Genomic DNA, 62,069 nt, shown 5'->3' with positions numbered 1-62,069 from the left:
TAATCATAGCAAAGAAGACTATCCTCTTAAATTGGAAATCAAAGAGAAATCTAAACATTAAGATTTGGGAGAATCTTCTAATGGACCAAATATCAATAGAGAAATGTTGTGCGACAGTTAATAATACACTGGACTCATTTGAAAGCAGCTGGCTTCCAATCATCACCAAATTAACAGCTTTAACTAACTGATCTCCAAACAACCACAAAACAAAACAAAACAAAATAGTAGACTGCCAAATATTTTCATGACTTGAGTTTTCCCATATACTTCTCTCCAACCTACTGACTTACACCCACATTCACAAACACATGGACACCCTCTTACCAGGGTTCATCATATACACACAATCACAAACCACACACATACACGTTTATATGCTCACACCCGCATACATATACAGGAGCTTTAAAGGGGCCTTGCGGTAACTCTCGGATGGCCCTTGGGATTCGGCCTGGCACGGGTGGTCGGCCCTGCGCCCGGGGTGGTTGGGGTGTTGGGTTTGGTGGGGCCCTTCGCGGTGTGGGTGGCTGGGGCCTGTGGTTGGGCTCGGGGCCTTTTGACGGGGGGCTGGCGGTGCCTGCCGGGTGCCTGCGCGGCCTCCGGTTCTACTGGTGGGGGAGGTGGGGGGGTTGTGGGGTTTGGTCCTGGGTTCCCCCTCTGGGCGCTTCTGCGCCCTGTCCCTGTGGCTGCCTGGGGCGGGGCCTGGGGGGCCTCCTGGGTCCTGGGGGTTCGGTACCGGGGGCGGGTGGGCGGGTTGGGCGGGCGGTGTCCTGGGCTGGGGTTGGCCGGCCGGCGTGGTGGTGGTGGTGGGGGCAGGGGAAGGGTCCATTCATTGGCCTGCCTTTCCCGTCTGGTCTCCCCGGTTGGTTTTGGCCCTCCTCTGTCCTGCTGCCCCTACTCTGCTCGTGCGGCCTGCGGCGGGGGTTGGATTGGGGCATCACGTGGTGCCGGGTTCCCCTCCCTGGCTGTGGGCTCCCTGCCTCCCTGTGGGATACTGGGGGGGATCTCGGGTCTGGTGCCACGCCCTGCCGGGCGGCCGTGGACCTTGTCTATCGCGGGGTGGGGGGGCTGGTGGTTGGGGTTTGGGGGGTCGGGGACTGCTGGAGTGCCACCGCCCTAGGGCCCCCTGGAGTGGGCTTGCCGCAGACGGGCCCTGCCTCTTTTTAATGCACTTCACTAGAACAGTTAGACAAAAAAAAAAAAAAGGACAATAGGGTTAGGGGTGCTGATGGGTGGGCGGGTTTTATACAGGGGGGAGGGGCAGATGATGGGGCATTGGTGCGCCAAGGCTCTCCCCCCCCCTCTCCCGCCTCCCTTCCACCCCCTTATTTTAATGCACCTCACTAGATACTGATATAGGTAAAGACATGGGGTGGGGGGTGTGGGTTGGGTGGACCGGTTTTATACTGGGGGGGGGGGGCAGATTGTGGTGCAGTAGTGCGCTGCGGCTCTCCCTTGGCACCAAAACCACGTTTTTGCCATACCACTCACCAGGTAAGAGCCCAGATCCTCCATGACATTGAATGCAGATGCTGCTGTGGGAAAGTTGGGTTCCTTCCAGGATGGTCCGGGCTGTCATCAGTTTAGAGCAGGCCTCTGAGATTAATGTAATCTTAAGAGCAAGGGCCTGTACCTTCTTGCCACCTGGTAGAGGACATTTGTGACTGCCATGGCAGTTGACTCCTCTGCCAACAGGAACTCTCTGTACAGGTGAAGATGCTCTGCGTGACACTGGACAGCCTCAAACCAGCTATTCCATCTGCTGCACACTGCTTCAGGAGGAGCCTTGGTCTGAACAAACTCCTTGTTGATCAGGAAGCCCACCCATCTTCTCTTTCTAGCAGGTTTTTTGAAGAAGACTGATCTCATCCATGTCACAAGTGAGGCAACATCTGAGAAGTCTTTGTAATGCTGCCAGGTCTCACCCACCAGATTGATGACATGGCAGAGGCAGGTGACATGAACACTGTTCCGCATCACTCCTCTGAGGACCTCCTTGTATGCCTTCAAACAGTAGGCAGCGTTGTCTGTGACCACTGCTCAGACATCATTCAGGGTCACATTGCTGCTGTGGAGGGAGGCTAATATGGCTTGGGAAAATGTTAAGCAGCTACATCTGTCCATGAAGACAACATCCACCAGAAAGTATTGGTTTTCAACTCCTGTGATGAAACAAAACAAAGAAAGAAAAAAACTATTTCAGACAAATATGTATGTCAAAATAAAAGTGTAATTTAAAACTAGTTGTACTGACATGCATTATTCTGACTGACACTTTTTAATCATTTATAATCATATGTCATATAAAAATGTATGAGCATAGCAATAACATCACTCAACTTCCCCTCAGGGATCAATGGTTTACTAATTCTGATCTGGTTTTTACTGATTAGGTTTTGATATACTTAATTTAAAATTTCCTGATATAACATAACATGTAATACAATAAAATGCAATACAGTAATGATTAGACAAAAACAAATTGGTACAAGGATGCATCAGTTATTATTTCACCATTGGTGGCCAGACTATTTAACAGTATTAGAAGCTGTTAAGTTGTCAATAACTTACCAATGACGATGTTTAAGACGCTACAATCCCTGGCATCGGTGGTCTCGTCCACAACAACAGCCAACTCTTTCCCACGGACCTTCTGTAGCACAGAGGAGATGTGTTGCTCAAACACTCTGGGTAGCGCTCCTCCCTGTTTGCAGTGCTTTACCAGAAACGAACGTAGCTTCGCTAACTTTTCTAATGGGATGTCAGCCTCTGTACAAAATCCTCAACAAAGTTTCTCCTTGCATCCGCTGACCTGTTTGGAGCAGCAATGCTTGTCTGTAAGTGCAGGTTGGCCTGGCTAGCATTAGCAGCACGGTGTTTCTCTCTGTTTTTTAAATGTCTTTTGGATGACAAGTGGTCATCACACGTATTTTTATGTTTCAAATCAATGGTGTGCTGGCAGAATTTGTAGAAAAGCATATCACCTGACACAGAGAAGTCATCCTGAAACTGTTCAGCTCTGTATTTTGGAGTCAGAGATGAGTTTCAGAGTTTTTTTGCCGACTTCGCCGGTGTTTCTGGTGGTTGCTTTGACATGTTTATTTCAGGAGGGGGCGGGAGAGTGTTTGTGAAGAGATGAACGGGTGGTGCCACGAATGAGCGGTACCTGGAAACATTTCCCCAGACAAACGTTCCTTCTCCTCATGATGACAGCGTTTCAGTCACATCGTCCGTGATATTCCACGTTTAACACTAGATTCTGTTTTTATTGGCCAATTCCATGGACAGAAATCATAGGGCCCTATCTTATCTCCTAAACTATATAGTAGTATTCAGTCAGGAACACTCTAGTCAAAATACTTTATTATTTAATGCAATAAGTTATATGTTCTGGGAGCTCCGTGTCCTTCCTCGTGCCTATGTGGAATGACAAAGCCTGAGGCGGGGAGAACACACCTCCCCTCTCTTTCATGTGTATTCATGAAAAGCTGAGGCAGGGAGAGCAGCGATAAAGACCCCAAAACAACCATACCAGGCAAACCTCCTCAGCCTCCATGTGCTGACACGGGGGAGGTCCCAGGGCAGCAGCAGCATTTGAAGCAGCTCCAATGCTTTTGAGAACCGAGGATAGCGTGAGCCTCAGGGTGAAGGAAGCAGAGTTAACAGTTTCTTTGGCCATCAAATAGCTCAGCACTAATAACTGTATTATTTGTAGTCTTTTCCCTGTGTTTCATGTCTTGTGTTCTTTATTCCTTGAGTATGTGTTTTCTCTTGTGCTTCTTACTTCAGTCTCCACTGTTTCCTGTTTTATTTTGAATTACTTGTTCCTTCTGTGTCTGTTTAGTTTTACTCCCTGCCCTCGTGTTTCCCTCCAGTTTTCAGAAGGTCCACCTGTGTCTCTTTGTCTCACCTGTGTCTGATTTCCCTGTCTGTATTTAGTCTGTGGCTGTTTTCAAACCTCCTACTTTACTAGCAGTTCGTACTGATGTGGTCTAAATTCAGTATGTAGTAAGTAAACAAGAGCAAAATCTGCAGTATGCCAAAACTATCCGGATGTCGTACTGATTCAGGAACATGTCTCAGTATGCAGCAGACCAGTCTCCCTCACGTACTGTTTCCCACAATGCACAGCGCTTAACGTTCTCCTGTTTCTTTTTCCTTCTTCTTTGAGGGGGGAACTCAGTTTTTATGTGCTGTGAAAATTATTAAATTCCATATAAACCACTTCCTAACTTTTTAAATCAGAAGTGATGCTTGAGAAGCAGTTTATCTATCAGCTTGGCTGTTTACTTCCGCTTTCTGAAACTGGAAATCCAGTGACACCTGACCCAGCATCCTGCAGACCAGATCCAACATAACAGTCAGACTATGTAACGGGTTGAGTTAGGACCCACAAGCAGTACCGGAAGTCAAGAGATCAGTTGGTAATGACCTTTATTGAACAGTTCATCAATAGACATGGGCAACAGGTGAATATTCTCTCTACCTGGAACACAGGTAGGGAATCGGGTCTCTCGGGGCTCGATGATAGCCTGACGAATCGAGCGCTGGTAACAGACAGATCCCGGAGGGAGTTGAAGAACAGACTCACTCGTACTCCGCAGGAGGACAGGACGCCAAACGGCCACGAGGACGGACAGGCAGAACCCCGGAAGGGCGAAGGCAGAACTCGTAGTCAGGGACAGAAGGCGTAGGTGTTTTCCTGGGAAGCAGCGAGGGGGGATGGTCACGGGCAGGCAGGGTCGGCAACGGGAGATCAGTCCGGAGAAGAACGCTGGAAAGTCTTGCATGAGGTCAAAGAACAATCTGGCAAGGAGTGGAGAGTGGCTGCTGCTGATAAACCAGCTTGATTGCAGATGAGGAGCAGGTGAGTGTGCAGGTGAACTGGGTTGCCTGATGAGGGGGCGTGGCTGGCCAGCAGAGTGGAGCAGAGGCAAGGAGAGTGGAAAATTACTGACAGAGGGGAGGAGGTGAGCAGACTGTGACAGACTACAGACTACCTTCAGACACAGTATGCAGTAGGCAGTCCGTACAGCTTACTACATTCGTAGGTAGTATGTAGCAGGCCATGTTTCCTTCTTTCTGTGTCAGCTCATTGCGTGTCTTCCCTGAGAATGTCTCCTGTGTCTTCTGGTTTTCTTCAGGGCGTCTTCTGTGAATTTTCTTCTGTGGATTTTGTTTGAAGTAAGTTCTGTTTTATCTCCCGTTGTTCTCTGTTTATTAGTGACTGTCATGACGATACTACAACAGTCTACGTGAAATTTGATTCATGCATCTAGTTCTGAAGTCATGCGTGACAATGTTGTTATTGCAAAGCGGTTAGCAGAGGAGGCAGCAACAGTAGGGGGTCTAATGTCGCATTCACACCAGACACGAATGATCGCGCTATTCCCACGAATACATGTGAATGTTTTGTGTTTACTCCCTTAATTATCACGAATGACTCGCTCAGTTCAGGCGTCTAAATCACGAGTGCTCTAGGTGCAAATTTTCACAAGACGGGAGGGACTTCCCCCCTTCCTTCGCCGTTCCAGTCAGTTGTCATTGAACATGAGTTGGACTTTATTGCGAGAGTTGCTGCTCTATGTCTGTTGGGGAAGGCCCAAAACCGTGTGAGATCCAGACGCCTCCGAGTCTGGGTCTATCGGATCCTCCAGAGGACAGTGAATGTCATCACCTTCTCCAGGAGCTGCGTCAGGATGACAGCCACTTCCGGCGCTATTTTTCGGCTACATCAGGCCCAGTTTGAATACCTGTTGACGAGGATCGGCACCAGGATATCCCTCCAGGACACTACCTACCGGCGCGCTACAACAGCTGCAGAGTGCCTGTTTATCTGTATACATGCAGGATTTGTGACAACCCACCATGGTAACTCCCTGACAGGAAGCACCTTCTGTCTCAGATAGGGGGTCAGATTTAGCACCTGACCCTCACTGATTTCAGCTGTGGGTTTGGCCACTGTAGGGCCAGACCTACTGCTGAGAGATTGCTCTGTTGCCAGAGTATGGTGTTAAATGCAGAGGCCTGGTCTTCCCACATGCAGTACCAGAACATGTGGCAGATGTTCTCAGCCTGGTGTTCAGATGGGAATGTGGATCCAAGCACTGCTCTGTGCCCACCATTCTGTTGGGTCTGAGTTTGTTCTTGCATATTGCCACGATGAACCCAATCAAGAACTAAATGTTTTGCACCTGTCTAGTTTTGCCTGTTAATAGACATTGACCTGGGCCAATCAGAGGGGAGATTGGTGTGGCGGACTACTAATCAGGGCCCAACAGGTGGACTCCAAGACGCACAGGAAGAAAAAAAGGGAAGCAATAGAGACGTACGGGGTGAGAGATGGAACACAGGAACACAGAGCTATTGAACAGCAGTAGAGGAAAGTTCAACAGCTCATCCGGTAAACTATCAGCACAAGCAACTGCAGCAGCTCCCCGAGGAGGCCAGCAGGGGGAGGTGGTGGCAGAATTGATCAAGTCCAGAGTGTTACGACACAACATCACAGCAGTGGCAGAGCGAGGAGCTCTGTCTGGGCTGGAAGTGACGTGACCTGAGATGACCTGCTAACACCTGGATGAAACTCAGCAAAAAAAAACCCAGATTAAACCTGACACCAAGTGAAACTTCTTCACTCAGAGCACCATAGAATTAAAACGACAACCCACATCGGGGGAACCTGAACAAGATGTTGGCAGAGAAGCTGTCCAAGTGTAAGTAGCTGCACTGTTTTGATAGTGTTAATATTAGTTTTCACGTTGAAATCACCAACTTTAACTTTTACTCGCATTACTGTTGTCCAGATCCCTGCTTTGTTTTGTTTTACTCATGCTCAGCTGGTTGAGCTGAAGCTGGACGAGCTAACAGGACTAGCCAGGAGTCAGACGGAGTTTCAGGAATGTAGCATGGTGTGCTTCACGGAAACGTGGCTGCATCAGGATATTCCCGACCACAACGTCTCCATTGGCGGCTTCCAGACTGTCCGGGCAGACCGGGATAACAGCGAGAGTGCTGTGGGCCTCCGACCATATTATCTGCACAGGGAGATCTCACATGTCATACTGGTAGCTGTTTACATCCCCCCCTCTGCCAACCAGACTACAGCGTCCAACGTTCTCAACGCTGCCATAACCAGACTCCAGACAGACCACCAGAGTGCCCTCTTGCTGATCTCCAGACAGACCACCAGAGTGCCCTCTTCCTGATCTCCAGACAGACCACCAGAGTACCCTCTTCCTGATCTCCAGACAGACCACCTGAGTGCCCTCTTCCTGATCTCCAGACAGACCACCAGAGTGCCCTCTTGCTGATCTCCAGACAGACCACCAGAGTGCCCTCTTCCTGATCTCCAGACAGACCACCAGAGAACCCTCTTCCTGATCTCCAGACAGACCACCAGAGTGCCCTCTTCCTGATCTCCAGACAGACCACTTGAGTGCCCTCCTCCTGATCTCCAGACAGACCACCAGAGTGCCCTCTTCCTGATCTCCACACAGACCCCCAGAGTGCCCTCTTCCTGATCTCCAGACAGACCACCTGAGTGCCCTCTTCCTGATCTCCAGACAGACCACTAGAGTGCCCTCTTCCTGATCTCCAGACAGACCACCAGAGTGCCCTCTTCCTGATCTCCAGACAGACCACCAGAGTGCCCTCTTCCTGATCTCCAGACAGACCACCAGAGTACCCTCTTCCTGATTTCCAGACAGACCACCAGAGTACCCTCTTCCTGATCTCCAGACAGACCCCCAGAGTACCCTCTTCCTGATCTCCAGACAGACCACTTGAGTGCCCTCTTCCTGATCTCCAGACAGACCACCTGAGTGCCCTCCTTCTGATCTCCAGACAGACCACCGGAGTGCCCTCTTCCTGATCTCCAGACAGACCACCAGAGTCCCATCTTCCTGATCTCCAGACAGACCACCAGAGTGCCCTCTTCCTGATCTCCAGACAGACCACCAGAGTACCCTCTTCCTGATCTCCAGACAGACCACCACAGTCCCATCTTCCTGATCTCCAGACAGACCACCTGAGTGCCCTCTTCCTGATCTCCAGACAGACCACCAGAGTACCCTCTTCCTGATCTCCAGACAGACCACAAGAGTGCCCTCTTCCTGATCTCCAGACAGACCACCAGAGTACCCTCCTCCTGATCTCCAGACAGACCACCAGAGTGCCCTCTTCCTGATTTCCAGACAGACCACCAGAGTGCCCTCTTCCTGATCTCCAGACAGACCACCAGAGTACCCTCTTCCTGATTTCCAGACAGACCACCAGAGTGCCCTCTTCCTGATCTCCAGACAGACCACCAGAGTACCCTCTTCCTGATCTCCAGACAGACCACCTGAGTGCCCTCTTCCTGATCTCCAGACAGACCACCTGAGTGCCCTCTTCCTTATCTCCAGACAGACCACCAGAGTGCCCTCTTCCCGATCTCCAGACAGACCACCTGAGTGCCCTCCTCCTGATCTCCAGACAGACCACCAGAGTGCCCTCTTCCTGATCTCCAGACAGACCACCAGAGTGCCCTCTTGCTGATCTCCAGACAGACCACCAGAGTGCCCTCTTCCTGATCTCCAGACAGACCACCAGAGAACCCTCTTCCTGATCTCCAGACAGACCACCAGAGTGCCCTCTTCCTGATCTCCAGACAGACCACCTGAGTGCCCTCCTCCTGATCTCCAGACAGACCACCAGAGTGCCCTCTTCCTGATCTCCACACAGACCACCAGAGTGCCCTCTTCCTGATCTCCAGACAGACCACCTGAGTGCCCTCTTCCTGATCTCCAGACAGACCACTAGAGTGCCCTCTTCCTGATCTCCAGACAGACCACCAGAGTGCCCTCTTCCTGATCTCCAGACAGACCACCAGAGTGCCCTCTTCCTGATCTCCAGACAGACCACCAGAGTACCCTCTTCCTGATTTCCAGACAGACCACCAGAGTACCCTCTTCCTGATCTCCAGACAGACCCCCAGAGTACCCTCTTCCTGATCTCCAGACAGACCACTTGAGTGCCCTCTTCCTGATCTCCAGACAGACCACCTGAGTGCCCTCCTTCTGATCTCCAGACAGACCACCGGAGTGCCCTCTTCCTGATCTCCAGACAGACCACCAGAGTCCCATCTTCCTGATCTCCAGACAGACCACCAGAGTGCCCTCTTCCTGATCTCCAGACAGACCACCAGAGTACCCTCTTCCTGATCTCCAGACAGACCACCACAGTCCCATCTTCCTGATCTCCAGACAGACCACCTGAGTGCCCTCTTCCTGATCTCCAGACAGACCACCAGAGTACCCTCTTCCTGATCTCCAGACAGACCACCAGAGTGCCCTCTTCCTGATCTCCAGACAGACCACCAGAGTACCCTCCTCCTGATCTCCAGACAGACCACCAGAGTGCCCTCTTCCTGATTTCCAGACAGACCACCAGAGTGCCCTCTTCCTGATCTCCAGACAGACCACCAGAGTACCCTCTTCCTGATTTCCAGACAGACCACCAGAGTGCCCTCTTCCTGATCTCCAGACAGACCACCAGAGTACCCTCTTCCTGATCTCCAGACAGACCACCTGAGTGCCCTCTTCCTGATCTCCAGACAGACCACCTGAGTGCCCTCTTCCTTATCTCCAGATAGACCACCAGAGTGCCCTCTTCCCGATCTCCAGACAGACCACCTGAGTGCCCTCCTCCTGATCTCCAGACAGACCACCAGAGTGCCCTCTTCCTGATCTCCACACAGACCACCAGAGTGCCCTCTTCCTGATCTCCAGACAGACCACCTGAGTGCCCTCTTCCTGATCTCCAGACATACCACTAGAGTGCCCTCTTCCTGATCTCCAGACAGACAACCAGAGTGCCCTCTTCCTGATCTCCAGACAGACCACTAGAGTGCCCTCTTCCTGATCTCCAGACAGACCACCAGAGTGCCCTCTTCCCGATCTCCAGACAGACCACCTGAGTGCCCTCTTCCTTATCACCAGACAGACCACCAGAGTGCCCTCTTCCCGATCTCCAGACAGACCACCTGAGTGCCCTCCTCCTTATCTCCAGACAGACCACCAGAGTGCCCTCTTCCTGATCTCCACACAGACCACCAGAGTGCCCTCTTCCTGATCTCCAGACAGACCACCTGAGTGCCCTCTTCCTGATCTCCAGACAGACCACTAGAGTGCCCTCTTCCTGATCTCCAGACAGACCACCTGAGTGCCCTCTTCCTGATCTCCAGACAGACCACCAGAGTGCCCTCTTCCTGATCTCCAGACAGACCACCAGAGTACCCTCTTCCTGATTTCCAGACAGACCACCAGAGTGCCCTCTTCCTGATCTCCAGACAGACCACCAGAGTACCCTCTTCCTGATCTCCAGACAGACCACCTGAGTGCCCTCTTCCTGATCTCCAGACAGACCACCAGAGTACCCTCTTCCTGATCTCCAGACAGACCCCCAGAGTACCCTCTTCCTGATCTCCAGACAGACCACCAGAGTGCCCTCTTCCTGATCTCCAGACAGACCACCTGAGTGCCCTCTTCCTGATCTCCAGACAGACCACCTGAGTGCCCTCCTTCTGATCTCCAGACAGACCACCGGAGTGCCCTCTTCCTGATCTCCAGACAGACCACCAGAGTCCCATCTTCCTGATCTCCAGACAGACCACCAGAGTCCCATCTTCCTGATCTCCAGACAGACCACCAGAGTCCCATCTTCCTGATCTCCAGACAGACCACCAGAGTACCCTCTTCCTGATCTCCAGACAGACCACCAGAGTGCCCTCTTCCTGATCTCCAGACAGACCACCAGAGTGCCCTCTTCCTGATCTCCAGACAGACCACCAGAGTACCCTCTTCCTGATCTCCAGACAGACCACCTGAGTGCCCTCTTCCTGATCTCCAGACAGACCACCAGAGTGCCCTCTTGCTGATCTCCAGACAGACCACCTGAGTGCCCTCTTCCTGATCTCCAGACAGACCACCAGAGTGCCCTCTTCCTGATCTCCAGACAGACCACCAGAGTACCCTCTTCCTGATCTCCAGACAGACCACCAGAGTGCCCTCTTCCTGATCTCCAGACAGACCACCTGAGTGCCCTCTTCCTGATCTCCAGACAGACCACCAGAGTGCCCTCTTCCCGATCTCCAGACAGACCACCTGAGTGCCCTCTTCCTGATCTCCAGACAGACCACCAGAGTGCCCTCTTCCTGATCTCCAGACAGACCACCAGAGTACCCTCTTCCTGATCTCCAGACAGACCACCAGAGTGCCCTCTTCCCGATCTCCAGACAGACCACCTGAGTGCCCTCTTCCTTATCTCCAGACAGACCACCAGGGTGCCCTCTTCCCGATCTCCAGACAGACCACCAGAGTGCCCTCTTCCTGATCTCCAGACAGACCACCTGAGTGCCCTCTTCCTGATCTCCAGACAGACCACTAGAGTGCCCTCTTCCTGATCTCCAGACAGACCACCAGAGTGCCCTCTTCCCGATCTCCAGACAGACCACCTGAGTGCCCTCTTCCTTATCTCCAGACAGACCACCTGAGTGCCCTCCTCCTGATCTCCAGACAGACCACCAGAGTGCCCTCTTCCCGATCTCCAGACAGACCACCTGAGTGCCCTCTTCCCGATCTCCAGACAGACCACCTGAGTGCCCTCCTCCTGATCTCCAGACAGACCACCAGAGTGCCCTCTTCCTGATCTCCTGACAGACCACCTGAAGGCCTCTTCCTGATCTCCAGACAGACCACCAGAGTGCCCTCTTCCTGATCTCCAGACAGACCACCAGAGTCCCATCTTCCTGATCTCCAGACAGACCACCAGAGTACCCTCTTCCTGATCTCCAGACAGACCACCAGAGTCCCATCTTCCTGATCTCCAGACAGACCACCAGAGTCCCATCTTCCTGATCTCCGGACAGACCACCAGAGTGCCCTCTTCCTGATCTCCAGACAGACCACCAGAGTGCCCTCTTCCTGATCTCCAGACAGACCACCAGAGTACCCTCTTCCTGATTTCCAGACAGACCACCAGAGTACCCTCTTCCTGATCTCCAGACAGACCCCCAGAGTACCCTCTTCCTGATCTCCAGACAGACCACTTGAGTGCCCTCTTCCTGATCTCCAGACAGACCACCTGAGTGCCCTCCTTCTGATCTCCAGACAGACCACCGGAGTGCCCTCTTCCTGATCTCCAGACAGACCACCAGAGTCCCATCTTCCTGATCTCCAGACAGACCACCAGAGTGCCCTCTTCCTGATCTCCAGACAGACCACCAGAGTACCCTCTTCCTGATCTCCAGACAGACCACCACAGTCCCATCTTCCTGATCTCCAGACAGACCACCTGAGTGCCCTCTTCCTGATCTCCAGACAGACCACCAGAGTACCCTCTTCCTGATCTCCAGACAGACCACCAGAGTGCCCTCTTCCTGATCTCCAGACAGACCACCAGAGTACCCTCCTCCTGATCTCCAGACAGACCACCAGAGTGCCCTCTTCCTGATTTCCAGACAGACCACCAGAGTGCCCTCTTCCTGATCTCCAGACAGACCACCAGAGTACCCTCTTCCTGATTTCCAGACAGACCACCAGAGTGCCCTCTTCCTGATCTCCAGACAGACCACCAGAGTACCCTCTTCCTGATCTCCAGACAGACCACCTGAGTGCCCTCTTCCTGATCTCCAGACAGACCACCTGAGTGCCCTCTTCCTTATCTCCAGACAGACCACCAGAGTGCCCTCTTCCCGATCTCCAGACAGACCACCTGAGTGCCCTCCTCCTGATCTCCAGACAGACCACCAGAGTGCCCTCTTCCTGATCTCCACACAGACCACCAGAGTGCCCTCTTCCTGATCTCCAGACAGACCACCTGAGTGCCCTCTTCCTGATCTCCAGACATACCACTAGAGTGCCCTCTTCCTGATCTCCAGACAGACAACCAGAGTGCCCTCTTCCTGATCTCCAGACAGACCACTAGAGTGCCCTCTTCCTGATCTCCAGACAGACCACCAGAGTGCCCTCTTCCCGATCTCCAGACAGACCACCTGAGTGCCCTCTTCCTTATCACCAGACAGACCACCAGAGTGCCCTCTTCCCGATCTCCAGACAGACCACCTGAGTGCCCTCTTCCTGATCTCCACACAGACCACCAGAGTGCCCTCTTCCTGATCTCCAGACAGACCACCTGAGTGCCCTCTTCCTGATCTCCAGACAGACCACTAGAGTGCCCTCTTCCTGATCTCCAGACAGACCACCTGAGTGCCCTCTTCCTGATCTCCAGACAGACCACCAGAGTGCCCTCTTCCTGATCTCCAGACAGACCGCCAGAGTACCCTCTTCCTGATTTCCAGACAGACCACCAGAGTGCCCTCTTCCTGATCTCCAGACAGACCACCAGAGTACCCTCTTCCTGATCTCCAGACAGACCACCTGAGTGCCCTCTTCCTGATCTCCAGACAGACCACCAGAGTACCCTCTTCCTGATCTCCAGACAGACCCCCAGAGTACCCTCTTCCTGATCTCCAGACAGACCACCAGAGTGCCCTCTTCCTGATCTCCAGACAGACCACCTGAGTGCCCTCTTCCTGATCTCCAGACAGACCACCTGAGTGCCCTCCTTCTGATCTCCAGACAGACCACCGGAGTGCCCTCTTCCTGATCTCCAGACAGACCACCAGAGTCCCATCTTCCTGATCTCCAGACAGACCACCAGAGTCCCATCTTCCTGATCTCCAGACAGACCACCAGAGTGCCCTCTTCCTCATCTCCAGACAGACCACAAGAGTGCCCTCTTCCTGATCTCCAGACAGACCACCAGAGTGCCCTCTTCCTGATCTCCAGACAGACCACCAGAGTCCCATCTTCCTGATCTCCAGACAGACCACCAGAGTGCCCTCTTCCTGATCTCCAGACAGACCACCAGAGTGCCCTCTTCCTGATCTCCAGACAGACCACCAGAGTGCCCTCTTCCTGATCTCCAGACAGACCACCAGAGTACCCTCTTCCTGATCTCCAGACAGACCACCTGAGTGCCCTCTTCCTGATCTCCAGACAGACCACCAGAGTGCCCTCTTGCTGATCTCCAGACAGACCACCAGAGTACCCTCTTCCTGATCTCCAGACAGACCACCTGAAGGCCTCTTCCTGATCTCCAGACAGACCACCTGAGTGCCCTCTTCCTGATCTCCAGACAGACCACCAGAGTGCCCTCTTCCTGATCTCCAGACAGACCACCAGAGTACCCTCTTCCTGATCTCCAGACAGACCACCAGAGTGCCCTCTTCCTGATCTCCAGACAGACCACCTGAGTGCCCTCTTCCTGATCTCCAGACAGACCACCAGAGTGCCCTCTTCCCGATCTCAAGACAGACCACCTGAGTGCCCTCTTCCTGATCTCCAGACAGACCACCAGAGTGCCCTCTTCCTGATCTCCAGACAGACCACCAGAGTACCCTCTTCCTGATCTCCAGACAGACCACCAGAGTGCCCTCTTCCCGATCTCCAGACAGACCACCTGAGTGCCCTCTTCCTTATCTCCAGACAGACCACCAGGGTGCCCTCTTCCCGATCTCCAGACAGACCACCAGAGTGCCCTCTTCCTGATCTCCAGACAGACCACCTGAGTGCCCTCTTCCTGATCTCCAGACAGACCACTAGAGTGCCCTCTTCCTGATCTCCAGACAGACCACCAGAGTGCCCTCTTCCCGATCTCCAGACAGACCACCTGAGTGCCCTCTTCCTTATCTCCAGACAGACCACCTGAGTGCCCTCCTCCTGATCTCCAGACAGACCACCAGAGTGCCCTCTTCCCGATCTCCAGACAGACCACCTGAGTGCCCTCTTCCCGATCTCCAGACAGACCACCTGAGTGCCCTCTTCCTGATCTCCAGACAGACCACCAGAGTGCCCTCTTCCCGATCTCCAGACAGACCACCTGAGTGCCCTCTTCCTGATCTCCAGACAGACCACCAGAGTGCCCTCTTCCTGATCTCCAGACAGACCACCAGAGTACCCTCTTCCTGATCTCCAGACAGACCACCAGAGTGCCCTCTTCCCGATCTCCAGACAGACCACCTGAGTGCCCTCTTCCTTATCTCCAGACAGACCACCAGGGTGCCCTCTTCCCGATCTCCAGACAGACCACCTGAGTGCCCTCTTCCTGATCTCCAGACAGACCACCTGAGTGCCCTCTTCCTGATCTCCAGACAGACCACTAGAGTGCCCTCTTCCTGATCTCCAGACAGACCACCAGAGTGCCCTCTTCCCGATCTCCAGACAGACCACCTGAGTGCCCTCTTCCTGATCTCCAGACAGACCACCTGAGTGCCCTCCTCCTGATGTCCAGACAGACCACCAGAGTGCCCTCTTCCCGATCTCCAGACAGACCACCTGAGTGCCCTCTTCCCGATCTCCAGACAGACCACCTGAGTGCCCTCCTCCTGATCTCCAGACAGACCACCAGAGTGCCCTCTTCCTGATCTCCTGACAGACCACCTGAAGGCCTCTTCCTGATCTCCAGACAGACCACCAGAGTGCCCTCTTCCTGATCTCCAGACAGACCACCAGAGTCCCATCTTCCTGATCTCCAGACAGACCACCAGAGTACCCTCTTCCTGATCTCCAGACAGACCACCAGAGTCCCATCTTCCTGATCTCCAGACAGACCACCAGAGTCCCATCTTCCTGATCTCCGGACAGACCACCAGAGTGCCCTCTTCCTGATCTCCAGACAGACCACCAGAGTGCCCTCTTCCTGATCTCCAGACAGACCACCAGAGTGCCCTCTTCCTGATCTCCAGACAGACCACCAGAGTACCCTCTTCCTGATCTCCAGACAGACCACCAGAGTACCCTCTTCCTGATCTCCAGACAGACCACCAGAGTGCCCTCTTCCTGATCTCCAGACAGACCACCAGAGTACCCTCTTCCTGATCTCCAGACAGACCACCAGAGTACCCTCTTCCTGATCTCCAGACAGACCACCAGAGTGCCCTCTTCCTGATCTCCAGACAGACCACCAGAGTGCCCTCTTCCTGATCTCCAGACAGACCACCAGAGTACCCTCTTCCTGATCTCCAGACAGACCACCAGAGTACCCTCTTCCTGATCTCCAGACAGACCACCAGAGTGCCCTCTTCCTGATCTCCAGACAGACCACCAGAGTACCCTCTTCCTGATCTCCAGACAGACCACCAGAGTACCCTCTTCCTGATCTCCAGACAGACCACCCGAGTGCCCTCTTCCTGATCTCCAGACAGACCACCAGAGTGCCCTCTTCCTGATCTCCAGACAGACCACCAGAGTACCCTCTTCCTGATCTCCAGACAGACCACCAGAGTGCCCTCTTCCTGATCTCCAGACAGACCACCAGAGTACCCTCTTCCTGATCTCCAGACAGACCACCAGAGTACCCTCTTCCTGATCTCCAGACAGACCACCAGAGTGCCCTCTTCCTGATCTCCAGACAGACCACCAGAGTGCCCTCTTCCTGATCTCCAGACAGACCACCTGAAGGCCTCTTCCTGATCTCCGGGGACTTCAACCATGGATTATACAACCATTTATTATCATTATTTTCATTGTATTTGTATTTATATTAATTACTTGCTTTATTAATATTATTTGATATTCTTACTTATTGTGTACAGGAGCAGCTGGAATGACTGAAGTTCCCCCCGGGATAAATAAAGTATTTCTGATTCTGATATGAATGTCCACATTTTACTCCTAAAACAATCAATATGTAATGCAAGAGGGTGAGGATACTAAAAATGTGAACAGTGAAGTGTCTGTAGTTACCTCTATGAATAACCTCCTTTGTTGTTTCATTAATTTCACGATCAGCTGCGTCCAAACAGATCATTTTATTATGATTTAACAAAGCTCAATCTGACACATTAATATCACTAAACAAATGATCGACCGTCATCAAGGATGATCTTTGTGTGTTCTTCATGTTGTGTTGTTTGGAACTCTCAATGGGAGTTCCTGGTTAAAGAGAGGTTTCATCAAACATACAAGACATGTTGTGAAACAAAGGGGACTTGTTTATCACAGCCTTTGCTGTACTGATCCATAAACTGGTGGAGAAAACCGTGAAGGCTTAACCTGGGCGACATCAGGAAGCACTCATGTGGCTGCTAACATCAAGACCAAATGAACTCTATCGTTTAGCATTCACACACACAGACATGTCATAGAGCTCTATACATGTCATCAAGTGTGAAATGATGTGTTTGATGGCTTGATGCATTCGGGTGTTTGTTACCACCTGAGGAGTAATCCAGTGCAGTCTTATCTCCTCATTAACAGGGACGGAAGAGAACACAGCAGAGCTGATCAAGCTCCACTCCCAAAATGACTTCCTCTTTACGGGAAAGAGACACACAGCCAAGAAGGCCTGGGCGTGAGTCGTCAGTTTTGTTGTTTCACGTTATCATGCTGACCAACAGAAACACCTGAGCACAGTCATCCCTGCTCTGTAGAGAAAGATAACACATCAGAGGTTTCATGAAAAATAGGAACTGCTGCAAAGAGGGAAGCAGAAAAACAGAATGTTGTAAACTCAGTTCACCATGTTGTGTGTGTGTGTGTGTGTGTGAGTGCTAGTGTATGTGCGTGCATGTGTGTGTTTGTGTGTGTGTTTGTGCCTGCATGTGTGTGTGTATGTGCCTGCATGTGTGTGTGTTTGTGTGTGTATGTGCGTGCATGTGTGTGTTTGTGTGTGTGTATGTGCCTGCATGTTTGTGTTTGTGTGTGTGTGTCTGAGTGTGTATGTGCGTGCATGTGTGTGTTTGTGTGTGTGTATGTGCCTGCATTTGTGTGTCTGAGTGTGTGTGTGTGTGTGTGTGCGTGTGTGAGTACTAGTGTATGTGCGTGCATGTGTGTGTTTGTGTGTGTGTATGTGCCTGCATGTGTGTGTCTGAGTGTGTGTGTGTGTGTGTTTGTGTGTGTGTGTGTGTGTGTGTGTGTGTGTGTGTGTGTGTGTGTGTGTGTGTGTGTGTGTGTTGTGGATATGCTGCTGCCACAGGTATTTCTAGCCACAGTTGTGGTGTTTTGTTTGGTTATGTTATTTATTTTCTTTGTACTTGTTGTAAGAAGATTCTAACAGAAGAGCTCATTTGAACTATTGTTCAAAGTGTTGTTGTTGTTGTCTTTACTTTATGTTCAACAGTAAGTGTGGTCATTTTTATTGCACACAAGTTTCTCTGTAAGTTCATATATTTTATAAAAACATATTCATATATTTTTATATTACACCCTACAGTGGATAGCGAATGTCTAAACACCCCTTAAATCTTTTAGGGGGAAGAATTAAAAGAATAATAATAAGAATAATGTGGTTACATAAGTGTACACACCCTCTTATAACTGGGGATGTGGCTGTGTTCAGAATTAACCAATCACATTCAAACTCATGACAAATAGTAGTCAGTATACACCTGTCATAATTTAAAGTGACTTTGATTAATCCCAATAAAGATCAGCTGTTCTAGGAGGATTTTCATCACATGTCCTCAGTTCATATTTCAGCAAAAGCCATGGTCCACAGAGAGCTTCCAAATCATCAGAGGGATCTCATTGTTGAAAGGTATCAGTCAGGAGAAGGGTACAAACATGTTAATAAACACATTAGATCTACCATGGACCACAGTGAAGACCGTCATCATCAAGTGGAGAAAATACGGCACTTTTATTTTTATTCATTTAACCTTTTTTTTAACCAGGTAAGTCATTAAGAACAAATTCTTATTTCCAGTGACAACCTGGAAAAAGGCACAGCCTTCTGAGGGGTAAAGGGTCAATGGCACAACAGTGACAGTACCAAGAACTGGACATCCCTCCAACACTGATGAAAAGACCAGAAGAAAACTGGTCAGGGAGGCTTCCAAGAGGTCTACAGCAACATTAAAGGAGCTGCAGGGATTTCTGACTAGTACTGTCTGTGTACTACATGTGACAACATCTCTCCTATTCTTCATATGTTTCTGCTATGGGAAGACTTTTCTTAAGAAGAAAAACATCCAAGCCTGGCAACATGTTTCAAAAACACACATGAAGTCTCCCAAAAGCATCAAATCTTTTATGGTCTGATGAAACCAAGGTTGAACTTTTTGGCCATAATTCCAAAAGATATGTTTGTCATAAAAACAACACTGCACATCACATAAAGAACACCAGGGCCTGTTTTTCTTCAGCTGGAACCAGGGCCAAAGTCAAGGTGGAGGGAAGTATGAACAGTTAAAAACACCAGTCAGTTTAACACAAAACCTCCAGACCGTTAGAAAGATGAAGATGAAGAGGAATTTCACCTTTCAACACGACAACAAACCAAAGCATACATCCAAATCAACAAAATCATGGCTTCACCAGAAGAAGATTCAAGTTTTGGAATGGCCCAGCCAGAGTCCAGACCTGAATCCAGTTAAATATATGTGGGGTGGTCTGAGGAGGGCTGATGATTTTGGAGCTTTTTTGTAAAGAGGAATGGGAAAATATCACCACGTCAAGATGTGCCATGATAATAGAGACCTACAAAAAAATGAAACAGAGTGCTGTAATAAAATCAAAAGGTGCTTAAACAAAGTAATAGTTAAAGGGTGTGTACACTTATGCAACCACATTATTTTAGCTTTTTATTTTTTATTCCTACTCCTAAAAGATTTTAATTTTGTTTTCAGTTGAATTCTTCATGTTATAGGTCACATTAAAGGTGGAAAAAGTTCTGACATGATTTATCTTAGTCTCAATTTTTTACATCACAAAACCTGGCACTTTAACAGGGGGGTGTAGACTTTCGCTATCCACTGTAAGTGGCAATTCTCCCCTGACATCCTACAAAACATAAAAAGATGTGGAACAGTAAGACGTAAAAGTAAAAGAAATACATAAAAGAGGTTAGAGACAGGAAGACAGAACATCAGAAGAAGAACAAACAGATAAATAGATCAGGAGCATTAAAAAGAATCAATGACAGAGAGATTAAACAAAACTAATGAATACTAAATGACTTTAATTAAAAAGGTAGAATCACACAAAGTCATTGGAATGAAGGTGAGTTTTAATAAGTGACTCAAAAGATGTCACAGTTCCTGCACACCTGTTCCCCACTGGAAGGTCGTTTTGGTGTAGAGGGTCCCTGATGGCCCCATAGTCTGTATAATAAACAGACCTAGTCTCAGTGACATCACCAATCTGTTCCTAAAGCCCTGTTCTGAAGCCGATCATGCTGTGGAGTTAGTGTGAGGTAAAAAGGCGGGCCTTTAGCTTCCTGGCTAACAGCTACAGTGTTCCCGACTGTTAATTAAGTCAGCTGTGCCTCTAATTATGGAAAACAAATCATCTCAAGATATATACAGTATATCATCGAAAAATTCTGAGTTATAAAACGGTTCACCCCGTACAGTGTGTGCCGACAGAGAAATGAACTGTTCAGACCTGAACCGTCTTTTAAACCAGGCTGTAAACATGTTTATTTCTGCTGTAAAGACCGGCTCTTTGAATGGGTGTGTATGTGGTTTCTGGTTCTTTGGGGCCAGCGTCACAAGTGGACACTCGAGGAACTGCAGTTTTTAGACTTTCTGTTCATTTCTCACGGCCGGAGGTTGCCACTTGGATGGCACAAGCAGAAATTCCTCTAGATTCAAGTCTTGACTTTTGAACTATTAGAAGAGCTCCATCCGAGGATCTAAGGCAGCAAGATGGCTCATAAAGGTTCTGCATTTCTAGACTTTAGACTCGAGGCAAAACCAGACAAGCTTTTAAAGTGATCAGTTAAACCTCAAAATCAATTCTAAAACGGACAGAGAGCCAGTGGAGAGATGCAAGTGTAACCCAGGTACAATGGGTCCCTCTGGAATAGTTCTTGTTGTCCAACTGATCCAAACATTCCCACACTCTGTGCCTCTCCTGTCGTATAATCAACTCCTCCGTCATAACCCCAGACAACCAATAGCATTCAGGCTTTCCAGCATCTGTCCCGCCCACTTCATGTTGTGCAGCACCATCCTCTGCTAGAGGAGCTAGAAAAACTTTCTCAAGCCCCTTCAGGAGCTGAGATTATATCTGAGATTATATCTGACTGGAAAAGCTAACAAGTGTTTCAATCTCCAAGGGAACATGAAGTAAAAGGTCCACTCAAAGACACTTCAGTGGATGGCAATACAGAACAGATTAAAACCCTGCCAAGCCTGACCAGTGACTTTCCTTCTTTCTTTGTGCCTCCTGCCACAGTGACGCATCCACTCACCCTTTCAGGCTACATGTTCAACCCACCTGAGGTTCAGAAGGTAGTGGAAGAGCACACTGTCAAGACAGATAATGCTGTGTCCCATATCCATGGTTCATCCCATCTCAGGGCGTTCTTCTTTGACCTGTGGGTTGTTGGTAACCAGTTGTCTCAAGGCACTTCAGTCGACTTCCAGTTGTGTTGCACAATGAGACTGGGCATGATGTAGTAATACCCACAAAGACTGTGCTGGTTGAACTGAGTGCAAAACAAAGTGTCAAGAACCAGCAGTCTGTGACTCAACCATCAGAACCCCCTACTAAAGCTTCCCTTCACACTTGTCCCTGACAGCAATCCCCTCACCTATTTCCTGACAACTGCAAAACTGGAGGCCAACAGATACCGATGGTTATCTCCCCTGTCCACCAAGGAGTGGACGGAGCAGGAGGACAGGATTATTTGATGCCTGTTTAAAACAGGGTCTATAATTTCACTTTTTCAGAATTCAACTTTAAGAAGCCAAAGTGTTCTGAAGTTACAGCCGGCACCTCTTATACAAACCCCTGCCTTCAGCTTTCAGTGGAACACACACTTTAAAAGGATGTAATATATATTAACTAATAAAGTACATTTCCTGGGTTGTCTCTTTGTAGGAGGAGATGAAACTCATGTGACAAAAGGCCTCTGCTTTACTTACTACATGGTTTGTGCTTGTGATGCAATCTCTTTCTCAAAAAACACATTATCATATCTGAATCATTTTGTTGACTTCCTTAGAAGTGACTAGAGATAAATTGAGGAACCTGGTGGACGTAATATCTTAAAGTGATCACTGTAGACGGTGAAGAAGCAGAGAAACATCAGACACAGAGCAGGGACTTCATTCAGGTAAGATCTGGACTCTTTAGAATCCTTCAGTAGTCAACAGAGTTAATATTGTGATCTTTTCAGAAACGTCAGTGAAAGAATGAGAAGAGGAACAAAAAGGCATGAAAATGAATGTTACAGTAATGACATTTGTAATGCTTCTATCTTCTAGTTTTATTTGGGATGATGTCCAGTGTGTGATTGTAAAGACAAAAAGTAAAGAATATATATCTATTTGCATATAAGCTCTGTATACCTAGAATGTTGTTCATAGCCTTTGACATATTCCTCTCCTCATTATTCATTTTCACATCGTCTGTTCTGTATGTTTGGCCCCAACATGAAACTAATGAGGGGGAATTATGGGATGTTTTAATGGAGGAACATGCAGAAGCAGCTGGTTTGAGGTGTGAGTCTGATACAAACGATCTGTGTAGTTAAAAAGTTCAGTGAGGTATGGTGGTCATTTTAAATATAAAAAGATGGTGATGAATATTCCATCTCTCCTGGAGAGAGGACCAGCCAACCTTATTGTACAGAACACACTGATGTGTGTTATAGGGGTCACCTGTTTTAAATCTTAATGCAGAGTGATGAATGGAGTCGAGGCGTTTGAGGGTTGAGGAAGATGTGTTTCAACAGATTATTTCCCCGTAGTCCAAGACTGACATGAAAACAGCCTCCACAGCCCTCTTCCTCTCAGAGTCTGTCTGAAAGAGTACTGATGTGAATATTAAATGTGAGGTTTTTATCAATGCATAGATATTTAGATTCTGTGACTCTCTCAGTTCTGAATCCTGTTCTTGTAACTATACTTACATCATTCTGCTCTATTGTTCTGGCTCTGGGGAAAAGCATCACTTTTATTTTGTCACATTAAGTACCAGCTTTAAGTCATTCAGTGTATCTTAAATTAATTTTGTAAATGACTGACTGTGAGTTAAACAGAATCAGCAAAACAATACAGTGCAGTGTCATCAGCATATAGAAGAAGAAACAACAATGTTAATATAAATATTAAATAAAACTGGACCTAAAATCAAGCCTTGTGGAACTCCCTCTTTGACTGCTGAAAAATCAGAAAAATGGCTCCCAAGTTGAACAGATTGTTTTCTATCTGAAAGATATCTGTTCAACCAATTTTATGTATTAAAATCAAAACCAATGCTATTATAGCCTCTGCAGTAGCAACTGATGGTCTACCGTATCACATGCTTTGATGAGTCAATAAACTCAAAACTCTGGGATTCAGTGCACACATCAGGCCTGATGAAAATCTGACATCTCATGGTTCCACACACTACTTCTGCAAGAACGGCTCCATATCAACCCCAGAAATCTTCAAAGATTCACCCAGAGTTGATTTCATGCATGAACACCGGGAGGAATATGTATCAAGTTAAGACCCTGAAAAAAGTGTATTACTGTCATGATGACGTCCAAACAGGAAGTCCACCACTCTAAGTTGAAAGTCTGATCTTGTCATGTTAAGGGCAATTTATAGGGTTCATATTTGAGCAAACTTGTGAGGGGTTTTGTCCAATCAACTCCAAATTCAGTCAGTGTATCTACACTCTGAAATATTAAAAGTTATCAAATGTTTTTGCGTACGTCAAAGTTTGTGTCCCTGGCAGCGCGGTCTGGACATGAAACAGGAAGTTATTGCAAATCCTTCTTACAGTGTTCCATCTGCTCCAAATTACATAAACATGATCAGAGTCCACCCCTGAACACAACTATATGCAGATTTCCAACTGCAGTCATAGCGCCACCCTGTGGGAATACAGAGTACTGACTATTACACACAGATCTACTAAGATCCCAAATAACGAGCCCTAATTTGCGTGTGCAAATAATAATTTTGCACGCACTACTTCTGGGCGTGTTGCGGGTGATCTACTAAGACTGCGTGCGCAAATGATAACAAGTGCAAAAGTGGTGCGGACCTCCCTTTAATGAGTATTTTGCGTGTGCTATCGGCTGTCACCATGGAGAGTTTGAGAGAACAGAGTGGCCTTAAATGATAAATGAAGTTTGAAGACATGGAGTTGGAGATCTTTGTGGAGGAGGGAAATAAACACATCGGTGAACTCCAGCAAAGACATCTCAGCGTTAGAAACACGATTTAGGAGGCCATCTGTGAAAAGGTGAATGATGTGAGAAAAAAACAGAAGATCTGCTGATGAAATAAACACATCTACTCTACTCCAAAATGCAGTCAGCGTTTTGATGGAGTTTAGAGAACAATTTTCATTAATATTTGACAGTTTGTGTCAAACATGACGCAAACCAGAAATATATATGCAGACGAGAAAAAAAAAAAAGAAAAAAAAAAAAAAAAGGAGTTCACCGAGAGCGCTTTAACCTCCCTCAAAACCCTTGTTTCATCAACCCCTCTGGAGATTATGAGCTGGAGCCCTCTCTGGAGGAGGATCTGCTGTCCCTGAATGAGATCCAGGAGGCTCCTTCTGGACTTGAGTGGCTTCTCCCTGAGCTGGTCTCCCTCCATCTGGCCTTCTCAGAGGATGACAGCGAGTCTTCGGCTCAGGCTGACTGGCTGGCTCTCTGCTCTAAGCTTGACCTCTATTTGTTCCGCTTTTACCTCTTCGTTCTGGTCCTTTATGCCAGCACTCTGGTGCTGCTGTGGGCCAGTTGGAGCTTTTCCTGAACAAATTAATGAAGACATAATGGGATTTTTTTTATTTAGATTTTTATGAAGTGTGAACACATATCTATGAGAAAATAAGACTGCAGAATGAATATTGTAGATAAACATGTCACTTATAATTAGTCATATGTAATATCCTCTCCTCAAATGTTTAAAGAAGTTAAACAAGTATAATAAGAGCACACTTTGAACTGGATGCTAATGCTGTTAATCAATGCTTTTAAAGGAGACACCATAACCTGACTTATATGAGGTTTTCATTAGCCGTGGTGACTCTACACTTATCACTGTTTTCTCACATCGTAGTATTTTTTATGTCATTGAAAAAGTGAAATTTGGCATGAAGGAAAAGCCTTCAGTACATCAGACAGGTGGAAGCAAACTAAGTTAATTGAGATCATGCTTATACCTATTTTCAACCAACCCAGTATTGTCTCATATACTGTAACTCCCTGAGCAGTGAATGGACAAGTGGTCTGGCAATACTTTGTTAATAACATTAGTTTATATATGGTAATGCATTTAACAAAGCAAATAAAACTTGGGCTTGGGTTAGTACCAAAATGAAAAAAAAATAAAAAGAGAGCAATTTGATGAGGCTAAGTCTGCCACTCTTGCTCTAACTACTCAATTGGGAAGTCAATCGCAGTTTTGAAACAACCAGGGCCAGACAACTTAGGCGTCACTCTGATGAAGACAGTCGCCTCACTGATGCAGAGAGCAACTTTCGGGTGAACGTTTTTAATGCCTGATATCATCATCCAGCAACTGTCCCATAGATTCACCAGCTTAAATGGAACTGTGAACATGTTTGAGGCAATTCACCCCAACACACTGCTGCAAGTACGAGATGAGGAGTTACACCAAGCTGCCTGGCGGCTTAGTGAGCACTACAGTTGGGACATCGCCCTCAGCTTCCCTGGCCAGCTGCTTTCTTTTAGAACCTCTTTCAGGGACCAGATACCACAGCAAAAGTCTGTTGCGGATCTGGCAAAAATACTCATTGTCAACCACCCAGCAGTAACTTATGCATTCCGTAAGGTTTGCACCGCCCTGTCCCTGCTTTTATTTTTTACTCTTCCCGTCAACATTGCACCTTCTGAGCGCTCATTCTCCAAGTTAAAACTAACTAAGAACCCCTTGATGAGCACGATGGGACAGGAGAGACTGTGTGGACATGTCATGTTATCTATTGAGAATGACAGAGCAAAGAAAATGGACATACAGTGCATCATGGACAAGTCCGCGGAGCTTAAGGCTCCTTCAAATAGTAGTGAGGAGGCCGAGTAATTCATATTGATTTTTTGTTTGTATGTGAAGATGTGGGCCGCTGTGCCAGTTTGACTAAACTTTATATCTGTTGATACAGTGACCTACTGTGCTCTCATTGTATGAAAAAGTTAAAGTGGGTGTTAGAATGATGCGGTCACTATCCGTGGTGCTGAACTGCTTTGAATTTGTGTTGTTTTATTTATTTATTTGCGTTGTTCTCTTGGTTTGTTAGACTTCATGTCCGTTTGATTGACTTGAAAATTACATAACTGTGTGTAAAAACTGTAGTAATGCTTGTAAGCCCCGCTGTTACAGGGCATGTTGTAAAGATATGATGAGCTTTACAGTGACCACAGCCATGTGTGCGTAACACTGTGCCAGTTTGCACCTGCCTTTCAAACGTGCTAAATATAGACGCAAAAACACCGCCCGCTATCTGCTTCAGGTTTGATAAATCACATTGCGTGTGTTAATGATTACATTTGTATCTCCTCCTCCCAGTATTTTGCACGTTCTGATGATCTACATGTATTCTGCATATTCATGAAGGCAAACACGCTAAATGGATAGCGAGTGCTATTTTGCTCATTTGAAAGACGCAATCCTCGGTGCACCCGCTTAGTAAATCTGCTTTGCGCACGCTATCAAGTTTGCACGTGTTTTTATACACGCAAACCTTTAGTAGATCGGGCCCACAGTGTCTGATCTAACAGGGTTGATGTCGGTCCCAGCCTCAACTCATCTACATACACACTGTGGTCATAGTCATACCCCTGCCTATTGGAAGCAGACAAGATAAACCCCCATATACAGGTTTTATCTTTCAATCTTAACTGTTTGATTCATGTTCTGTCATGAACATTCACAACATGAACACAGGTGATAACTCAGTCATGGCCCACCTGCTGTTTAAAGCCAGTGTTAGACTGTTCTCTGTGCTAACATTTACACAAGCTGATAGTCTGGACCTGAACAGCTCTACATATACATTCAGTTCAGTCAGACAACTCACGTTTACTTAATAAGTTTATTGCAGCATACAGTATTGTGTTTGGCGTGTGGGCTCCGAATTTCATTACTCCTCGTAGATTATTTAAATGCAGACATTAGGAGCAATGAGAGAGGACTAACCCCCCCGGAGCCCGCAGGTGGAAGCCGGGGAGGAGGTGGGGACAAACTTCACACAGCACTGAGCAGAACAGCAGGAGCACTGCAAGCAGAGGCAGAGACAGGAGGCTTGCCGTTTAAATAGACCGCCGAATGAGGATGTTGAGATCAGCTGATGGAGAGGTGGTGACGTGTCAGTATGATGAGCGCGGCTCGAGTTGTCTGCCTGAACTAGCTTGCAGGCGGCGCTCCATTAGTGACAGCACCACCCTCTGGTGATAAGTCACAGCTGCTGCACAACCAACAGCTGCTGCACACCAAATTTTGAAGAGGTAAACTAAAAGCTTGTTGTGTTTGTGTACAGTACTATGCAGCATGAATATTAAAAAGTTGGATCGGACCAGTGTTATAGTAGAGTCACCAAATCCAAGTCCGAGTCGAGTCCTGAGTCCTCTGTGTTCAAGTCCGAGTCGAGTCCAAGTCACCAGAGAAAAATCTGAGTCCGAGTCGAGTCCTCATTATTTGAGTCCGAGTCCAAGTCGAGTCCTCACCGGTAATATCATATATTACAAGGAGGGCAGCTGTTTGAATCCAAACTATTGACTGTTAGACTGGCTGTGTGGACCTGGACTGGCTGTGTGGACCTGGACTGGTTGTGTGGACCTGGACTGGCTGTGTGGACCTGGACTGGCTGTGTGGGACCTTTTGGATGTGTAGGATACACATTTCTTTCATTAACATTAGTGTTAAGATAAGAGAGTCCTTTACTCGTCCCTCAACGGGGAAATTCAAGTGTCACAGTAACAAAGTAGACAGTGCAAAAAATATGAAGCAAACAAGAGCCTATAAAATATCAATTATTAAAAAAGTATCTCTCTGTGAGACACCGTGGGTGAAGAAGTCTGTCACTGAACGAGCTACTTAGTGTTGTTATGGTCTCCTGGAGGGGGTGTGACGTGTTGTCCATCAGAGAAGATAGCTTTGCTATCATCCTCCTGTCAGCCACCACCTCCACAGGGTCCAGTGGGCAGCCCAGGACAGAGCTGGCCTTCTTCACCAGTCTGTTCAGCTTCTTCTTGTCAGCAGCAGAGATGCTGCTTCCCCAGCAGACCACTCCAAAGAAGATGGCTGATGCCACCACAGAGTCAAAAGACCTGAGTCTCCTGAGCAGAAAGAGTCTGCTTTGTCTCTTCTTGTACAGCACATTTGAGTTGTCTGACCAGTCCAGTTTAATGTTGGAACTATTTCCATCATTTTATGTCATAAATATGAATTACTCTAATATATTCATAATCATTTTACTTGATGTCATTTATTTGGTGTTGTTTATATTAAGGGCAATGTTATGTGCATTATTATTATTTTATTTTAGTAAGCATTTTGATAGTCTGATGGTTTTTACCTGGCTCATTGGCCGGTTTGATTTTCTGTTTTGATTTTAGTAAATTGACGAGGTCTAACTGCCACTGCAGTGAGATTCTAATGAAATACAGCCAGTGTGTCTGGAGATTCATTTATGAATGAAGTCACAGCTCTGTATGCCGTGCGTAAATCCAAGTCATCGGTGCCCGAGTCCAATTCAAGTCACGAGTCCTGCAAAACGTGACTCGAGTCCGAGTCCTGGACTCGAGTACTACAACACTGGATCGGACTAAAAGAGGAATCATCCAGAAAAAGAAACTTGACTTGTCTCAGTGTGAAAAATGTAAGCTGTATATTCTTAGCTCCATGTGGGATTCAAACCCCAGACTCCACCTTTATAGCCCGTGTTATTTGGAACCTTTTAAACCTCCTTTTGTATTTTTTTCAAATATTGAAGACAAATAATATTTCTAAAGAAAACATTTTGTAAAGTGAAAAAGGAAAGCCTTGGCCAGCAGAACCTTTGAAGTTTAAAGTCCATGAAACTATTCACACTGATCTCAAACTTTTGAATAAACTGAGCACGTTAGATGAAATGCTGTGTTTAGTGACGACCATGTTATTCATGTTACTGCACTCTGCTTTTTACTAACTGTTATTTTTCCTGATCTCTATAACTTTAGATTACACTGAAGAATGGAAGCAGGCTTCAATAACACCACCTACAACACAGACTACTACGATGACACAGGACTTCAGGATGACGGACATATGAATTTCATATATTATGTTGTGACATGCATAATCATCAGTATCAGCCTTCCTCTGGTGCTCGTGACCATCTATGCTCTTCTCTCTCTGGTATGTACTTTGTGACTTTATTTACTGTCTGTGTCATGTTTCTGTGGAACTGTGTGCTTGTCTGTAGAGGATCTGGATCTGGGTTTGGTGCTAGCTTTAATATCAGCCCAAAGACGATGTGAGTTTATACACATGCAGAATGCTTCTGCTTATGTTACAGGTCCCAGTCTGAGGTCCCATAAACAGATAAGGTTCCTGTGTTAAACAGGAGAAAGGATGAGACAGGCAGCCATGCTTCTGTACAGTGCAGCTTTGCTCGGTAGAATTTCTTCGTACATTCACAGTAAAGGAGGTTCTGTTAACTTTCTGTTTGCTACTGTCTGCATTTAACAGCACCACATACATTACATTACAAATAAACAAGATCCTCAGACATTGAATTTCAACAGTATCTCATACTTTACTTTTCAAAATAAAGGTTTTCCCTTCCTCAGTGTGACTCTGTTTCTACAGTCTTCAACTGTCAAAGTTAGTCTTCAGCTCTTAAACTGATATTTTATACAATTGTAGTTTTAACTACTTGATATTAAATATTAAAATCATATGTTCTCAATGTTAATGAAAATAAACTAACATGCTGCTACCTTTAAACATTTAAGTACATGAGCTGAAGGCTGACAACTGTCATTTCTTAAAGTTCTTAACCTATTGTTATGGCTGGCTCGAATGCCGAACATAGTAAGGGACACAACACAAAAGGGTTAAGTTAGTTAATTGTATTTTATTGTAAACCAAACAGAAATTAACCTGAAAACTGGAAACAAACCACTGAGGTGCTGCTGCTGCTGAGAGAGGGGAGAGAGAGTGAATGTTAACTGAGGACCTGCCCAAATAGACTTCAGCTGATTGCCCCCACACAGGTGATCACCACAGGAAGCTGCAGACACAAAACATGACAGAACCCTGACGTAACACTATATACATTTAGAACTAAGTATTACACCAAAACACAATATATACACAACCTGAAATGAACTGGGGCCTGTTGCATGAAACTAGGATAAGGGATTAAGCCGGGATATGTTGCTTATCCTGGCTCAACTTATCCGTGATCCGGTTGCATGAAAGTAGGATAGGAGGAAGCAGGATATTTTATGACATTAGTTACCATGGAGATTTATTCTTTGGAGCTAGCCTGCTCCAGACCAGGCTAAGTTCCAGGATCTATTTAATCTCATCCCTTATCTCAGTCAGCAGTCACCACAAATGGAAACTAATAGTTATTCTGCTGTCCACTACACATTATCACATTCAACTAGACCCACAGTCATTATTTAAACATTTGCGATCATTGATTTTTAATCATTGTAGATAAATGATGATTTTAGATGTTGCAAATTGCAATTAGATAATTTAGTTTCCCCACACGCGATATATAAAATACACATCCCATATAAATACACAGAGAGTGACATGATCTTCCTTTATTGAATAAGGATATATAAAAGCAGGTAAACCATCAGCTCCTTTCAAAACTGAAGCCACACAGTGACTCTACAAGATAGAAAGCATGGAATCAAAAGCATACAACAAAATAATGCATACACAATCAGTCTGTATATAATGTCTGCACACTGAAATAAATGCAGGCCAAATCCATACACAACAAATGAACAGACAAATTAATACATGCAGTAGCCTCCCTACAAGCTTGTATACACAATATACAGTGCAATTATAAGAGGTCAAATTAATTCAAATTTGAATATATATATGTCTCTGCCACTGCAGGCCATATATAACTGAAATTTAAAGCATGTTAACTAAAGTAATTCAACACATATTGGTCCCTGACCAGCCGACCACTGTCGTCATCAGGGAACACGGCAGGCCTACAGTGTACTCACTGGATCATCATCATCATCATCATCATCTTCATCTGGCATTGGTGGCTCCAGCAAGGAGATAGTGCTGCCAGAAACTGCAAGGCAAACCAAAGTCAGATAGTCAAAATGGATTAGATATGAACGTGCTTACATCACATGTAAAGATGGAAGAAGGTACCTTGTATGAAGCGGTTAGCCTCTTGGGAGGGACATGCATTTGTTTCTGTCCCCCCCAAGGATCCCCTCCAAAACTGGCCTGCCTTTATTTTGTGATAAGGCCATGTCTTCGGCTGGGGTGAGGGCGGTGGGAGGTGACCCACCACCCGTTCTTTGTATTTGGCCTCTCTTTTTGACGGCTAAAACAGTACATCATTTGTGGGAGCAGGCACCTTCTGGGTACAATGTACACTTGTGTAAGTATTAGTCAGGGGGGCACTTACCATTCTGCAAGATGTTCTTGTATTTGACTTTTACTTGCTGCCAAGTTCTTTTTGGCCCAGTCATGTTTAAGCCACACACACACACACACACACACACACACACACACACACACACACACACACACACACATATATAAAGAAAGAAAGTTTCTATCTTGTCCTGTAAGTAAGTATATACATATATGTACACACACACACTTGCAGGATAAGATAGGAGAAACTTTATTTCTCCCAAGGGGAAATTAAATCAGAGAGTTATACATTCTGATGAAGTTACATTTACACAATTTCAAACACATATGCATCGATTCCACAACAATTTTAATTTAGTGATTATCAAGAGTGTAAGTGTGTACATGTGCACTACTTATGCATTCAGGCGATCTGCAATGGTTTCCCAAGCTTTTTGGTGCTGTTTAATTATTGATGCTGTGTTGCCTTTCTTTCTGATTTGATCTTTCACCTCTTCATATGCTTCCATGAGGATCTCCTCTTCTGACGGTGAAAAGTATGCCGCACGCGTTGCCATGGTGAATCAGTGAATCTGCGATCGATATCTGGGGTCTATTTAAGGAAGCCGCGTACGCGCACTTAGCCAGGATTGGTTTCCCCTGGCTTGATGAATCCGTGTCTGCTCATCCTGGCTTGGTCTTTGTGCAACCGACTGAGCCTGGACGCTCTTGTTTTGGATTGGGTGAACTCGGCTCAGTCATTTATCCCGGATATCTTAATCCTACTTTCATGCAGCAGGCCCCTGGAGCCCAAAAAGAAACCAGACTCTTGTTTTGAAATCAACCAAAGTAAAGACATTAGTTCGTTGGCACCATTACGGTTCAGACACAACACAGAGTAAAAATGAAGTCTCTGCTCATCGGCCGAATAATACAAATCAATAACTTTTCAACATCAGTATATCTTCTGTTCTGTTAAACAACATTTTCATACATTGACACATGTTTACAATGCTTACAAACCTGTGTTAAACAGGAGAAAGGATGAGACAGGCAGCCATGCTTCTGTACAGTGAAGCTTCGCTCGGTAGAATGAGGAAGGAGCCAGAGTCCGCTATCAAAGAGAGTCCCTAGGGAGAAGCACAGCGCCACACTGCCCCCTACTGGCAAGGTGCACACTCTGTATATAAGTGACACTTTGCAGTCAAACAACGAATATTAACCAGCCGTTATGGCTTATATTATTACACTGTTCTTGTAACAGGAATATGATTACCAAAATAAAACATTACAAATATCATAAAATGTGACGGTGCATTTTCTGAACATCACACTTACACTGTAGAGGAAGAAACAGCAAAACACACTAAACTTGGTCAGTAAGTTTGATTAAAAAAGGTCAAAGGAGTGTTCAATTCTGTCAGCGTTCATGGTCGTCAGAGGATGAAGCCAACCTACTTTTTTATTTCATGACTTTTGGGCAAAGAATAAGTAAAACATAGTCTATTCCATCAGTTCTCAACATTTGTGTTTTAAAAACTAGAATAAAAACTATGGAGAAGTGTTACACTTTGTGAGTATTCATGGTCTCCAGAGGCTGACTTTCCCTCACCATTACAGATACTCTTAAATTAACCAGAGATGGACTTTTTGTGAAATGTCTGAAGTGTCTATAGATATATATAGTTAGTTCAGTGTAATACATAGTTCACATAAAACATAATTCACTAGTGAAAAATCATCTTCTCCATTAGTTTCAGGATAGTCCCTGAAATGTGTGTAAAGTTATAGAGGTACAGCTTCTGAATGCAAATGTAACCGGCTGATTAGCGCTCATGCCCCACAGCTGGGTGGGAACCAATCACCTGCGGTTACCTGGTTGTTTGCGGGGATAAAATTGAGTGACGGAGCTCCCTTCAGTCTCTGCAGAGCTCCGGGGGTGCATCTCAAAGCTCTAAACTGCAGTCTCCTCGCTCCTCGCTCCTCGCTCCTCGCTCCTCGCTCCTTGCTCCTCGCTCGAACCGGAAGTAGTTACTGACGCGCCATTTTAACTTACGTCCCAAAGCTCTAAACGCTGCTGGAGGAGAGAGGAGAGAGGAGAGAGGAGAGAGGAGACTGATCCGAGGAGGGATAATCGAGGAAACACGAGAGCAGACTTTGCGGAAGTCTTTTCTCTGACAGACACGCCCCCTTATCGAATATCACTCACCGATTGGACGCTGCAGCGGCTCGGACCTAACCGAAACTTAACATCAGCTGAGTTTAATAACAGAGAAAAGACAGACCTTAAAACAGTCACTAAGGGTGCCCTGAAACAGACCTTATAACAGTCACTAAGGGTGCCCTGAAACAGACCTTAAAACAGTCACTAAGGGTGCCCTGAAACAGACCTTAAAACAGTCACTAAGGGTGCCCTGAAACAGACCTTATAACAGTCACTAAGGGTGCCCTGAAACAGACCTTAAAACAGTCACTAAGGGTGCCCTGAAACAGACCTTAAAACAGTCACTAAGGGTGCCCTGAAACAGACCTTAAAACAGTCACTAAGGGTGTCCTGACACAGACCTTAAAACAGTCATTAAGGGTGCCCTGAAACAGACCTTAAAACAGTCACTAAGGGTGCCCTGAAACAGACCTTAAAACAGTCACTAAGGGTGCCCTGAAACAGACCTTAAAACAGTCACTAAGGGTGCCCTGAAACAGACCTTAAAACAGTCATTAAGGGTGCCCTGAAACAGATCATAAACACACGTTGGTTTCTAAACAGTCTGTATTTGATGACCTGAGATTAAAAAGTGTTTGAGGTGAGTTTAAACACAAAATACTGATCGCAAAATCATAAATTCAATATAACAGAGGATGGATTATGTTATATCTGTTTGTTTTTGTCAGATTCACTGTCTAATGAAATAGAGTAATAGAGTCTAACATCATAGATAGAATATATATTAATGATCAGTTATTTCTCCTGTTAGTTTCCCTGTTTGTTCTCGTTTTCTTCATGAAGAGAAGTCTGACAGTAAAGTTTGTCCGTTAGTAAAAACACTTGTTATATTTCCTGTCAGGTTAATAAAGTTTCATATGAGGCTGATCATTAATGAGCACAGGGTTTGAAAAGAGTTGCATGATTTCTATTTTCCCTTAAAGTAATAAATAATTTAATAATGAGGCATTTTACTGATGAATCGATCCGTGATGCTTCAGGACAGAATAAACAGAGAGCTGATTCTCTTCATGTGCAGGTGTGTGTTAAACAGGTGTGTGTTAAACAGGTGTGTGTTAAACAGGTGTGTGTTAAACATGTAAACACAGAGACAGAGCTCTGTTACTGTTTATATTGATCAGAGTTATTACAGTGAACATGTGTGAAGACACAAACAGCTGTTCAAGCCGTCATCACAAACCGACGTCGCTTCACGTGACGCTCCGGAGGAGAGGACGTCTCATTTCTCTAAATACAAATCTCCTCTCTCCTCTCTCCTCTCGTTTCATTTCCTCACATCTCTGGTGGGCGGGACTAAGACGCGAGGAAGAGACGCGAGGAAGAGACGCGAGGATGGACGTTTAGAGCTTTGAGATGCACCCCAGGTTGAGAGCAGGACGGTGTTCCTTTCGGGTTGGCGGGTCGTTGTGTGCCAGCAACGCATATAGTACGCGGTACGAGCGTGGGGTAGTGACGTGATAGGGTCGCGGACGGCCGAGATTGCCACTTTTTCCTTGTCTTTTTTTGTGTCTTTTTGTCTCCTTTTGCCTTGAGTTACAGACTCTACTCAGTAACAGTGTGATTTAAAGACTCTACTCAGTAACAGTGTGATTTAAAGACTCTACTCAGTAACAGTGTGATTTAAAGACTCTGCTCAGTAACAGTGTGATTTAAAGACTCTGTTCAGTAACAGTGTGATTTAAAGACTCTGCTCAGTAACAGTGTGATTTAAAGACTCTACTCAGTAACAGTGTGATTTAAAGACTCTGCTCAGTAACAGTGTGATTTAAAGATTCTGCTCAGTAACAGTGTGATTTAAAGATTCTGCTCAGTAACAGTGTGATTTAAAGACTCTGCTCAGTAACAGTGTGATTTAAAGATTCTGCTCAGTAACAGTGTGATTTAAAGACTCTGCTCAGTAACAGTGTGATTTAAAGACTCTACTCAGTAACAGTGTGATTTAAAGACTCTGCTCAGTAACAGTGTGATTTAAAGATTCTGCTCAGTAACAGTGTGATTTAAAGACTCTGCTCAGTAACAGTGTGATTTAAAGACTCTGCTCAGGAACAGTGTGATTTAAAGACTCTGCTCAGTAACAGTGTTGAAGTATCCTCGTCCAGGCTGTGTAAGCAGCCGTGGCTGTAGCTACAGTTTACTGTCAGGCTTTTTCATGTTCTTTGCATCGTCTAATGTATTAACTAGATGTGTGTTATTGTAGTGATTGTGCCATGTTTATAGGCCTGATTCAGATAACCTGGCTGCAGTTAGCGGTGTCTTTCTAACACTGATTTCTAGTATGTCTGTTCATGGTTAAAGTAATAATAATTATGTTGTTTTAAAACTATTTTGTCGGCCAATTAAAATAAAGATTGTGTATATATTTTTCTAAACCATGCCTTTGTATTCATTTGTGGACTAACCTGTGTATTGTTAAAGGGGAAACCCTCTGTTAAAGGGGCGGTAACTAAAAATAAGTATACTGGTAAAACTCTTTGGGTGAAAGTCCCAAGGTGGCGTTGTTGGTATTTTATCTTCTAAACCCAGAAATCCCTTTCCAGCCCTAGCTTGGTTACATAAACATGACACAACCCACACTTCAGCCTTGTGCTCCTGTTTGACTGGGTCAGAGTGCCTCCCCATGAGAGCATGAAACACAGGTCAAAGTCTGAATACAGTGAAATGCCAGGATGTCATGAGAGTCATAGTTTGATGAATCATGGCTGTTACTGCAGAGAGTGATGTTTACTTCTACCTCTATTCTTCTGCAGGTACGCCAGGGTCAAGTTGCTCCAATATACGTCATCAACCTTCTCATTTCAGACATCATTCAGCTCTGCTGCATGATCGCATTTGTGTCAGATCATGAGACTCTTATGACTGATGATGTCTACAGCTGTGGTCTACTGTCGAGTGTTGGCTTCATGGTGTGCATCTCACTGGAAAGGTAAGGTCTGTTTAAAGCCGTGTGTAGTGCTACAGTGTCTGATAATCATGTTTCTGAATGTTCCTGCACCTCCTCAAAGACAGTGTGTCCCTCTGGTTTTGCAGGTACCTGGTCATCGTCCACCCACTGTGGTACCGATTCAAACGAACCATCAAGATCTCTGTGGCGGTCTGTGCCGTGGTCTGGGCCTTCCCAGTTTGTTTCCTTATTGTGTTTCCCTTGGTTACTGATACAGTAACAATAATACTCTCCATTATCCTCATCATCCCCTTCCCACTGTTCATCTTCTTCCTGGTCAGGACCCTCAGAGCCCTCTCTTCTTCAGTCTCGGTCCGCTCTGATGAGAAACGACGAATAGTTGGAACTTTGGTGGTGGTGCTGCTCATTTACACGCTGCTGTTCCTACCCACCATCATTAGGTTCCTGTTACAGGCGACTGGCTTTTACTCTTCAATGTTTTTCTACACGTCCAGTATAATTGTTAGACTGAGTCCTCTGGCAGACATGCTCCTGTATATCTTCATCAGAAAGCAGATCATGGGCAACTGTCTGGCCTCTGTGTGTTGTTGCATAAAGGAGAGCAATGATCCCACCACATCAGCAGTGACTGTTGACGACATTTAGACAGAAAGCTTTAAGGAGGCAGAGAGAGAGAAGAGAAAACAGAGCAAATGTACTCTAGAATCATAGTATATCCAAAATGTACATCCATGTCTATCCAAAACCTTTAGCGTGTGCATGAAGAAGGACCATGTTTGTCATGTTGTTAATCATCTTTGAAAGCATGAAAACTAGCTACACACACTTGTGGATCTTTAATAAGTATATCTTTTACTTCTGCAGCAACCAGAACTTAGCTTCATGACTCCTCCCACTCCAGGAGTCGGTTAACAGACGCAGTGATACAGCTGCTAGGCAATTCTGATTACTACTGATAGTTAGCAGAAGAAAAGCGCTAGGCTAACGTAACTTTCCATCTCTATCCAATTCAACCTGAGAAGGCATTTGACAGAGTAGAGTGAGGCTTTCTGATAAAGGTTTGGGAAAACCTGGTTTGGGGCAGAATTGATCAAATGGGTTAAAGTGGTCTACACAGGGCCGAGAGCATCAGTGCTCACCAACGGACAAACGTCCCCCTTTCTTCAACTCATACGCTTCCATCTTCAAATGTTCTTCATGGCACAGAAATAAATCACATGATGAATTATGTGTAAATGTGTGTTTTCTTTCAAGTGCAGACACAAAAGTGAAATAAATCCAGTAACCTCTACAAAACTACACATGGACTGTGCAGAGGCTACTTGTAGAAAGCTAAAGCTAAGTATATATAATTTTTTTTTTTCAAATTTTATTTACCTCTTCTATTTTCATTCATGACTTATTGTTGTTATTATTTCTACTCCAACTATGTTTGTTGCTGTCATTATATCATTAGAATCAGAACGATTTTGCTCCATCTGTACCATCATTTATTTCACTTCACTCTTTCTGTTCCCTTCTGATGCCCTCCATCTCACCCTCTGTTGAAAAGATAAAAAAAACTTTTTGAAATCAGGAAATATGTGATAGACAGTGTGGTTGATGGACAGTTTGGGTCCTGACTAGGGTTGCAAAATTCCAGGAATTTTCAAAGTTGGAAACTTTCCATGGGAATTAACAGGAATAAATGGGAATAAAGCAGGAATTAACTAAATTGAAGGTTGGCTCTTAATAGTGAACTTAAATATCGTTGGGGGAAATATATTTGAGCATAATCCTGACTAAAACAACCAGATTTCATGCAAGTACAGTTGAATATCTATGCTATTCCTCAATCACATGCACATAGCACACTGCTTACTGCAGGGCTATTGAGACCACGCCCCCTACATGCACTGTGCATTCCTCCATCACATGCACAGATGATTTCTAGAATCCTGCAGAGGCTAGTCTTGAGAAGCTTGAGGGAAGATGCTTTTTTATTTGCATGTTGAATGGGACTTTGTTGGAGGAAGAGCGGCTCTTTTCATTTAACATTTTGAAAGGGACTTTGTTGGGATTGTATTTTAGTTAAGTTTTGAATGGGTTGGATCAGGGGGATGAGTAATATTTAACTCAACATTCATGTTTTTGTTCTTCAATGAAAGAATTTAACACTTGATAAAGTTCTACTTACAAATAAATCTGTTTTAATTGTATTATTTTGGATGGATGTCTGCTTATAACAACACACATATTTATTCTTGGATATGATACCTATCCATTTGCAAAATTCCCTAGCTTAACTTCCCATGGAAATTTACCCCCTCGGGCAAGCCCCCTCCCATTGGGTCTGGGGGCTGTCCGGGATGTTTGAGAGTCTGTCAGGAGGTGGCCCAATCAGGAACCCAACAAATCAGGGGGAAAAAGACAAAACATATTATCAGAATTATTATTATTATTATTATTGTAATTATTTAGTACTTGGTTATAGTACTCTTATTTTTTAAACTTTTTTATTGTTACTATTAATAGTATTATAAGTATTGTATTTTTTTTTTATTTGCTCAATTTCTTGCTGGCCCACTGAACTATTTCCCCTTTTTTTATTTACTATTATTATTATTATTATTATTATTATTATTATCAAAGCTGCTGTGAGGAACTTCTGGTGTGTATCGATTCTGGCGCCCCCTTGTGGACAAAGTGATACCTCTTATCTCTTCTCCTGCAAATACAAAATTAATGTCTTCAGACAATAACCTCATCCTGTTGTCTTTTACCATTTATCTTCATCACACAATGTGATTGTTTGCCATGAAAACAGCCAAAAAAAGGGTGTCTCTAGAGCGAGATGTCAATCATCTGTTCTGACACCTACCCCCTCAGAACAGTTTCAGGCATTAAAAATGACAACAGAGGAGGTATCGGTGTTGTTGTGGATGGTCTTGTTTGCTTTAGAGGGTCATGATGATGCATCAGTATCAGTTTCAGTCTGTTTCTCAGCCAGTTAAAAACTCCTCATAGTGCCTTTAATATTATTATTTTATATTCCTTTTTTATTTCATTTGTATGTGATGTTGGTAATGTTAATTATAGTAATTATTATTACTATTCATGAGGATTTTTATTATTATTTGTAGTAGCAGTAGTATCTGTATACCTTTTTTTCTTAATTCTATTTTTCTTTCTTTTTATTAATTTATTACTATTATTATTATTTTATCATTATTATTATCATTAGAATAATAACAATAATTATTATTATTATTTTATCATTATTATTATCATTATAATAATAATAACAATTATTATTATTATTATTATTATTATTATTATTATTATTATTATTATTATCATTAGAATAATAACAATAATAATAAGTATTATTATTATTATTGTTGTTGTTGTTATTATCATTAGAATAATAATAATAATTATTATTATTATTTTATCATTATTATTATCATTAGAATAATAATAATAATGATAATAATAATAAAAAATAATAATAATAATTATTATTATTATTACTATTATTATTATTGTTGTTGTTGTTGTTATCATCATTATGATGAATTGATTAATCTATTTTTATTTAATGTTTGTTCTCTATTAATCATTGATGTAACTCACCCCACTCCCCCAGATTTGTTTCCATTACTTTCTCCCACCCAGTCTATCTCAAACTACTGTCCTATTTGCTACAATGACAGACAGACAGACAGACAGACAGACAGACAGACAGACAGACAGACAGACAGACAGACAGACAGACAGACAGACAGACAGATACACAGACAGACAGACAGACAGACACACACACACACACACACACACAGCTTTCTAACTTCCTTAGTATGCTTATTATTACAGTACCTTGTTTGTTCCTGCTTGTCACTGTTTTGTCTCTGAAATGTTCACTTGTTGTCCTGTCTTCCTCTTTGTTTTGTACGGTATTGTCATGTTCCTCACACTTCTTGTATTGTTATGCAACACTTAAATAATACAAAATAAAAAAAGATTTCATCTCAAACAGCAAAACAGATCAACTTGCTCTTTCTGAGCCCATTTTCCTTTTCAAACTTGACAACTATCTTAGCACTTTCGAACCCGTCATGTCTCACATAAAGTAACGTCTAGCCTAGCAAGCTTCCCCTCAAGACCCTCTCTGCATCACCAAAACTGGCACAGTAGAAACACGCTTCAGGTTCCACCACCACCTCCGCCAAGTTCTCACAAAAACAGGCATCTCCCCTGAGCTTTCTTCAGGTCACTCTTTTCAATCGGAGCCACATCCAGGCAAGGGATCCCTGACCATACAATTAAAACTCTTGGTTGTTGGTCTTCCCAAGCCTACCAGGGTTACATCTACCATAAAGACACAAAAAGGCCCCATAACAGATTAGTCCATGGAGGTTCACTTGGGGGTTGCTGAACCAGAGGGGCGTCAAGACTATCCCCATCCTGAGTCTCGACACCTCATTCCCGACTCTTCAGATACCTCGACCCTTACTCATCCCTCCCTACCTCCATCCTTTATCTTCTTTAAATGAAACTCTTTAAACTGTAACATCATGTGGTTTATTTTTGGAATGTTCAATGACATGGTGTTGTTAAGTATTTCGGTGGGTCCTGTTACAAACATAATTATACTGTACAAGGGCGTGGTCTTGTTAGTGAAGCTCTAAATCAAAGAAGTCAAACATATTTCAGCTCTACAGCACTCTGACAAGTGAACTACAGTGAAGAAGTCAAAGGTCAGTCTTGAGCGCCCTCAGGTGGTCACAGAGGGAGACCGCAACCAAAACACTCTAACTGTAGAAAAGGCCCCAGAGTAATGTTAAATCCTGTTTGGTTTCAGTTCTGTTTAAGTTATGCTTTCACTTTCAATGTGGGAGGGGCTTCCCCAGCTAGTGTTTGACTGTGAGTGAGTGAGGCCATGCGGTGATGAGAGCTGGTGCAGTGACAGACAAGTGACAAGAAGCTGGATGTGCATGAATGAAAGAGTGAGTATTAATCTAAAGGATAATTGTAATAAGAGAGTTGATTTAATTTGATGTTGCACTGTGAACTGTTATTGAGCCACCGTTCGGAGTGTAGATGTTCACCATGTGCTCATTGTGTAGATTTGCAGACTGTCTTGCTAAGCTAAGCTATAGTATAAAGAAGTGTGTTTATTGCTTTACCTATTTAAGACATATTTGTTGTCCCTTTTTCTTTGTAGAAAACCACACACCCACACATACGAACACGAAGTAAAACCCAAATCAACCAACTTCCAACTCTCTGTGTTTTTCGTGCTCTCGAGCATTTGGCCTTAAGTGGTGTTCTGGCCGACACCCCTGTGTGAACCTGGTAATACTACACAAACTAGTGTCCAGACGGAGTTATCAACATTTTCTCCACTGCACTAACATTATTGATGTTCTTGTGGAACTGTGCGAGAGGTTGGAGCCTCCCTCATTTCTTCTGGAAGTGTGAAGCTACGGAGCAGAAGAGCTGAACCCCCTGAGGCTGTGAAAGTTATTATGCTCTGTACTGAACTGTGCCAATCCATAAGATAAGAGATTCCTTTACTCGTCCCACAACGGGGAAATTCAAGTGTTACACTAACAGACAAAGTGGGCCTTTTTTCTGATTGTGTCTATGTGGGAGGTCCACCTCAGGTCCCGGGAAATAGTGGATCCCAGGAACCTGAAAGAGTCCACAGTGGACACTGCTGTTCAGGATGGTGAGGGGGGCCTTCTCCTGAAGTCCACTGTCATCTCTACCGTCTTGTCCAGCTCCAGATGGTTCTGACTACACCAGAGAGCCAGCTGTTCCACCTCCTGTCTGTAAGCAGACTCGTCTCCGTCCTGGATGAGACCGATGACGGTGGTGTCGTCTGCAAACTTCAGGAGTTTCACCGAGGGGTCTCCTGAGGTGCAGTCATTGGTGTAGAGGGAGAAGAGCAGTGGGGAGAGAACACATCCCTGTGGGGAGCCAGTGCTGATGGTCCGGGTGCTGGATTTGATGCTCCCCAGCCTCACCTGCTGTCTCCTGTCCGTCAGGAAGTTGGTGATCCACTGACAGATGGAGGCCGGCACTGTGAGCTGGGTGAGTTTCTGGTGCAGGATGTCTGGTATGATGGTGTTGAACGCAGAGCTGAAGTCCACAAACAGGATCCTAGCGTAGGTCCTGGGGGAGTCCAGGTGATGCAGGATGTAGTTCAGACCCATGTTGACTGCATCCTCCACCGACCTGTTTGCCCGGTAGGCAAACTGCAGGGGGTCCAGCAGGGGGCCTGTGATGTCCTTCAGGTGGCTCAACACTAGTCTCTCGAAGGACTTCATGACCACAGACGTCAGGGCGACAGGCCTGTAGTCATTGAGTCCTGTGATGGTGGGTTTCTTTGGAACTGGGATGATGGTGGAGCTTTTGAAGCATGAGGGCACTTCACACAGCTCCAGTGATGTGTTGAAGATCTTTGTGAAGATCTTTGTGAACTAATTCATGTTAATTTCATTTCCTATAGTGAATCACAGTATGAGGGATGTTAAGTGTTGATAGTGCTCCTGGTTTCATTTATTAGTTGCAAATGATCAGTTCATCAAAAAATGACTGTGTGGATAAACCCTTTTAAGCAGGAGCACTGCCTCTCTTCAAACTCTTCACCACACTGACCTTTTCTTTCTGTTACAGCCAGGCAAGGACCCAAAATGCGTTGCGACACTCCTCTCTGTCATTCAAACCGAGGTGATTAGTGATACCACCCATGATGAAGATGCCACTAGTGCATATAAGAAGGTGAAGACAGAATGTAAATGATTTGTTGAGAAGTAGGTGAATGTTAAGCAGCATAATGTCAGGTCTGTTCTTCTTGTTTTTCTTTGCACTTGGTTTGTGTCTGAAGAAAAACTGTAGTAGCTGGCACAGTCAGTCTCTTTAGTTATTTGCTGAAACAGCTCACCCAGGTTCCTGCAGACCCTTAAAAGATCTGTTTACTTTCTAGAAGTCTCAAATTTAGATTTATATTTGATATTTTTGTGGATTGTCTTCACATTCCAACCTAAGGCATTTACAGCAGCTTGTATCTTATTGATTGCTCATAGTCCTGCTGTGCAAAATGGTAATATATTGTTTTGGTTTGGCTCTAAAGACTGTTTTAAATGTCTTGAAGTATGCATCAGCCCTGAGTCACTATTAATACTGTTCTTGATGTTATATGTTGTTAATCCTGACGTTTATTAAAGGTTGCCAGTAATCCAGCTGGCTGTTGTGGTTTCTGTAGAAACATTTCAGAGGTATATTCTAAGAATAAGGACTGGTTTAAAGATTCTAGTTTTAGTTTGAAGATGGATTAGGGTTTATTTTAAGATGAGCCAGTTTATATCAAGAAACAGAGTATTCATAGTCTTCTAATAGTGAGTCATTTTATACTTAAACTAGTGTTGTCTTTTTTGTCCCCAGGCCTTCATTTGCTCAAATTAAATATACTAAATAAATCAATGAGATGTTCTTTGCTTATATTCAGTATATTTCACTTCTAACTGTTCTGTAGGAAGTTTGTTTTCAAGTAGTTTTTGTATCAAGTATATTTCAGTTACCCTTTTTGCAGTGTACAAGTAGCCTCTGCACAGTCCATGTGTAGTTTTGTAGAGGTTACTGGATTTATTTCACTTTTGTGTCTGCACTTGAAAGAAAACACACATTTACACATAATTCATCATGTGATTTATTTCTGTGCCATGAAGAACATTTGAAGATGGAAGCGTATGAGTTGAAGAAAGGGGGACGTTTGTCCGTTGTTGAGCACTGATGCTCTCGGCCCTGTGTAGACCACTTTAACCCATTTGATCAATTCTGCCCCAAACCAGGTTTTCCCAGACCTTTATCAGAAAGCCTCACTCTACTCTGTCAAATGCCTTCTCAAGTTGAAATGGATAGAGATGGAAAGTTACATTAGCCTAGCGCTTTTCTTCTGCTAACTATCAGTAGTAATCAGAATTGCCTAGCAGCTGTATCACTGCGTCTGTTAACCGACTCCTGGAGTGGGAGGAGTCATGAAGCTAAGTTCTGGTTGCTGCAGAAGTAAAAGATATACTTATTAAAGATCCACAAGTGTGTGTAGCTAGTTTTCACGTTTTCAAAGATGATTAACAACATGACAAACATGGTCCTTCTTCATGCACACGCTAAAGGTTTTGGATAGACAAGGATGTACATTTTGGATATACTATGATTCTAGAGTACATTTGCTCTGTTTTCTCTTCTCTCTCTCTGCCTCCTTAAAGCTTTCTGTCTAAATGTCGTCAACAGTCACTGCTGATGTGGTGGGATCATTGCTCTCCTTTATGCAACCACACACAGAGAGCAGACAGTTGCCCATGGTCTGCTTTCTGATGAAGATATACAGGAGCAAGTCTGCCAGAGGACTCAGTCTAACAAATATACCGGACGTGTAGAGAAACATTGAAGAGTAAAAGCCAGTCGCCTGTAACAGGAACCTAATAATGATGGGCAGGAACAGCAGCGTGTAAATGAGCAGCACCACCACCAAAGTTCCAACTATTCGTCGTTTCTCATCAGAGCGGACTGAGGCGGAAGAAGAGAGGGCTCTGAGGGTCCTGACCAGGAAGAAGATGAACAGTGGGAAGGGGATGATGAGGATAATGGGGAGTACTATTACACCAACCGTATAAGTAACCCAAGGAAACACAATAAGGAAATAAACAAGAGGGAAGGCCCAGACCACGGCACAGACCGCTATAGAGATCTTGATGGTTCGTTTGAATCGGTACCACAGTGGGTGGACGATGACCAGGTACCTGCAAAACCAGAGGGACACACTGTCTTTGAGGAGGTGCAGGAACATTCAGAAACATGATTATCAGACACTGTAGCACTACACACGGCTTTAAACAGACCTTACCTTTCCAGTGAGATGCACACCATGAAGCCAACACTCGACAGTAGACCACAGCTGTAGACATTCACAGCCATGAGAGTCAAATGATTTGACAAAAATGCGATCATGCAGCAGAGCTGAATGATGTCTGAAATGAGAAGGTTGATGACGTATATCGGAGCAACTTGACCCTGGCGTACCTGCAGAAGAATAGAGGTAGAAGTAAACATCACTCTCTGCAGTAACAGCCATGATTCATCAAACTATGACTCTCATGACATCCTGGCATTTCACTGTATTCAGACTTTGACCTGTGTTTCATGCTCTCATGGGGAGGCACTCTGACCCAGTCAAACAGGAGCACAAGGCTGAAGTGTGGGTTGTGTCATGTTTGCATTCAGAAGCTGTACCTCTATAACTTTACACACATTTCAGGGACTATCCTGAAACTAATGGAGAAGATGATTTTTCACTAGTGAATTATGTTTTATGTGAACTATGTATTACACTGAACTAACTATATATATCTATAGACACTTCAGACATTTCACAAAAAGTCCATCTCTGGTTAATTTAAGAGTATCTGTAATGGTGAGGGAAAGTCAGCCTCTGGAGACCATGAATACTCACAAAGTGTAACACTTCTCCATAGTTTTTATTCTAGTTTTTAAAACACAAATGTTGAGAACTGATGGAATAGACTATGTTTTACTTATTCTTTGCCCAAAAGTCATGAAATAAAAAGTAGGTTGGCTTCATCCTCTGACGACCATGAACGCTGACAGAATAGAACACTCCTTTGACCTTTTTTAATCAAACTTACTGACCAAGTTTAGTGTGTTTTGCTGTTTCTTCCTCTACAGTGTAAGCAGAAGCATTCTGCATGTGTATAAACTCACATCATCTTTGGGTTGATATCAAAGCTTGCACCAAACCCAGATCCAGATCCTCTACAGACAAGCACACAGTTCCACAGAAACATGACACAGACAGTAAATAAAGTCACAAAGTACATACCAGAGAGGAAAGAGCATAGATGGTCACGAGCACCAGAGGAAGGCCGATACTGATGACAATGCACATCACAACATATTCTATGTAATACATTCCTACGTCATCCTGAAGTCCTGTGAGGTTTCTGTCATTGTTGTCTGTGTTGTAGGTGGTGTTATTGAAGCCTGCTTCCATTCTTCAGTGTAATCTAAAGTTATAGAGATCAGGAAAAATAACAGTTAGTAAAAAGCATAGTGCAGTAACATGAATAACATGGTCGTCACTAAACACAGCATTTCATCTCCTGTGCGGTATCCTGACTCTCATGTGATCCAGCTGTCGAACAGGTATGATATATTTAAACTGGACGAGTTCCCTCCTCTGGTTTCCCACTCATGGCTGACCGCCGTGAGTGGGAAACCAGAGGAGACTAGTGCCTCCTTGCTCTCCCCCTCAAAGCCTGTCGTGGGCCAGAATGTCGGCCCATTTCCAGCCATTCTCTGCCAAACTTCACCACGGCTCTGCAGGGCATTTCCGCCAGTCGCTCATCTGGCTGTGCTCTGTCACTGCCGCCGCCGATAGACCCGACTCCGGCCGTGGCTTCCCCTGAAGTCGAGCTGCTTCTCCTCCACGGGTGTTCAGTGCAAACTGGGCTACTCAAACTGCTTCAACCAGGATGAGGCGCCGTAAGATGCTGAAGGAGGCCGTGATCAGATGTTCCGTGGATCTCCCTCAGACGGGGCTTCTTCGCTCTTGTTCACCTGGGCTGTGCCCACAATCACAACCGCCGTCCCTGTCTCTGTCCTCCAGTCCCAACAGCTCCCAATCATCGCCCCCACGTCCTCTCATTCCCCCAACAACTCTAATTATCAGCGACTCCATAATAAGGGACATCCACTTCTTTAACGCCATCACTCAGTGCTTTCCTGGAGCTACGGTCCCCGTCCTGGACAATCTGCTGGACCTCCTCCCCTCACTCCCGCTGACCATCAAAAACATTGTCCTTCATGTTGTAGCCCCACCTACTGGTTCAATAGTGTCCATACATGTCCAACCCCCGTAACAACAATCACAGGAGTTGTCCCATCTGTTAGAATCACTCACACTACCTCACCTCACTCTGTTGATTTCATTAAAGCCATCATCTCTGCTCGCTACAATACTGTCAAAAGAACTACAAAAGGACCAAACAAGAACAACCTTATTACAGTACACATAAACAAGCACTCCTCTTCATCTCCAACTCAGACAGAAATCAACATGGCACTTTTTAATCATCAGGGCATTAACAGAAAAATCTCTCTGTATAAATGAACTCATCAGTGATTACAAACTGGACTGTCTTTTTCTAACCAAGACTTGGCTGGGCACAGATGCACCTGCCACACTGCTAGAGGCCTGTCCACCCAGCTACACCTTTTCTTTTTGCTTTAGAGAAGGAAAGAGGGGTGGAGGCACAGCCTCAATTTTTAAAGAAACAATGAAGGTAAGAGATGTGGATTTGGGAAGCTTTAATGCATTCGAATATAATGCAAGCTTTTTTAACGCCAACCCTAACTTCCTTGCTGTGACTGTATACAGAGCTCCTAAATGATCTGTACCCCTGTTTTTAAGAGAATTCTCAGAACTACTGTCAGTCATTCACACTACCCATAATGCCTGTATCTTAACTGGTGATTTTAACAACTATACATGTCGACAATCTGGCAGATACCAGAGCCAAAGAGTTTTTAGAATTGTTAGAATGTATGGGTTTTAAGATAAGATACTCCTTTATTCATCCCCCAACGGGGGAATTCATGGAGTTACAGCAGCAAACAAGAAGGTGTACAGTACAAGAATTTAACAAGAATATACATAGAAATAAAATGTTCATCAAAGACGACAGCTTGGCAGTAATTTTCCTATCCGCCACCACCTCCACAGGGACCAGGACTTTGAACAGTTTTAATCACTGCCTACCAAATTGCACAGAACATAGTCAGAAAACGCTCCCCCCCCCCCCCCTGAAGAAGCCACAGCTCTCACATCACAAATATCGAACTACAAAAATCAGCCTGTGACCGTCAGCCTGTGATGACTTAGTCAAGGATTTTAATAGTGAAATGAAAACAGTGCTTGATGCAACTGCTCCAATTAAAACCAAGAAAACGACCACAAAAAAGGTGCCATGGGAAAATGACCACACAATGAACCTCAAGAGAGAGTGTAGAACTGCTGAGTGCAGATGGAGAAAAACAAAACTCACTATACATCAAAACATATTTACTGAAAAATTTCAAAACTACAATAAAGTAATTCGAACATCACGACAAGCATACTTCTCAAACCTCATAAACACCAACATCCACAACCCCAGACTTCTTTTAACGTATCATTGATTCACTCTTACACCCCACAGTCAACAACAGTGCTCAGCTTTCAGGTTCCAAATGTGAAGAGTTTGCTGGCTGCTTCAGGGAGAAAGTACTCAACATTAGGTCTGGTATCTGCCAACAAAACATGCACACTGCACTTTTACCTGTACCACATGTGCCATGTGATGACAAGTACGGCTGTTTTGACCTGGTTGATGGTGACACACGGAGAAAAGTAGTAACAGAACTGAAACCCTCCACATGTTCCCTTGATCCCATCCCTACCTCTCTCTTTAAAACTGTTTTTAATTCTGTATCTGAAGACATACTCACCATAGTAAACTACTCTCTACAGCTGGCTGTCTTCCCCAATGATTTTAAAACCGCTTTAGTCAAACCTCTTTTAAAGAAAGGGAACTTAGACATTTTATCAACTAGCAATTTTAGACCAATTTCAAATCTCCCATTTTTAAATAAGATTTAAGAGAAACTTGTTTTTATTCAGTTAAATACCTTTTTAAACTCAAATACCAAATTTGAAATGTTTCAGTCAGGTTTTAGAACACATCACAGCACAGAGACCGCCTTACTAAAAGTAGTAGATGACATCAGAAAAAAACTTGACAACAACAAACCTACAGTCCTGGTGCTACTTGACCTCAGTGCTGCTTTTGATACTGTTGACCATCAAATCCTTTAAAACAGATTAAGTGAGCATGTTGGCCTGTCCGGTAGTGTTTTTAAATGGTTCACATCCTACCTCTCTAACAGAAATTTGTATGTAACAATCAATAATCAAAACTCCAAACATCATGAGGTTAACTGTGGGGTACCACAAGGATCAACTTTAGGACCCCTACTTTTTAACGTGTACATGCTTCCCCTGGGCAGTGTCATCAGGAGACATGGCATAGATATCCACAGCTACGCTGATGACACTCAGCTCTATGTGGACGTGTCTCCTGATGACACTCAGCTCTATGTGGACGTGTCTCCTGATGACACTCAGCTCTATGTGGACGTGTCTCCTGATGACACTCAGCTTTATGTGGACGTGTCTCCTGATGACACTCAGCTTTATGTGGATGTGTCTCCTGATGACACTCAGCTCTATGTGGACGTGTCTCCTGATGACACTCAGCTCTATGTGGACGTGTCTCCTGATGACACTCAGCTCTATGTGGACGTGTCTCCTGATGACACTCAGCTCTATGTGGACGTGTCTCCTGATGACACTCAGCTCTATGTGGACGTGTCTCCTGATGACACTCAGCTCTATGTGGACGTGTCTCCTGATGACACTCAGCTCTATGTGGACATGTCTCATGATGACACTCAGCTCTATGTGGACGTGTCTCCTGATGACACTCAGCTTTATGTGGACATGTCTCCTGATGACACTCAGCTCTATGTGGACATGTCTCCTGATGACACTCAGCTCTATGTGGACGTGTCTCCTGATGACACTCAGCTCTATGTGGACGTGTCTCCTGATGACACTCAGCTCTATGTGGACGTGTCTCCTGATGAGACTCAGCTCTGTGTGGACGTGTCTCCTGATGACACTCAGCTCTATGTGGACATGTCTCCTGATGACACTCAGCTCTATGTGGACGTGTCTCCTGATGACACTCAGCTCTATGTGGACGTGTCTCCTGATGACACTCAGCTCTATGTGGACGTGTCTCCTGATGACACTCAGCTCTATGTGGACGTGTCTCCTGATGACACTCAGCTCTATGTGGACGTGTCTCCTGATGACACTCAGCTCTGTGTGGACGTGTCTCCTGATGACACTCAGCTCTATGTGGACGTGTCTCCTGATGACACTCAGCTCTATGTGGACGTGTCTCCTGATGACACTCAGCTCTATGTGGACGTGTCTCCTGATGACACTCAGCTCTATGTGGACGTGTCTCCTGATGACACTCAGCTCTATGTGGACGTGTCTCCTGATGACACTCAGCTCTATGTGGACGTGTCTCCTGATGACACTCAGCTCTGTGTGGACGTGTCTCCTGATGACACTCAGCTCTATGCGGACGTGTCTCCTGATGACACTCAGCTCTATGTGGACGTGTCTCCTGATGACACTCAGCTTTATGTGGACGTGTCTCCTGATGACACTCAGCTCTATGTGGACGTGTCTCCTGATGACACTCAGCTCTATGTGGACGTGTCTCCTGATGACACTCAGCTCTATGTGGACGTGTCTCCTGATGACACTCAGCTCTATGTGGACATGTCTTATGATGACACTCAGCTCTATGTGGACGTGTCTCCTGATGACACTCAGCTTTATGTGGACATGTCTCCTGATGACACTCAGCTCTATGTGGACATGTCTCCTGATGACACTCAGCTCTATGCGGACGTGTCTCCTGATGACACTCAGCTCTATGTGGACGTGTCTCCTGATGACACTCAGCTCTATGCGGACGTGTCTCCTGATGACACTCGTGTCTCCTGATGACACTCAGCTCTATGTGGATGTGTCTCCTGATGACACTCAGCTCTATGTGGACGTGTCTCCTGATGAGACTCAGCTCTGTGTGGACGTGTCTCCTGATGACACTCAGCTCTATGTGGACATGTCTCATGATGACACTCAGCTCTATGTGGACGTGTCTCCTGATGACACTCAGCTCTATGTGGACGTGTCTCCTGATGACACTCAGCTCTATGTGGACGTGTCTCCTGATGACACTCAGCTCTATGCGGACGTGTCTCCTGATGACACTCAGCTTTATGTGGACGTGTCTCCTGATGACACTCAGCTCTATGTGGACATGTCTCCTGATGACACTCAGCTCTATGCGGACGTGTCTCCTGATGACACTCGTGTCTCCTGATGACACTCAGCTCTATGTGGACGTGTCTCCTGATGACACTCAGCTCTATGTGGACGTGTCTCCTGATGAGACTCAGCTCTGTGTGGACGTGTCTCCTGATGAGACTCAGCTCTGTGTGGACGTGTCTCCTGATGACACTCAGCTCTATGTGGACGTGTCTCCTGATGACACTCAGCTCTATGTGGACGTGTCTCCTGATGACACTCAGCTCTATGTGGACGTGTCTCCTAATGACACTCAGCTCTATGTGGACGTGTCTCCTGATGACACTCAGCTCTATGTGGACGTGTCTCCTGATGACACTCAGCTTTATGTGGACGTGTCTCCTGATGACACTCAGCTCTATGTGGACGTGTCTCCTGATGACACTCAGCTCTATGTGGACGTGTCTCCTGATGACACTCAGCTCTATGTGGACGTGTCTCCTGATGACACTCAGCTCTATGTGGACGTGTCTCCTGATGACACTCAGCTCTATGTGGACATGTCTCATGATGACACTCAGCTCTATGTGGACGTGTCTCCTGATGACACTCAGCTTTATGTGGACATGTCTCCTGATGACACTCAGCTCTATGTGGACATGTCTCCTGATGACACTCAGCTCTATGCGGACGTGTCTCCTGATGACACTCAGCTCTATGTGGACGTGTCTCCTGATGACACTCAGCTCTATGCGGACGTGTCTCCTGATGACACTCGTGTCTCCTGATGACACTCAGCTCTATGTGGATGTGTCTCCTGATGACACTCAGCTCTATGTGGACGTGTCTCCTGATGAGACTCAGCTCTGTGTGGACGTGTCTCCTGATGACACTCAGCTCTATGTGGACATGTCTCATGATGACACTCAGCTCTATGTGGACGTGTCTCCTGATGACACTCAGCTCTATGTGGACGTGTCTCCTGATGACACTCAGCTCTATGTGGACGTGTCTCCTGATGACACTCAGCTCTATGCGGACGTGTCTCCTGATGACACTCAGCTTTATGTGGACGTGTCTCCTGATGACACTCAGCTCTATGTGGACATGTCTCCTGATGACACTCAGCTCTATGCGGACGTGTCTCCTGATGACACTCGTGTCTCCTGATGACACTCAGCTCTATGTGGACGTGTCTCCTGATGACACTCAGCTCTATGTGGACGTGTCTCCTGATGAGACTCAGCTCTGTGTGGACGTGTCTCCTGATGACACTCAGCTCTATGTGGACATGTCTCCTGATGACACTCAGCTCTATGTGGACGTGTCTCCTGATGACACTCAGCTCTATGTGGACGTGTCTCCTGATGAGACTCAGCTCTATGTGGACATGTCTCATGATGACACTCAGCTCTATGTGGACGTGTCTCCTGATGAGACTCAGCTCTGTGTGGACGTGTCTCCTGATGACACTCAGCTCTATGTGGACATGTCTCATGATGACACTCAGCTCTATGTGGACGTGTCTCCTGATGACACTCAGCTCTATGTGGATGTGTCTCCTGATGACACTCAGCTCTATGTGGACGTGTCTCCTGATGACACTCAGCTCTATGTGGACATGTCTCCTGATGACACTCAGCTCTATGTGGACATGTCTCCTGATGACACTCAGCTCTATGTGGACATGTCTCCTGATGACACTCAGCTCTATGCGGACGTGTCTCCTGATGACACTCAGCTCTATGCGGACGTGTCTCCTGATGACACTCAGCTTTATGTGGACGTGTCTCCTGATGACACTCAGCTCTATGTGGACGTGTCTCCTGATGACACTCAGCTCTATGCGGACGTGTCTCCTGATGACACTCAGCTCTATGTGGACATGTCTCCTGATGACACTCAGCTCTATGTGGACGTGTCTCCTGATGACAGTCAGCTCTATGTGGACGTGTCTCCTGATGACAGTCAGCTCTATGTGGACGTGTCTCCTGATGACACTCAGCTCTATGTGGACGTGTCTCCTGATGACACTCAGCTCTATGTGGCCATGTCTCCTGATGATGACACTCAGCTCTATGTGGCCCCATGTCTCCTGATGATGACACTCAGCTCTATGTGGCCCCATGTCTCCTGATGATGACACTCAGCTCTATGTGGCCCCATGTCTCCTGATGATGACACTCAGCTCTATGTGGCCATGTCTCCTGATGACACTCAGCTCTATGTGGACATGTCTCCTGATGACACTCAGCTCTATGTGGACGTGTCTCCTGATGACACTCAGCTCTATGCGGACGTGTCTCCTGATGACACTCAGCTCTATGCGGACGTGTCTCCTGATGACACTCAGCTCTATGTGGCCATGTCTCCTGATGATGACACTCAGCTCTATGTGGCCCCGTGTCTCCTGATGATGACACTCAGCTCTATGTGGCCCCGTGTCTCCTGATGATGACACTCAGCTCTATGTGGCCCCATGTCTCCTGATGATGACACTCAGCTCTATGTGGCCCCATGTCTCCTGATGATGACACTCAGCTCTATGTGGACATGTCTCCTGATGACACTCAGCTCTATGTGGACGTGTCTCCTGATGACACTCAGCTCTATGCGGACGTGTCTCCTGATGACACTCAGCTCTATGCGGACGTGTCTCCTGATGACACTCAGCTCTATGCGGACGTGTCTCCTGATGACACTCAGCTCTATGCGGACGTGTCTCCTGATGACACTCAGCTCTGTGTGGACGTGTCTCCTGATGACACTCAGCTCTATGTGGACGTGTCTCCTGATGACACTCAGCTCTATGTGGACGTGTCTCCTTTTATGTAGGGTTTAACAATTTTATTAATTACTTTTGCAATTATATTGATTTAAATGTTGCTTTATTATTTCATTAATTTTAACTTTTTTATTTTATTCTATTTGTATTAATGGTTCTTGTGGCCAAGGCTTTCCTTTTTCACTTTACAAAATGTTTTCTTTAGAAATATTATTTGTGTTCAATATTTGAAAAAAATACAAAAGGAGGTTTAAAAGGTTCCAAATAACACGGGCTATAAAGGTGGAGTCTGGGGTTTGAATCCCACATGGAGCTAAGAATATACAGCTTACATTTTTCACACTGAGACAGGTCAAGTTTCTTTTTCTGGATGATTCCTATTTTAGTCTGATCCAACTTTTTTAATATTCATACTGCATAGTACTGTACACAAACACAACAAGCTTTTAGTTTACCTCTTCAAAATAATGCGTCTGCACTGTTTATTGTCATTTTTAAAATATTTATTGCTTAATGTGCTGAGAAAAATAATCCAAGATAAAGCTGCAGGTGGTGATGAACAGGCCCTGGCACTTTGGTGTGCAGCAGCTGTTGGTTGTGCAGCAGCTGTGACTTATCACCAGAGGGTGGTGCTGTCACTACTGAATGTATATGAAGAGCTGTTCAGGTCCAGACTATCAGCTTGTGTAAATGTTAGCACAGAGAACAGTCTAACACTGGCTTTAACCCTTTAAAGGGCACTCATTGAAATACTTTGAAATTCAAAAGTTCAACCCTAGTGTTATTGGAGGACATAACAAGACTATTTAACATTTGTGACATTTTTAAAAATGTTTTATTTTCATGTAGAAAATCGAGGTCAACGAAGTTACCAAATATAGTTCCTTGCCCTGTAGTGGTAAAAAAAAAATCAAAGAATAGTGTATATGAGAAATACAAGAAAAATCATGTCGGGGTGAAAAGAACATTTATTTAACAACATTAGAACATGAGAACATAACATAGAACATGGAGTGGGGGGCAATATCCAGGTTGCAGGTGGGTGTGACAAAGTTAGGGTCTGTCACATCATCATCATCGTCCTCTTCATCATCGTCACTGATGGCAGGGTGGGCTGGCACAACAACATTCTCCTTCCTTTTGCCATAAAACATCTGTGCAGACATTGCGTACCATTTAGACACACACAATAAAACAGAAATTGTATTAAAATGTATTCTTTATTTATTTATATTATTTCATCATCAGTAGGGCTGCAAGAATTAATTATTTTACAATTATATATCAGTTTATCAGTACCTATAGGTGCACTTCACGTCACCTCAGGTTTCTGTTGAACTGTTTCTTACTACATTTGTGCGCTCAACTCTGACACAAGGAGGGCGTATGTCCCAAAATGTATATATCATACTAACTCTAGTTATTACTTGAACAGGGCGTATGATCAAATATGATGCCTACATTTTTCATGCCATAATTGCACTTATTTCACCAATTTGTCCCCAAACAACACACGTGTCATCACTTAGCACAACTAGTGTAGCATAAAATGCTTGAGTTTTGTCAACTTACCATGGTTTGTTTTGATGTTGCACCTTATTTACTGAAGTGGGCGGAGCCGGTAATGCATCTTTTTCCAACTTCAGAGTATAAAGAAAGTTTTTAGTGTTCCAGGATTCTGCTGATTGGTCAAATTCCACGTTGGGGCATTCTGTGACGTAGAGTGATTTTTGCTGATTGGCTGGGTGTAAATCACATGCCTCTCAACCTCACTGTAAAGTAGGGGGGGGTGCCATTTTGGGTGTGTGTGGAAGTTACCAAATATGGTTCCTCACCCCATAAAGGACAGCAGGTGGGCCATGACTGAGTTATCACCTGTGTTCACGGAACGACACCAACCCTGTTAGATCAGACACTGTGTGGAAAAGTTGGTGTCCGTATTCCCACAGGGTGGCGCTATGACTGCAGTTGGAAATCTGCATATAGTTGTGTTCATTTTTCAGATTTTTCAGCAGTCACAAAGGGAGTACCTCAAGGCTCGATTTTAGGTCCAGTTTTGTTTACTATTTATATTAACAATGTTGTTTCTTCTTCTATGGTAAATGGTAAATGGACTTGTACTTATATAGCGCTTTTCTAGTCTGTTTGACCACTCAAAGCGCTTTTACATTACTTGTCATATTCACCCATTCATACCCATTCACTCACTGATGGTAGAGACTGCTATGTAGTGAGGGACCATCAGTGTTAGCTAATCTCATTCATTCACATTCACACACCTCTGAACAACAGAGGGAGCAATTTGGGGTTCAGTGTCTTGCTCAAGGACACTTCGGCATGTGACTGCTGGAGCTGGGATCAAACCGCCAACCTTCTGGTTGATAGACGACCGACTCTACCAACTGAGCCACAGTCTATATGCTGATGACACTGCACTGTATTGTTTTGATGATTCTGTTCAACTTGCAGTCAGTCATTTATGAGACAATTTATAAGATACCCTGGATGACTTAAAGCTAGGGATGTAACTCCACACTCAACCCACGATTCGATTTGAATTCCCGATTTTTGGTCCACGATACGATTCACTCACGATTCTCTAACGATTTTCAAGAAAACTGGATTGAACTCAAAATTTAAATAACTATTATTTTATTTCAGTTCTCAGATATGGACAGTTGGGGTATATATTTGTTTTCTTATATTTCTTTGTAAACAAAGTAATCCTTTTTCATTTTTAAGGTGTGTTGTTACTAAAATAAAACCACTGCACACTTTTTTTCAGCACCTTGAAAAAAAAACTAAAATCACCGTACAAAAATACCTTGTTGGAAAATTTCAGAACAATTATAGAGAAATGGGAAAAGAAAAATTCCCAAATGAAAGTATTAAATATTAAACAAATAAGGTCAATCTCTTTAAATTAGGGATGTCAATTTCAAATATTTTCCGTGATCAATCTTTGGAAATGTTAATGATCAATTATAGTTTCATCATTAAAAAAATGTTTTCCATGTCAAAAATAATGACAAATGTGTTTTTTTCCCCTAAATCAAATGTTCCTTCACGATACAGTGTATATTACTGAGGGTATTAAACAGCTAGGGATCAAAATGTTAACACACTGAATATCAACGTGAGGAGCAGGTTTATAAATAATCTCTGTGGACGCATAGTCATAGGGCCCGATCTACTAAAGGTTTGCGTGCATAAAACACGTGCAAAGCTGACATACTAAGCGGGTGCACCGAGGATTGCGTCTGTCAAATGAGCAAAATAGCACACTCTATCCATTTAGCGTGTTTGCCTTCATGAATATGCAGAATACATGTAGATCATCAGAACATGCAAAATACTGGGAGGAGGAGATGCAAATGTAATCATTTAGCACACGCAATGTGATTTATCAAACCTGAAGCAGATAGCGAGCGCTGTTTTTGCGTCTGTATTTAGCACATTTGAAAGGCAGGTGCAAACTGGCACAGTGTTACGCACACATGGCAGTCACAAAAAGGAGCCATGCCATATCTCCTGTGGAGAAACTCCTTGTAACACTTCATTTTATTGTGATAGAAAGACAATAAAACCACACAAATTCAAAGCAGTTCAGCACCACGGATAGCGACCGCATCATCCTGACACCCACTTTAACTTTTTCATATAATGAGAGCACAGTAGGTCACTGTATCAACAGATATAAAGTTTAGTCAAATTGGCACAGCGGCTCACATGTTCACATACACACAAAAACTCAATATGAAGTACTCGGCCTACTCACCACTGTTTGGACGAGCCTTAAGCTCCGCAGACTTGTCCGCAGTGCGCTGTATGTCCATTTTCTTTGCTCTTGCTCAATGAACAATGTGGCAAGTATACTCAGTCTCTCCTGTCCCACCGTGCTCCTCAATGGGTTTTTAATTCGTTTTAACTTGGAGGATGAGCGCTCAGAAGTTGTGCTGGAAGTGACGGGAAGAGTAAAAAATAACAGGAGGGTGCAAACCTCACTGCTGGGTGGTTGACAATGAGCATTTTTGCCAGATCCCTAATAGACTTTTGCTTTGGTATCTGGTCCCTGAAAGAGGTTCTAAAATAAAGCAGTTGGTCAGGGAAGCTGGGGGCGATGTCCAGACTGTGGTGCTCACTAAGCCATTTAAGCTGGTGAATCTTTGGGACAGTTGCTGGATGATGATATCAAGACAGGCATTAAAAATGTTCACCCAAAAGTTGCTCTCTGCGTCAGTGAGGCGACGGTCTTCATCAAAGTTACGCCTAACTTGTCTGGCCCTGGTTGTTTCAAAACTGCGATTGACTTCCCAATTAAGTAGCTAGAGCAAGAGTGGCAGACTTTTGAACTGATTAAATGTGTCCAATATTAGAGATTTTATTAAGTTTATTAAGTTTTTCCTTTTTTCTTCTGCGGATATTTTGCCATATTCTTTTTATTTCATCGGCAGATCTTCTGTTTTTTCTCACAGCATTCACCTTTTCACAGGCCTGATAAAAACGCTGAGATGTCTCTGCTGGAGTTCACCGATGTGTTTATTTGCGTCCTCCACTAAAACCTCCAACTCCATGGCTTCAAACTTCATTTTTCGTTCACGGCCACTCTGCTCTCCAAATCTATCCATGGGGACAGCTGATTTAGCACACGCAAAATCCTAATTTAAGGGCGGTTCGTTCCACTTTTGCACTTGTTATCATTTGCGCACGCAATCATAGTAGATCACCCGCAACACGCCCAGAAATAGCACGTGCAATGTTTTAGTTTGCACACGCAATAAAGCGCTCATTATTTGAGATCTTAGTAGATCAGGCCCTCAGAGTGAAGACTCAGACTACAACATGTGGATTTACTGCAACAGGACGACTGAACAGAATCAGATTTCAGACTCACAGGGTCCAGTTTTCTCCTTCTTATTGAGAATAATAATAATTTAAACGCAGTAAGGTGTCAGCCAGGAGCGAAACCGGGTCAGAATCAGTCCAGGGGTGGAGAAAAAAAGCGCTCGTGGAGACCTGCCACTCACAAAGTCATGTTTTTTATCAAAAAGTCTCGATTTTTTTTTTTAGAGCAGGGTTTGTGCCCCTAGTGGACAAATGGAGAGTAGCATGAATTTGGCGCTATCTGGTGTTCAATGGTAAAAATCGAAATTTGAGGTCCCTGTGGTTTGGTTCACAACAATGAGTAACTTGGAACATTTTTTTCTGATGTAGTAGTTACAGGATAAAAAAAAAAAAAATTTGAATGGGTTTCAATGGCTGCCATTTTTGGCTTAAGGACACGAACGTGAGTAAATGAGTAAACTGGAAGACATTAGACTTACCAAATCATATATGTAAAAATTTTGCAAATTGACCCAAAAAACTCCACTGTCTTTAATATCATGCCCCAAGCTTAGAAAAAAAAAACCAAACACAACAGGCCAATATTGCGAATGACAAAAATGGGCAAGGGCTTACAGAGGGTTAAAAATTAAATCCCGATACAAATTAAGTTGTATCCATTTTAATCCACCCTTATTTGTATCGATTTTTACCAATTTTCGATATACTGTTACATCCCTTCTTAAAGCTGGTACTTAATGTGACAAAATAAAAGTGATGCTGTTCTCCAGAGCCAGAACAATAGAGCAGAATGATGTAAGTATAGTTACAAGAACAGGATTCAGAACTGAGAGAGTCACAGAATCTAAATATCTATGCATTGATAAAAACCTCACATTTAATATTCACATCAGTACTCTTTCAGACAGACTCTGAGAGGAAGAGGGCTGTGGAGGCTGTTTTCATGTCAGTCTTGGACTACGGGGAAATAATCTGTTGAAACACATCTTCCTCAACCCTCAAACGCCTCGACTCCATTCATCACTCTGCATTAAGATTTAAAACAGGTGACCCCTATAACACACATCAGTGTGTTCTGTACAATAAGGTTGGCTGGTCCTCTCTCCAGGAGAGATGGAATATTCATCACCATCTTTTTATATTTAAAATGACCACCATACCTCACTGAACTTTTTAACTACACAGATCGTTTGTATCAGACTCAAACCTCAAACCAGCTGCTTCTACATGTTCCTCCATTAAAACATCCCATAATTCCCCCTCATTAGTTTCATGTTGGGTCCAAACATACAGAACAGACCATGTGAAAATGAATAATGAGGAGAGGAATATGTCAAAGGCTATGAACAACATTCTAAGTATACAGAGCTTATATGCAAATAGATATATATTCTTTACTTTTTGTCTTTACAATCACACACTGGACATCATCCCAAATTAAAGTAGAAGATAGAAGCATTACAAATGTCATTACTGTAACATTCATTTTCATGGCTTTTTGTTCCTCTTCTCATTCTTTCACTGACGTTTCTGAAAAGATCACAATATTAACTCTGTTGACTACTGAAGGATTCTAAAGAGTCCAGATCTTACCTGAATGAAGTCCCTGCTCTGTGTCTGATGTTTCTCTGCTTCTCCACCGTCTACAGTGATCACTTTAAGGTATTACGTCCACCAGGTTCCTCAATTTATCTCTGGTCTCTTTTAAAGAAGTCAATAAAATGATTCAGATATGATAATGTGTTTTTTGAGGAAGAGATTGCATCACAAGCACAAACCATGTGAAGTAAAGCAGAGGCCTTTTATCACATGAGTTTCATCTCCTCCTACAAAGAGACAACCCAGGAAATGTACTTTATTAGTTAATATATATTACATCCTTTTAAAGTGTGTGTTCCACTGAAAGCTGAAGGCAGGGGTTTGTATAAGAGGTGCCGGCTGTAACTTCAGAACACTTTGGCTTCTTAAAGTTGAATTCTGAAAAAGTGAAATTATAGACCCTGTTTTAAACAGGCATCAAATAATCCTGTCCTCCTGCTCCGTCCACTCCTTGGTGGACAGGGGAGATAACCATCGGTATCTGTTGGCCTCCAGTTTTGCAGTTGTCAGGAAATAGGTGAGGGGATTGCTGTCAGGGATAAGTGTGAAGGGAAGCTTTAGTAGGGGGTTCTGATGGTTGAGTCACAGACTGCTGGTTATTGACACTTTGTTTTGCACTCAGTTCAACCAGCACAGTCTTTGTGGGTATTACTACATCATGCCCAGTCTCATTGTGCAACACAACTGGAAGTCGACTGAAGTGCATTGAGACAACTGGTTACCAACAACCCACAGGTCAAAGAAGAACGCCCTGAGATGGGATGAACCATGGATATGGGACACAGCATTATCTATCTTGACAATGTGCTCTTCCACTACCTTCTGAACCTCAGGTGGGTTGAACATGTAGCCTGAAAGGGTGAGTGGATGCGTCACTGTGGCAGGAGGCACAAAGAAAGAAGGAAAGTCACTGGTCAGGCTTGGCAGGGTTTTAATCTGTTCTGTATTGCCATCCACTGAAGTGTCTTTGAGTGGACATTTTACTTCATGTTCCCTTGGAGATTGAAACACTTGTTAGCTTTTCCAGTCAGATATAATCTCAGATATAATCTCAGCTCCTGAAGGGGCTTGAGAAAGTTTTTCTAGCTCCTCTAGCAGAGGATGGTGCTGCACAACATGAAGTGGGCGGGACAGATGCTGGAAATCCTG

At 44.7% G+C, this 62,069-nt stretch overlaps 2 protein-coding genes and 2 long non-coding RNA genes across 4 annotated transcripts; 1 reads left to right on the top strand and 3 right to left on the bottom strand.

The window, feature by feature from the left end:
* Positions 1-21,998: 21,998 nt before the first annotated feature.
* LOC117811253 (ovarian cancer G-protein coupled receptor 1-like) lies at positions 21,999-37,932 on the top strand. Its single transcript, XM_034681424.1, has 4 exons — positions 21,999-22,104; positions 29,176-29,353; positions 36,542-36,717; positions 36,822-37,932. The coding sequence occupies exons 2-4, from the start codon at positions 29,189-29,191 to the stop codon at positions 37,339-37,341; spliced, it is 861 nt and encodes a 286-aa protein (XP_034537315.1). The 5' UTR covers positions 21,999-22,104; positions 29,176-29,188; the 3' UTR covers positions 37,342-37,932.
* LOC117811269 lies at positions 30,055-32,844 on the bottom strand. Its single transcript, XR_004630967.1, has 2 exons — positions 32,594-32,844; positions 30,055-30,138 (listed from the first exon to the last, which is right to left on the bottom strand). It is a non-coding gene; the product is annotated as an uncharacterized LOC117811269 (long non-coding RNA).
* LOC117811265 lies at positions 30,763-31,727 on the bottom strand. The gene is made up of 3 exons (XR_004630963.1): positions 31,620-31,727; positions 31,358-31,535; positions 30,763-31,274 (listed from the first exon to the last, which is right to left on the bottom strand). It is a non-coding gene; the product is annotated as an uncharacterized LOC117811265 (long non-coding RNA).
* Positions 37,933-44,368: 6,436 nt separating the features above from the next.
* Positions 44,369-61,010, bottom strand: LOC117811252 (G-protein coupled receptor 4-like). The gene is made up of 4 exons (XM_034681423.1): positions 60,915-61,010; positions 46,583-46,766; positions 45,590-45,765; positions 44,369-45,485 (listed from the first exon to the last, which is right to left on the bottom strand). The coding sequence occupies exons 2-4, from the start codon at positions 46,751-46,753 to the stop codon at positions 44,960-44,962; spliced, it is 873 nt and encodes a 290-aa protein (XP_034537314.1). The 5' UTR covers positions 46,754-46,766; positions 60,915-61,010; the 3' UTR covers positions 44,369-44,959.
* Between the last annotated feature and the right edge of the window lie 1,059 nt (positions 61,011-62,069).

Source organism: Notolabrus celidotus, chromosome 4 (assembly GCF_009762535.1).
Source record: "Notolabrus celidotus isolate fNotCel1 chromosome 4, fNotCel1.pri, whole genome shotgun sequence".
NCBI lineage: Eukaryota > Metazoa > Chordata > Actinopteri > Labriformes > Labridae > Notolabrus > Notolabrus celidotus.
This window is presented reverse-complemented; position numbering and strand designations above follow the sequence as displayed.

Excerpts from the sequence above, each read along its gene's own strand:
- LOC117811253 (XM_034681424.1), top strand. The coding sequence starts at position 29,189 with ATGGAAGCAGGCTTCAATAACACCACCTACAACACAGACTACTACGAT. Across the intron at positions 29,354-36,541 it reads TCTATGCTCTTCTCTCTCTG|GTACGCCAGGGTCAAGTTGC; the intron begins GTATGTACTTTG and ends ATTCTTCTGCAG. Across the intron at positions 36,718-36,821 it reads GTGTGCATCTCACTGGAAAG|GTACCTGGTCATCGTCCACC; the intron begins GTAAGGTCTGTT and ends CTGGTTTTGCAG.
- LOC117811252 (XM_034681423.1), bottom strand. The coding sequence starts at position 46,753 with ATGGAAGCAGGCTTCAATAACACCACCTACAACACAGACAACAATGAC. Across the intron at positions 45,766-46,582 it reads TCTATGCTCTTTCCTCTCTG|GTACGCCAGGGTCAAGTTGC; the intron begins GTATGTACTTTG and ends ATTCTTCTGCAG. Across the intron at positions 45,486-45,589 it reads GTGTGCATCTCACTGGAAAG|GTACCTGGTCATCGTCCACC; the intron begins GTAAGGTCTGTT and ends CTGGTTTTGCAG.